This window comes from Kryptolebias marmoratus, linkage group LG15 (assembly GCF_001649575.2).
Source record: "Kryptolebias marmoratus isolate JLee-2015 linkage group LG15, ASM164957v2, whole genome shotgun sequence".
Taxonomy (NCBI): domain Eukaryota; kingdom Metazoa; phylum Chordata; class Actinopteri; order Cyprinodontiformes; family Rivulidae; genus Kryptolebias; species Kryptolebias marmoratus.
Window position 1 is genome coordinate 22543026 of NC_051444.1, and position 71359 is coordinate 22614384.

Sequence of the window (71359 nt, forward strand, 5' to 3'; positions counted from 1 at the left end):
TGGGTAGTTATCAGTAGTCAGCATTTTACTTGCAGCAGCTGTCTCACAGTAGTTTTCTCAGGGGAGACCAGTTCTAACGAGCAGTTCAAGAATTTCTGTCATCTTAAAACATTCCCATATTAAAAATGGGAATTTTTCACACAAACCTGAGGAAGATTGACAAACTTTCCCTCATTTTGTTTAAAAAAAGGACATTGAGCTCCTACTAATGATCTTAGTGCGCATCTACATTATAAATCTTAACTAGATTTATGTAGGTCAGTGATTCCCATCTCCAGTTGTCGAGGAACACTATTCTGCATGTTTTAGGTGTTTCTCTGCTTTGACACACCTGATTTGAGTGACTGACTGATTAACAGGCTTCTGCAGAACCAGAAGACCTGCTGAAGAGCAGAGAAACAACTAAAACATGCAGTATGGTGTTCCTCGAGGACTGGAGTTGGGCATCACTGTTCTAGGTTATGTATTTATGTTGGTTCAATAAATAGATTATCTTGTGCAAAATTCACAATTCACTCTTTGTTAGATTTATTACACCACAAAATTTCATGGAATTTGATTGTATGTTGAGCTCACCTCCCAATTGGTATAAAAGAAATAAAAAGTCAAAGCTTCCTTGGGTTTTTAAGATCTTGTCGAGCTCTAACCCAAACCATCCATCATCTGTCAGTTTCATATTGTTATGTTTGAATGAAGTATTTTTGCGAGCTTGCATTGAAATTTGTTCCTTTTATCCACAAAACTGAAGTTGTATTAAATTTATGTGTTACATTTTTGATTTTATTTTTCTTTTTTTTAAGTGTGAGAACCCAGGATCATTATACACATATGAATATCCCATTTTTTATATCTACTTTATGCCAAATAATTACAAACCTAGCATTAACATATTAAATAATAAATGTGAAACCAGCAGCTAAGTCAGGAATATTATTTATTTTCTATACCTGCATGTTGTGTGTTGAGAAGTCCAGCAACTCAACAAAAACAATCACTAAACTCAAGGGGAAGCTTAAAAAGCAACAATATAATGATATATTCAGTCAAACAGCTGGTTTGGTATGTAAGCTACTATTTAATAAAACATTAAGCTTTACAACTTTTATTTCGTGTTAGACATATAACAAAATCTGTTCTAATTTACAAGTATTAATGTAGCTACTGTGTCTGTGTGTTTTGTTTTAATAAAGCGTAGACCTCTGTAGACCTTACTGGATCATTTCTCCATGTCATGGCAAACCAACCTAACAGGGGAACTTCATGTCCTATGGGGCCCCTAGGTGTTATTTCAACAAAAGGGCTCTGGGGTGGCAAATTATAAAGCACATTCCTGAAGCATGACTCGGTCCTCTTTTACTGTGTATTACAAGAACGGAACACGCCAACACAAACTCCCACGTGCGGCGCACAAACACAGGTCACCAATTTCACACAGTTAACTTACTAATGCTATGCGAACTTTAGGAGGAGAGTCAAACTCACAAAGCTCAGCGGTGCTAAATTTGCATTTGCTAGAGTGAGAAAGTGCTGTCCTTGACCTTGGGTGTGCGACAAGAGGGTCCGGCTCAGCACAAGCTGCAGCAGGGTCACATTACCATCATTTATTCAGCAGGGCAGGAAGAGACTGAGAGGAAGGTGAGGGATGATGGTGTTGGATGATGGAGGAGAATGCTGTTAGGTGGGTGCACAGAAACTGGAAAACACAGAGTTTATTAACTCCTTGATTCTAATGCAAGAGTTTACAAAAAGGACTCCATTAAAACTTTTGAGCAGTTACTAGTGGCTACTGACTACAAGTTTAAGGTTTTATTCCTGCAGAAGTTGAATATTTATAAGTGAGAACTATTAACTGAAAGGTCTGATTGGCCAGTGAGAAGAAGACTACTCATTTGACTGAACTAATTCATCTGAGCAAGTATGTAAGGTTTGACAACCTTACATTTAACCTGTATCTCACAACCAAAGGTACTTTAAGGACCCGTGTGCAAGAAGCAAGACAAACGCTGTCCTTCAAGCCAAAAGCTGACAGAAACATTAGGTACAGGGTGAACAATGATGAAAAATTTGGTTGAACAGAAACAAAGAGGCAATTTGGACAATTTTAGCACTTCTTGTTTGTTTTAGCACTTTGAATGGTCAAAAGTGGCCAATGAGATTTCTTGATGGATGATTCTTAAATAAATAACAAAGCCACATGGCCCTACAGAGATGGTGACGAGTCAGTAAAAGCAACATGCAGGTCAGCAGAAACAAGCGTGAAGCAGCAACTCCTACTACCTTGATCTCTCTCCCTCATTCACACAATTGCAATAAACAGTCTAGAGGACAGAGACCGTTTTCGAGGTAAAACCAGGCCACTTTTTAAAGGTGCTACTTTCAAAAGACTTTAACAGAAATAGTTTATTTTTTTCTGCAGTTTAAATAGTATATTTCAGACCGCTTCATAACAGCAACCCCAGTTCCTCTGAGCAAAGGTAAAGGTGGTCCTTTATATATTGAGGCTGACCAAGCAAAACTAGATCTAAAAAGAAAACAATCGAAATTGATGGCTTGGACCCCCCTATAACTCTAAGTGATGGGAATCAGAGAAGTCCCTTGACTCCACCCAGTTTAGTCATCTGCAGCTCCGGTTTTCCACATCTGGAAGACAGATCACCTAGAGTCTACCAGGAACAGGCACTGACATCATCTGGTGGTTCCTCCGAGAGAGAAAAGGTTGGAGCTTTACTTCTTCTTTTTTTTTTTTGGTTAAACCCAACCAATACAAAGTAGCCACACATAAACACAAATGTGCACACAGTTGTGTGTCCACGACTTCAGAGGTTGTGACTTTGACTTGAATTAATTTTCAAGAAGCATTTACTACAACTTGAAGAACTAACTGTAAGAGTCGACTGGGGAATAACTGTTAATGTGTTTGTTTGCTTCCCCACACCCCTCCTCCTCAGTAAACGAAGACATTGATGCAAGTCCAAGAACAATCAAACACATTTGGTTCCAGGAATTTTAAAAAAAAAGAATATCTTCTGAACATGACATAGATCACATTTCTACTATCTAACAGGAGCACATGCTGACTGTAAATATGGAAGCTGAAGATTTTGGAAATCCATATTTAGTGTCTGAGACAAAAGCAGACTGAAAGAATTCCTCTGTTTGCTCGAACTAAAACTCTGTTGCTTGCCATAATTACCAGGTTCTAAACATAGACAGATGTGCACCCACACACACACACACACACACACACACACACACACACACACACCTACACCACGTGGGAGAGAAGCATTCACAAGAACCACATCTTAACCCTCAGAAAGCCATTAGATCGTTTGGTCCTACATCAAGCAGCCCTTAAAGTCACTCTGACATCTCTGTTTCCTAACAAGACTGAATTGCTTTCCTCTATTCTTGCTTTGAAGAATGACGTGAAAATATTAAAAAATATAAATTGTAAGAACTTGGGAAAATGACAAACAAACAAACAAAAAAAGAATGAACTTAAAACCTTTTTCTTAATATTATCATACATACAATCATTATTAAAGAACTATGTAATGCTGAAGCAGAAGCACTTGTATTTTTGTTTTAAGCAAAAGCAGATAAATTGGGTGCTTGTGTGATTTCTACATTTTTGTTTTATTACCGTAATGCAACCAAGTGACAATCGAGCCGTGCAGCTGCGTTTTGAGAAGCCAGTTTTGGAAAAAAATTGTGGCTTATTTTCACGCACACAGCTTGCAAAACTGCACTCTTAGTCTTAAACACCAACTGTTGCTTAAATCAGCCCTTTTCTGAATTAGACTGGTGATATTAGGACATTTGTTTGTGGATATAACAAGACAAATTATCTTCCTCCACTGTGATCCTCTGTAGAAATTCAGAATACACCAGAGGGAGGATCAAACTGCTGGAAGTCACTGAGCTAGTGATGGAAACAGAGGGAGAAGGAGGAGGAGGCCAGTGGATAAATTACACAGAAACGGCAGAGTGACTGAGCTGAAAATACAAAGAAAGCAGAGATTTAGAGAAAAGTAAATAGAGTGAAGGGACTGGAATGTGTCAAAACAGCTGAGGAGAGAAGAAGGTCCACAGGCTGTCAACACACACCGGGTTCCTCAAACAGCAGCAGAGCAAATGTGACGGCCTTCTTAGAGCAAGGCCACAGCCCTTAAACGTCTGCAGGCGGATACAGAGGAGTATGTGCGCGATCTGACAAAAGATGACAAAGCAGACACAGGGTTAATGCAAAGACTTGGTTCAGCCCGACGACCTGTGGGTGGAACGACAAATGAGAGGATGTCGTTATTCCACACAGGAAGACAGGCAAATAAATGGTCTGCAGGGCGGACACAGGCCACATACCGGAACAATCCAGCCAAACCAAACTTCACATGAGGACACAGCACACTGACCCCTCATAATGCAGCCAGACTGAGCCGTAATTCTGCCAGCTGGGGACTACAACAAAGAAAGTCAGGTTTTACAAATCAAACAGTTACAGACTGTAATAATAGCTCATTTCTAGGTAGGCATCCAAATAGTAACAATGAGCTTTAGCTACTTTTACAGTTAGCAGATGAGTACTCAGTTTCTCTCAGTGATCCCTCAACATCCTTCCATCCATCCATTTCCTTTACCCGCTTTTTCCTTTCCAGGTCGCAGGGGAAGCTGGTGTCTCCAGTGGACACAGTGCGAGAGGTGATCCTTTATCATGCTACAGTGAAATTAAAGCACGACACTGCTGTTTTGTCTGAGGTATTTTTGTCAGACTTTACTGTGATTTCAAATACAGCCCAGAGCTTATGAACATCAGCGTGGGGTCGCAAACGCCATTGATGAATCCTGTAAACTTTACACTTCGAATGCAAGAAAATTCACACACATATTCATAGTGATATGACGTGAAATCGTTAAGTCGGGATGAAATGGTGTCGAGAAACAAATCTAAACCGTTTGTTTCACCTGGCTAACTAGAGCCATATCATTTCTGCTATGAGGAAAACATGGATGGAATCACAGAGTTGGACTTTTTTTTTTTTTTTTAAGTAAAAATGTGGAATGTCACATAATCTGGATTTTTCTTAACAATCTGTTAACACCCTAGCATGGGCCCCACCCCGGCCTCGCTACACATATTGGGTGGCTTGTGTGCCAAATGGGCAAAGTTGTGCGCAGAAGAAAATTTGTGTTCAGACAAATTTGGATTCAGAGGGTTGACTGAACTTCCACTACCAAAACGCATAAACAGAGGCTTGGATATTCTTTTGCAACCACTTCACCAAAACACTCAGTGTTTACATTCTTCATAACTTTAATTGAAACAAGCTTAAAACGGTGACAGAAAAAGCCACAAGAATCAGATTCTCACAGGAATTTTCAAATACAGCAGAAAAAAAATCCATTGATTACTTTGGCTCTAGTCTCAAAGCCGTTCATTTTGAACTCACTGTGGTTTTAAAGCCAAAACCTCTGCAATCTGTGCGCAAAATCTAGCAAATCCGTGTTCACGAATTAGCAAAAACATCGGCGCCTACATGCAGCAGGTGTTGTGCTTTGCTTTTTTTCCAGTTTGGACGGGGAAACAGGTGATAACACAACACCACAAGTGAGACAAGGGTTTCTGGACTGATCAGGCTGTAATGTTCAATAACATCAATAGAATTTTCTGTGTTTTTACCTAAATTACACCAGATATTTATAAATCATTGATATCTCCTGTTAATGTTATAGCAGCAGTTCAGTTAGTAACATGACATGTCAGTTTGTGTAATGTTGGAAAACGGCTGTCCTCATGTCCTGCAAAACAATTGTCCAGCTCAGAGTCTGAATTGTTTAAGTTAGAGTTAGCCTGTAGTGTTAGCCACTTTTCTGCAGTTGTCAGGAGGTGATGTTTGTAATCTTACAGGTTCGTTGACCTGTTTAAAAGTTAGTGAATAAAAACCTGTCCAACTTATTAATGCTGCTGAACCCAAGTGATGGTGTATTGCTTGTTTCTCAGACAGAACAACGTTCCTTAGCAGAACTGGATGGGGGGGGGGGGGGTTGGGTTTAATAAACTGATTCCTATGACCTCAAATTTGATTTCTGCCGTGACCCCCGTGGGGCTCTGTAGGAAACACATGGCCTGTATTCTCCCAGACTACCTTTGTTTCCATGACAACCGCACACATAAGTCACCCTGCCGTTTGAAGCCTTGTTGGTGTATGTGTGTGTGTGTGTGTGTGTGTGTGTGTGTGTGTGTGTGTGTGTGGTACGAGAGGAGGCCGGGTGCTGTTTTTTTTTTTTTTTTCCCCCAAACCCAGAGGGCACATTGCTTTGAAACACATGGCGAACAGAGTGTTTGAGAGAAGACGACAACAGGGGAAGAAATGAATGAAGACAGAGACCACACCGCGGTGCCATCACGCACACTAAGCAGCAAAACAGATGGTGGCGCCGGCAGCTCGGAATCTCCCGACACTTTGTTGACATGGAGTGGTAGCGAGAGAAGAGCGGGGACGTCTCGTGATGCTCGACATCCGTCTCCCTACGAGCCCCACATAACACAAAAGCCAAAAGGCGCACGCCTCAAGTTCTACTAACTTTGTTTTTCAGTTCACTAAATAATTTGAAAGCGACTCAGTTTAGTCTTGCAGAGTGGTAGGAGATGCATTATTCACCTCAGATGATTCAGAACAGCATGCAGGAGCTCTGACTGCAAATGATCCGGTCACCTGGGAAGCAACTGAAGATAGTATGTTTTTTTTTCCTCTCAGACTTGTGTCCTGCAGCTGAGGTTGCCAGACGACTGAGCAAATGAACGAGCAATTCAATTTAAAACAGACGTCTCAAGCTAACCAGTAAAGCCAGAGACTCCTACACCCCCCCACAGACGAGCATGATTCCCCTTTCACATAAAAAGCAAAAGCTGACAAATGGTCCTGCAGTTGGATTCACTGTACTACAACAACAACAACAACAAAAAAAAAAAAATCATAAATCGGTTCAGTTCTTGGAAAGGAAATTCTATAAAAACAAATGGTAACACTTGGATGTTTTTGAATGCACAAGAAGAAAACATAAAAGTCATTTTGCGGTTTTCAGTCAACTAACACTTCAACGTCTGATGGTCAGATTAAAGTAGCGTGTGGAGTGTTTTATTTGTGAACATGTTGCTGCAGTGGGCAACAGCCTGGTTACGGAGCGAAATGATGAGCAGATCCTCCAGCGTTTCCAACTTGAAGCTACTACGTTTTGAACCTTGTTGGTTTGTTCATTGGGTGACCACCAAAAGGAGAAAAAAAGCCTTAGTGTGGTAGCAGCTGAGAGTCATCCCCAACACATACTCTGAATGCTAAAACAGTTGTGAAAGATCTCTGAAACGTTGGCACGCAAAGCAGGGGGCAATATGCAAGGAATGCTACTTTTTATATTTGTTGTTTTTTCTGCTGTGAATGTGATGACTGACTCAAGTGCCAGTGAGCTTTGTGAAAGTCTGAACAGTCTTTTTTTCCCCGACTGTGACAAGTAGAAACTTATTGCTCAGGGATAAGATAAAACTATCCATCCATTTATTTATTTTTTACCATCTTTTCCATGCATGGTCGCGGGGAGCTGGGGTCTATCTCCAGCAGTCACTGTGCGAGAGGCGGGGAGACACCCTGGACAGGTCGCAAGTCCATCACAGGGACACACAGAAACAAACGAGACATTCACATCTAGGGACAATTCAGAGTCACCAGTTCACCTAACATGTATGTTTTTAGTCTGTGGGAGGAAAACAGAGTACCTGAAGAAAACCCACACAATAGTTTGCGGCAGAGTTTCAAATCTGCAGGCTTGTTGCTGTGAGACAACAACTCTAACCACAGGCCTGTCGTGCCACCCATTTTTATTTTTCTTTCCAAATTCACTCACTCACACACTGATGAAGATCAGGAACGAAATAAGCTGGGACTGAAACATCAATGCTGTGATTAGCGAACAACAGCTCTTCCTTCCTGAGCCACAGCCACTAGAAATGAAGGCTGCAAAAGCTTCAAAATGAATCATTAAATGAAATATAAAATTATTTCACCCCTTGAACTACAGGTGACACATCACATCACAGACATGGATGATTCTTAATGGATTTGCAAATGTCAAAAAATTGACTTTGTTCATGTTAAATAATAACAATGTTGAGGAACATGAAAGAGTGCAGAACCCAGACAGTCCACGACGTGCGCATAACAGATGCACGAGATGGCTGAGTGAGATATGTGACTGGATTTAAATTAATTGGAAGTATAAATGCTTTGCTTTAAAACTACAAAGCAGTTGCACAGGGAAGGTGTGGGGGGAAGAAAGGTGCATCAACATAATCAAAATGCACCGATATTTGTTTTATACTTTCATTGGATTCCCCTGAATCATGAGGTGCTGAATGCATCCCACCCTTACTTTGAACAGATAATCTTTGTTGTGATCAAAAGAGTCGCCACCCTGAGAAATGTTTTAGCAGTCACCACTAACGGTGCGCTTGGGTGTGAAGTCATGCCTGAATCAGAGGTCCGACTACCAAAGCAAATTAACCAAACCATTGATACTGGGTTCTGTTCGCCACCGAAGTCAGAACAGGGCGTCACTTCCAAGTTTACAATGTTTCTGACCGGACGATTCAATAAGGCTACTCGTTGCAACGCCACGAAGACTGATAGGATCCAGCCAGGTGCTTCATTTATTCATCTACACTGTGTGCAGACCTGTATTTTACAAGTGAATATCAGGGAAACTACTGGAGTAAACTCTTTCAAACTGCTCCATTTGATATAACTCAGATAACCTTCATTATGAGTACCTTTATCTGCATTACAAATTAAAACCAACAGTTGTACTTTGAGTGCACAAAACACCTAAACATGTCCACCTTACATAGAGACAAACTAAAAGACCTTATAATACTTGCTTTATTACAAAATATATATTACCCTTTTGTGCACATGGCAGCACTGCTGGACTGAAGTTAGGGCTGATGGGGTGCCTCTATTTAAATTTGTTTTGTTTATTTATTTATTTTATTCCACAATGAAAATGTGAAAACTCTTCCTTACTTCCTCTCTGGCCACCTGTCAGCATGGGTGATACTTTAAATGGTAGTTACAGCCAGAAACTCACTTTTCGTTGATTTCTGTGGTGTGGGGGGTTTAGTATTCATCTCATTTATTCTGATGCTGCTTCAGCGTTATTTATTTATTTATTTATGTATTTATCGTTTAACTTGCAGGACTTGTATAAGCAATGTAAAAGCTTATAGAGTGAAAAGAATAAAGGGCAATCTGACCCAACACAGCTGAAACAACCACATTTTACCAGTCATCTTTATTACCATCACTAGCTGTAATAACATGCTTTTCACTTCACTTGATTCCCTGTTTAAACGCATCCTGTGTGTTTTTACAATTAATCAGCTGATTAATTACCGAGCCACAGTGGTCCACCTTACAGCCTTACAGTGCGAGCAGAGAAGTTAGCAGACCTCAGGTCTGCTGGATAAACTCAACTGGTTTCCACACTCAGAAGTGCTTCCACCGTGTAACAGCTGGTGGTCCAATTATTACCCCAGAGCCAGGGGAAAAAATGGGAATAAAACGAGAAGAACACGATTTGTGTCATTCGACACCAGCTTCTAAAAGCAGAGTGGGCTCAGTCTGAGCAGCCTATTCGTTTTGACAACAAAAGCAGATGAGAACATACCTTGATGAACACCATCGCTCCAGCTGCGCTCCTTTATTTAAATCACAGACTCAGCTCCAGTGCTTCTCTTTTTCTCTCCTTTATTTTCTACAACCAAACCTCCGTCCGGCTTTCTCTTCTCTTTTTTTTTTTTTTTTTTTTTTTTTTTCCGGAAGGATGATCTATGTAAATACGGCAGGCCGTTGTAACATATAATAAAACCACTTTTTTTTTTTTTTTTTTTTTTTTTTTTGTTCCTCCAGTCTGGACTGAAAATGACTTCCACCCTGACAAAAGATAACAGGCGGACCCTGAGCGTTTGGACGATCCCTCCAGCCAATCAGCTGGCGGCGTGAGAAGGCTCCGCTTCCCTAAGCCAATCAGATCGCGCTCTCAGATTCAGCCGCCTGCTTATTGGTCGGCTGAGCAAAGACCTCCCAGCTGAAAATATGGGAATCATCTACAAGTTACATGTTAGCCTTTGTATATCCGCACCCCTCATTTCTGAAACATGCGGGAAAAATTACAATAATCCACCTTTCTCCCGTTTTCTAAAATAAAACTTTCTTAAAACATGGTTAACTTTTACCTTCCAGGTGATTTTTCAGTAGCATAATTATTAACTGAATAGTTGTACTTCTTAACTATAGCCTACAGTGATCATGTGAAACACTTTAAAGACTGATAGACAAGATTGTTCATCTTTTTTACTTTATTTTTCACTGTGGTTTCTGGATGAGTACATCAGACTTTTTAAAATATTTTTAAATGAAATTTTCTTTCTGCACAGGCAACACATAATATGCTGAAACACATACCTCAAATGCAGTTTAAATGTGTAAGCCATTTAGAAAACATCCACAGACCAAATAGAAACTAATTAACCAGAAAATAAACTACATGGGTTTGGGATACCAACATAGAGTTAAAAATATTAATTTATGTTTGGCGCCCCCTGGTGGTGGTTTAATGAAAAGATTAAATGGTAAACTAATTAAGAATCTGAATCAGAATAAGATTTATTGTCATTTTACATTACATAAAACAAAGTTACAGGCAGCTCTCTGTCTGTCTGGTGCAAATATTTACCAAGAATAAGTTAATAATTGGACTAAAAAGGATGAATATTACCATTTAAAAGACATTAAAACAACCATAGGGCCAATTTAAGACTACACTAACATACAATTATAAAAAATTAAAGCTTCATGACTTTGCGCTGTTCAACATTATAAATGCCCTGGGATGAAAGCTGCTCTTTAACCTCTTGGTCGTTGTTGTTTTGGTCCGATCGTGCCTCCCAGAAAACAGAAGTGTGAACAAGGAATGACCTGGATGAGAGGAATCTTCTATGATGTTGTGTGCTCTTTTAAAACAAGTAATCATCTTTTGTTTAAGCCATTAAGTATTTTACATCATGACAGAAGAACACAGTCTTCATAGTCTTTTTACAGTGTTGCAGAGGAATTCATGGTCTACTCAGTGACTGCAGGTGCCCGGCTCCTGTGGCTGTAAATAAGCCCAAATCATCAGTCTTCCACCACCGTCCTGACAGTTGATATGAGTGGTTTATGCTGATATGCTGTGTTTAGTTTTAAGCAAAGAGCATGCCGTGCATCACAGCCAGAAAGCTCCACTTTGGTCTCATTTGTCCAACAGACGCTATCCCGAAGGTTTTGTGGTTTGTTCAGATGCAGCTTTGCACATTCAGACTGTACTGCTATGCTATTTGTACAGACAAGGGACTTTCTACTGCTAACCATTTAAAAAAAACAACTCAAAAGTTCATTTTCAATATACAGTGCTGACATAAAATTTAACTGTCCCAGCCTATTTGAAGCCCTAAATTAAGACAAATTAACAGTGCAACAAAAAAGTGACATGAATCTCTCCAGGCTGTGCAGCCTTACCAACAGGAACCACTCAGGAGATTTTCCCAAAGAACTTCTTCAAGACATTTCTTTCTCTCCAAGTCGCCACTGACAAAATATTGTAGACCTATATACAATATTTGAATAAATAATTAGCCTCTCCAGCTCTGAAAATGGGGATCATTGTAGAAATATTATGGTCAGGTAACTAAAATCTAAACTTGTTTATCAGAAAGCTGGTTATTATCAGTAAAATGTATACATAAAATAAAATAAAATAAAATAAAATAAAATAAAATAAAATAAAATAAATAATAACTCTGAATGCAGGCAACAATGATTTTATTGTGAAAAGCTCTAAGCGGAAGTTGTTCGCGTCAGCTTGCGGATAACTTGAAAGTCTTGTGCTTTCTCGACCAGTACACAGGAAAAACATACAGGTAAACGTTTTAGGTGTTTTGGTCACAAATTTGAGTTGTTGGTAATGTGTCATGCCGACCTTAGCTGTCGTGAATGTACTATATACTGTGTTGCCGTTACGCTAGTAGTGCAGTGTTTGCTTCCAGTAGGGCATAGTTGGTATTTTTCGAAGTAAAGTTCACTTCTCGTGTTAGCCAAAGGGGCTAGCCAGCAACTAGCCGTTAGCTTAATATTAGCCCGGCTAACAAATGTTCCTGGCTAATGTTAGGTTACATTAGAAGTGGGCTTCTCACCTCATCTGCCTGTTGATTTTAACTTGTAAGATGTTCTCTTTAGTATCCGGGATAACATTTGCCAAGTCCTGAGGAAATATCTAAGACTGTAAATGCTATCCCAAGCTAAACTGACATGGGAGCATAACTAACTGCTTCGTGTTAGCCAAGTAGCTAACATGACCTGGAGCACAGATGTAAACCCACGCGCTTCGTTCTACCCCGAGTCGTGGAGGAAACTTCATGTCACTTTCAGGAAACTTGTTTGGACGGGAAATCATTTAGGCGGTCTGATATATGCCGTTTTTCATTTTTAAGCTGTATTATTCAGGTGCGGCTTAAGTACTTCAGAGTCTTCATGTCAGTACTTCTTTTCCCTAACTTTATGTAGCTGTGTGACTGACGTTGTTCACACCAGTTCCCTTCAAATCAACTTTAGGGGATTATTTATATTTATATATGTATATTCCAGTTTCTTTTTTGAGCAGGGTCCTTGCTCTAGCTAAGTGATCAGACCTGGCAGATTTGGTCACAAGTGGACAGTTTTAGGTTGGGGTCTGATCAGATCTAGATTTCCTCTCCTTCAGAGCCATGGCAGACAGCTGTCAGCCGAGCAACAAAACAGGACACCAGCAGGGCTGATGTTCATATAAAGTCTCCAAAACATTCATCCATCTTAACTCTGATTGTGTTTTTTATTGTGATTCTGTTCAGTCACTCAAGTTTAACCTTTGGATCCATTTCCACAAATCTTGCCTAGCTTGATCGTGTGACCTAACATACACAATTTGAGAAAAGTAAAACACCGGGTCGTTAATTGTGATGTGGCAGAGCTCAGCGTCGGCACAAATTCACTGAAGTGTTTTTACTCCTATAGTAAAGCACACAGCTACAAGTGTTTTCTACAGCTTTCCCGTGAGCGTAGCGTAAGCTTCACAAGCCTCTGCAAGTCGCACATGGAAACTGGAACCTCTGAACATTTTGAGGCATTTGTGAATGCCGTTCGCCAATTAGTCGCGGCCCAGTGAGGTACTGGCTTTGACGCTGCTCGGATTCTCTTTCTGTGATCCACATCGTGTTTTACAATACAACAACAAGAGAGGAGGATGAAACTGTGTAAAAAGTTTGTATCAGAAGTATTGCAAGTTCCTCGTGATTATCAATATTATCACTGCGTTTAAAAAATTGTGTTGAAAATGTCCAAAAAGTGCTGTTGCATCAGGTGTTTCAGCAGCAGGGCTTGTGGTGAAGAGACTATATACACCGATGTGTAGACATGAAACAGAAATATGAAATGGGAAATAGTCCTAAATATTACATGTCAGTCCTTAATGTTAGTGGATTCCAAAATTAGCCATTGTTAAGAGAATTATAATAAATTACTGTTCATATTAGTTATGTTTAGAACTTCTCTGTGTTTAAAATTACATTTTAATGGTTTAGTCTATATTGGTGTTCAGCAACGTATAACACTGCTTGCTGTTGTGGAGACACTTTCTGAGATATATTGATGCTAGTGTATGGGTGAAGGGTGAAATAAACCACTAGTTGTGAAAATGGGCAAATGGCTGGTACTCCTGTTTTGTTTTTGTGCTCACAGAGATGAGCAACAAAAACGGGAATTTAAATTTAAAATGATAGAACAAACCAGTAAAGGTTTTACCATGGAAACCATTAACCTCGGTCTCTGTTTCATTCCCTGTGACCACAACCAGTACACTCAGAACAAATATACAGAGAAAGTTTGCCCCGACAGCATCCAAACGATAAGGTTTTTTTATGACAAGGTTTCCAACAAATATTTAAAATGTGGTCATCTTTGAAGAGCTGAAATCATCCAAGAGTATGTTGATGCATGTTAATTTGTGACTATATGCAGCAGTTGTATAAATAAGATAATTGGAAACAGGCTTTCCAATAACTTAGCTTCTTCCTGCACAGATTTCAATATATTGAGGTATGACGCAATTCTCAACCATCCTCAAACCTTGCGTGTGACGTTACATTTTGCCCTGCTTGGCAGCGAGCTCTCAGACCAAACAGTGATCATCCTGTCCATTCACCATCCCTGATTTGATTTGCACATCTATGTAAACAACACAAATATACAGGATTACCACTGGGAGGGGTTTACAAATGAATCTGATTTAAATATAGCTCAGTTTTAAATCGACAAATTGTGCTATGCTTGGATTGTTTCTAATTATTCTGATCTGCTGTGTTTCTAGCTTTGCTCAGCACTCATGGAGACTGCAGGAGTTTGTGAGATTGAGTTGTCGAACAGAAGAATAGTGGGCGGCAGTGATTCTCCTCCTGACCTGGACAGCCCGAGTCAGGTAAATGCCGACAATACGTTCATGTAGAAAGGATGGGTGTAAGTGACCACAGGCGTGTAAGTGTTCCTGAATTGATTTGCAGCTTCTTCTTCTTTGGCTTTCCTGGCAATACAGTTCTTAGGCTTAAAACCTTTTTTGTTTTGTAAAATAGAAATGTGAATTTAAACTGTATCAAAAACTTAAAACCCTCTTTTAATTTGTTTTGAAATTTAAACACAAGCACAAAAAATAAAGTGTGGATAAGGTTAAAACTAAGTCCCTTTCTTCAAATGGACTCTGTGGAAACTGTTTTAAACATTTCTTTATTGAGACCAGACGAGTGTATGTGTCTGTATCTTGAATCAGGAGGAGGTTCCAGACTTTCACTTGGATCTGTGCTGCACCGGGGAGGAGAGGGGAGAAACTCCAGGAAGTGAGGACAGTCCCAGTGAGCTGGGGGAGGCAGAGCTTGATGCCGGAGAAGACGCTAAGACCGGAGAAGACAAATCTTTTGGTAGGAGCGCCACAGTTTGTCCTCAGAGTGGAGCTTGATGCTGGGCCTTTCCGCTGATTTAACTTCTGATTCACACGGCTCCACTTATAAGCAGTAGTTAAACTGACCTATATGTAATAATATTGTACAGCAATGTTAACATGTAGGGAGACAGATTGGTGCAGGCTACGTACATTTTTACATTAAGTAAAGTACCTTGCAATGTATTTTTTATTTTTTACTCAAACCCAGTATTTACTTATTACAGTGTTATTACAATGATTATATGCTAGGAGAGGACTCCTTCAGGATAAAAAAACATAATCAGTTCCCTTTTTTTATTTATTCTATTTACTGATACTTTTGGTATCCACTAAACTACTAGTTAGGAATGCAGTAATTTTAGTTTTATGGGCTAGTATCTAATTTCCAGTTTTTCTATGTCTCTGACAGTTGTTGACCAAATCCGATTTTGGCCACCAAATAAAAAACTATAGTTAAAGATCTCCAATTTTTTCCTAATTTCTAGTTTGATTAAAAAAAATTGACTGTTCATGAAACAATTTTTACAACAAAAACATTTTCTCAGAAACAGCTCCAGGTTACTGATGTCTCCCTCTGTCAGTGGAAACCTACAAATATCCTCCAGGTGGTTGGACAGAGATATTTGAACAAATAAAACACAACTAATAAGAAATGATCTTGTTTTTATAAAGCAAATTTGAATTTTTAATATAAAGAAAGTATAAAGAAGCCAGATCATAGTTTTTTTAATAAATATCTATTTAAAACAAAGTGTCCAAAGTAATATTTGTGAGAAAAACAACCTTCTGATTTTAATATTGGATGTGTTAGGTCTTTCTGTCTTTAATAGCAGCTTTACACTGTCATTTTAATGTTAAGAGGTTGCAACATTACACTAAACTATGTTTAGTTGCGTAGTTTTCAAATTCATCTGTTTTTGTGAATGCCCTTTCTATTAAAGTAATTTGAAATTAGTGAACAGAAAATTTGTAGAACTTTAAATTCATTTTTGTACCACAGTGTTTACAAAATGAAACTCTAGAAAGATTCATGCTTCTTCTTTTTCCTCCTCTTCTTCTACCTAGGGAAGGAGGTTGTTCTTCTGATGCAAGCCCTTAACTCTCTAGCCACACCAGAGGAGAAACTAGCTGCTCTGTGCAAGAAATATGCAGACCTGGTACGATCCCGAATACCTGCGCTTTAAACAGTTAAATGTAACAGTAACATATGTTTAATAAAAACAATGCTCTTTATTTCAGCTGGAAGAGAGTCGAGGGATGCAAAAGCAGCTGAAAGCCCTGCAGAAAAAGCAGTCTCAGATTGTAAAAGAGAAGATCCACCTACAGGGCGAACACAGCAAGGCCATCCTGGCCCGCAGCAAACTGGAGAGTCTCTGTCGGGAGCTGCAGAGGCACAACAAGACACTGAAGGTAAAATGGGATTATTTTTTTTTCCCCTTTTAAGTTTTAAGTCTTTTAACCTTGACTTTGGTTTTTACCCTACGTGGCCCTGCGCTGTTTGGCCAAACATCTATAATTTGGTCTCACCTGTCTCAGAAGTCTTGTGATGCAGCTTTTCAAACCTGTCCTGTTGCCATATTTCATTAGATTAGATTGTTTTCAGAGATAAGAAGCTTTTCTCCTACAGCCCGTCCAATCCTTTAGTCTTTTGCTAATTGTCCTGTAATGACCTTTAACCCACTAACTATAACCTGTTCAGTCTAAAGTGGCGCTCTTAGGTGTTTGTCATTTTTCTGAGCATTACACAGTCTGACCTTAGGGTGAATTGCTGAGACTTGGGAAGATTAGCAGTTGCTTTGACTTTTTCTCCCACTTGTGTGAATAGTTTTTCTCACTGTATAATGATGAACTCCAAATGGTTTGGAAACGACTTTTAACCCTTCCCAGATATTATTGGACAGCAGTCATTGCTTTTCTGAGATCATTGCTGATGTCTTTCCGTCCCAGCATCGTGTTAACGCACACCTGTACGCTCTAGACCACCAAACTGCCCAAACCTGTTGGAACCTGTGGTGTATTTTTGTACAGTTGAGGTTTTGAATAATTTTAGAACAGTGTTCTGGTACATAAAACCTCAGAATGTAAAGAGGATGGGATTTCTTTTTCCCACGACTGTATGTAAGTATTAGGACTGGGCAGTGAAACAGTACTAAGGTGTATTGTTAATGTCAATGGTATTAATTTGAATTCTATCCTTAAAAACTCCTCAGATTTAATCTCGACTGGACATAAATGTTAAGGTGTATTGTAGTGTGCTTACTTCCTGTTAACTTTTTTCAGCCACCTTTCCTGCAGCATAGTGGGATCATTCCACTGTAGTGACACCGTGGAGCTGTGCGAGTGCTAACTGTTCCTTCATTTGCCGCCCCACAGGAGGAGAATTCCCAACGGTCCAGAGAGTATGAGGAGCAGCGCAAGGAGGCCATGCTACACTTTCAAATGACTTTGGGCGATATCGAGGTGCAGATGGAACAGCACAGCTCGCACAACTCCAAGCTGAGACAGGAGAACATGGAGCTGGCCGAGAAGCTCAAAAAGCTCATTGAGCAGTACGAGCTGAGGGAGGAGGTGAGACGGCACAAAACTGCTCAGTTTTCCTGGTGGAGTCAGTTAAATTATGAGGACTATGCTCGTGGTTGTACATTAACATGAAAGTATGTTTCAGTGATGTAAGGTACTGTAGTAATTAAAATACTATAAATATCCAGTGTCCAATAAAATAGATCGTTACAGGGTCTTGTGGGTGGGATTGTAACTGGGTTAGTATTTGTCTGTAGATGTTTATTCATATGTTCGCAAAGAGGGCACTGACAGGAATTTATTTTAAACATTAGCAAAAGTACCTCCTTTGTCTCCATTTTGACTGTACTACAAAGAGTGATAAGGTTGGTGTAATTACATTACAAGATGACTTACACCTTTGTCATCATTAACTCAATGTTTGCACCCATTTGGTGATTTTCAAAATGCTAAACAGTCTAAAATCAGTGCTGGAAATGTCTGTGTCGATGCTGACAGTCCATGTCACAGCATATAATTCACTCCGACTCGTTGTCTTGCAGCACATAGACAAAGTGTTCAAACACAAGGAGCTGCAGCAGCAGCTGATGGATGCCAAGCTGCAGAGAATCACCGAGATGATGAAAGAAGTTGAGGAGAAGCAGCAGCGAGAGAGAGAATTTGTAAGAGCTTCTTATTTGCTGGGATTTATACCTTTTTCTTATCATTTGTGTTTGTTTTTCTTTGCACTTTCAAAATGACACGACAAACAGCATGAGGGTTTGAAAAGATCAAGTTTAGCAATGATTAGGCTCTGTGTTGTAGCTAAAAGTCTTGCTTTGTGGGAGCTAAAGAACTGTCTGTGCTGTGACGCTGCAGCTGCTGAAGGATGCCACGGAGTCTCGACACAAGTGTGAAATGATGAAGGAGCAAGAAATACAGCTTAAACAACAGGTGAGCACAAACACACGTTTGCCTTTTATAGGCTAAATTTTATTGTTACGTTCATTCGTTCAAGAAAAAAAATGTTCTTTTCACTGGTTTTATTGTTTTCTCTCAGCTCTCTCTGTATATGGACAAGTTTGAAGAGTTTCAAAGCACTTTGGCCAAAAGTAACGAAGTCTTCACTACTTTCAGACAAGAAATGGAGAAGGTGAGGGTGGGAGGAAGGAGTTTGTTTGTTTATTTATTGCAGGGGGTAGTTCATGAAATGACAAACTGTAAAATTAACAACAGAACAATAATTAAAATACACATAAAGAATAGAATAATAACCAATATATACTGGTTAAACTGCGTGTCTTCACAGATTTGTTATTTTGAAAGAGCAGAAAGCTGAAGTCTGTTTTTTTTTTTTTCCAGATGACCAAGAAGATCAAGAAGCTGGAGAAGGAAACGACCCAGTGGAGGACCAAGTGGGAGAGTAACAACCAGGCTCTGCTGCAGATGGCAGAAGAGGTGAATTTCATTTCAGTTCTGTTTGTTTCTACAGCACCAGTTCACAGCAGTCACCTCAGGGCACTAGGCGAAAGGTAACGAGTCAAAATTATATTAAATTGGTGTCCAGTTCAGTCCGAAGCCGATCCAGTTTCAGGATCCGTCTTCTTGTTGTAACAAAATGAATAGAAAAACCTCGAAGTAAAAAACTGTCATTGTGAGGGGAGTTTACTTAATTTTCCCTGAATCAATTTCTCAAAATCTCATACAAATTAATTGTTAAATTTATCCGTTGTACCTTCTGAACTGTTGTTTCTATTCTCTTGGGTTTTCATGAAACATTGTGTCGTAGAAAACCCTGCGTGACGGCCATTTTAAAGCTCTTCAGGGGAAGTTGGAGCTGTTGGAGCGATTGTGCCGAGCTCTGCAGAAGGAGAGGAATGACCTGAGCAACCAGCTCAGCCTCCTCCAGGAGCAGGGGGATAAAAGGCCACCCGCCGCCACCGCTCAGCAGCAGGAGCCCTCGGCCATGGACGAGGACGAAGACGAGGAGCAGGAAGAAGAAGAAGACGACGACTCCGAGGATTCGGCACAGAGCGAAGAGCTGGAGGCCGAAGGCGTCCATGAAGCTCCCGGGCTGCCTGAAACAGACCCCTCGCTGGCTGCTGCCGACAAAACGGCGACGGGCAGCCAGGCGGCAGAAACACCGTCCACACCGCAGGACTGAGTAAACCCACCTGGTCTGTGTGTGGAGGTGAGAAAGGTGTGATGGGAGGGGGTCTGAGGCTTTGGGAACAGGACAGAAACATCTTTAGTAAAAGTTGATTTTTGTTTTTTTTGTTTTTTTAAAGACCTTTCTTTCCAGATTCTATCCAAAAGCTGAACCCATATCTTTTTGTTATGTTTCACTCAATAAAATGATTGTATAACGATTCTAACACTTTGCTCACATACATTTGGTTTTTAATAATCAGCTTTGTGACGAGCACTTACAGCTCCCTGCTTCTACCACAACTGCATTTTCATACAATACCTCTGAACAGCTCAACGTCCAATAAGGCTGTTTGTTTTCGTTCTGTAGCTCCAAGAACAATTTATTTTATCATATCACTGCAATACGAGAGCCGAGAAGCTGCAGGAGACAATCTGTGGTTTAGACTTCTTTTGTCGTCAGATCAGACAGAAGTTTGGTTGTTTTCCATCAGCAGTCTGTCAGTGATTCAGCCCTTGTGCCTGATCAGATTATGAAGTCAAACTTCTCTTAAGTTCGAGCTTATCAGTGGAAAAAAATCTTTTAAATTTGTGAGTGTCCCCCCCTAAATCGTTGACACAATTGGAGACTTTTTGAATGAACAGAAGCGGTGCATAAATCAGATCATGTTTCAGATGAAGCTGATTGCAAAGCTGCGTTTCGTCTAACATCTCAGCGCTCTGTGATGAATTCTGGGGGAACTTGTGACGCTTGCCGTCCGCTTCAGTTTGCCCTTTATTTTCATATCTCTCGTCTTATAGGCGATGCGATTGAAGACTGTTTGCTAACCACAGAGGGTCAATTTCAGAATCATTTTCAATGGAGCTCAGGGTCAGTGATCATTATAAAATGTTCTGCAGGTGTAGTCAGAGCAACCAGTGCTGAAATGCTACAGATGAGAACTTCAGTGATTGCTTTGGCTCATATCTTTATTTTTGTTTTCCTTCTGTTAATTGCAGTTTTGTGTAGTTTATTTTGACACATAAAGGGAAATTGTGGAACAACATAAAATATACAAATCGAGCCATGTTGATGCAGTCAGGACAACAAAAAATGTTGGGAAAAAGGGGGGCAAAATGTGATGTCTACAAACAAATGTGTAATTTTATTTTCATGATGGTAAAGAGTCTCAAAGACCCTTGTCCCCCTTTTAGATAATTTATGTTAATGACAGAATGATGGATTGTTGAAAAATGTGGTTCTGCTTTTTGAATTAAAATGTTGAAGTTAAATATCAGTGGGTGACATTAGGGACCATATTATGAGGTGAGTTCATCGTACCTTTTTTACGCTCATCCTTGTGTTGGTTTAGACTTGATATAGTGAATGTAAGGAATACCAGCAGGGTCGGTTCAGCTTCAGTTTTGGGTTTTTATTTTTTTGTTTGTTTTCACTTGTAAAGAAAAGAAGCAGCTGAAGTCAGTCACTTCACGTAGTTGCATCATTTGCACATTTTACAGTCATGCAGAAGTTTTTCTTTGTTGGCTCTTTAATGCAGTTCACTCCAGTAGCTTTAAAATCCCCCTTACTCTAAGGCAACACACCCAGTATCCCAACTACAGCTCCTAATTCCCTCTGATCCGAAGTTCCTGTAACTTCGTTTGGCAAAGCTTTCTTTTTCTTGCACCTGTGCGTAATCACAAGCCCGATCTGAGGCCAGCGCCTGTCAGTAACCGGTTCGATCATCTTTCAGACAGCGAAGCGGTCAAAGAGCGGATGTCAGTACGCTCTGAAGTCACGTTACTGAGGGTTTTGTTTGAGCTCGTGCCTGTTGAACAATGGCGAATGTGTGAGATGTCGTGCAGTGTTGATTTTTGTTTTTAATGTGACCACATCTGGCCTTCATAACTCACTCCTCGATCTGAATACGTACAGGGTCTGCTGGTGGACTGTTCTAGTCGTGTCTAAATGGAGGAAGGTTTGTTTGTTTTTTTTTTTTTTTTACTTCCTACTACTCTTACTTCCTCATTCTTTTGGCATTGCCCCAGAATGACTCGGGGAGGAGGGGGGGAATGTCAGAATCTACCTCTGCAGGTGAGGATGTGAAAGGAAGGCCAGGAGTCAGAGCTTTTGGAGTGCTTTATTTTTACTAAAAAAATAAGATAAGCCCACCCCCAACCCCCTTCTTCTGTTCTCGATTGTACAATGTTCTTCTAGTTCAATCTTACTTTTCAATAAACATTTTTTTAGGATTTGCAATGAGTGAGTCATTTCCTCGGCTTTTCGTCTGAGAGAACATTCAAAGTGAAGAGAAAAGAAAAGCGTTGTTTTTTTGAAAAGTTACAAAAGCTTTATTGCAGTATGTGGTGCAGGAAACGGAAACACTGCAATTTCACATTATGGAATAACGTAACAATCCCATACTGTTGGCGCAAACCAAATACCCAAGTGTTTATGTACCTTGAACAGAGTAGGAGGATGCGGTTTACGGTGACGTGTTAGCGAACGTACAATAACAGCAGCCATGAGAGCCGGAGAAGTGGTGAAGGAAGGAGCCTCGCTGGATGTGAGCAGCATGGTTCTCGATCGAAGGGGTCATTTCCTAACATCGTGTCCAAGTTTCAGAAAGGCCTGCCTTTACCATTTCTGTCAACTTGCTGTCATTTTGGATTTTTTTAAAATAATTTTTCTTGAATAAGCCCTTTTAAAATTAGCTGATTATGAAAATAGACAGGAAGTTCTTTTAAACAGAAAAGATTTTATGCCCTGTAGAAATTTCAAATTCCTTTCAGCACAAAATACTATTATACAAATACTGAAAATGAATCCACCTGAGAGGGTCAGCATTTTTTAATCTTAAACTCTGGGTAGAGGTTAAGTGCCTATTTTTTTTTTTTTCTTTGATTTTCTTTTTTTGTAATCCCTGGTTTTAGTTAAGTTTTAAGCATAAAGATCTTGAATCCCCCCCCCAAAAAATAAAAAAAATTGCTAGACTGGGGAGCAAGCAGCTTCATCGTCGTAAATCGTTTTGGACTCTAGATGGGCCGGAGACGGCGCTGCACTCCGGGGGCCGTAGGGAATGGACGAGAAGCTGCGCCTGGACAGAAACCGGCGTGGAGCTGATTCGTCATCCTTGAGCCTCCAGCTCTGCGGCGGGGGTGTTGTCTGGCTCTTCGTCGTTGTAGATATTCTCTGCCTGGAAGGAAAACAAAGACGGGGCGGGGCAACAAAATGTCCAAGGATTAATGATTTGGGCCACAGGTGTCACAGACTGCACGCACACACAGATATAAAAAAAAACACTCACACTTCGATGTCAACACAGACACTGCAGGAACAAACCGTCCACAAGAAGCATTCAAACAGAACCTCTTTTTGAAAACATTTCAGAGGTCAATGCCTTCTGATCAACCAGTGATTTCTAATTTTCCAGCTGCTGGGTACCAATCGTTTATTTATATCAAATGCTGTTTACCGTATTTTCTGGACTTTAAGGCGCACTTAAAAGCCTTCAATTTTCTTAACAAACAACAGAGCACCTTATATATGTAAGAAGCTGTAATGTTTTAGTACGACTTTGGTTAAACTACAAAGCTGCACCGCTCGCAGCATTAAGGCTCGGTCATTCGAAAATGGACCATTCATTCATTGTCTTATAATCCGGTGCGCCCTACAGTGCGGAAAATACAGTAATATACTTACGTTTTCACATCTAATTTGCTGTTGCTTAAAAAGGAAACTGTATGTTTGTTTTACCATTTGCCAGACTTGCATGATGTTGTCCTCGGACACGGAGCAGATGATCCAGGGCTCGTTTGGGTTCCAGGAGAAGTCAGATATTTTTGCTGTATGGCCGCCATGGATAAACTGATGAAGGGGAGAAAAAAAAGACAAATAATCAGGATGCTTTAATGATGAGAAACACGAACTGTCTAAATATTTCTGACGGCATTTCTGCAGCAGGATGACAAATAATACAAGTAGTTTGGGCTGCATGTGGTGAACTCGCTCTTTAACAGACGCTAGTAGACGTGTCATTTATAGCACTCCGTGATTTTTAAACCACAATCTATGCAGTCTAGCTCAGCTTTCTAGCTCAAGTGTTGAAAAATTCAGTGATCAGCTTCCCGGTTCAGGTGAGTTTGTTTGTTTTACCTTCTAACGTCTGCTGGGTGGTGAAGATTGAGGATTTTAGGGCACTGTTTCTTATAAGGGTGTAAAAAATAAAGAATATCAGCCTGCTTCTAATAAAAGTCTGAGTAGTTAAACTCTATAAAGTCTGTGCTTTTGTTTTGTAGACTTCAGGCTGTAACTCAGTGCTTCATTTCTATCTAAGCGTGATCCTCATCTTCCTCTTTATTTCAGAGATATTGGAAGGACTCAGGCTAAACCAAAAAGTTGTAATTTGTTTGTAGAATTTTTTTCTTTTTTTTTCCCCCTTTTGTCTTAACACTGAAAAAAAAAAAAGTTTTACAGCACAATAAATTAGTTGCTTAAATAGCCCAAGTTTTTTTTTTCTTTTTAACAAACCAAGTAGATTTTCTGGCTCTATATAAACTTTATTTCACAGGAAAGATGATTAAAATTATTAATTTAAAACCTATACTTCTATTGAACAGATCAGTTTCTTTGACTTTTTCTCGTAGCAGCTGACATTTAATTTGAGTTTGGGGCCTTTAACAAATTTATTTTCTAGTGCTTTTTTATTTTTTGAGTTGTGTAAAAAGGACAAATTCTGGTTTATTATTTATGTGTAGTACTGTTCCTTTTCAGCTGAACTGTATTGGTATAAATACCTGTGTTTGTAGGTACAGTTCTTAAGAAGAAGCAGAGACCAGTCAAAGTTGTAGTAATTTTTTTTTGATATAACAAAATTGGTCTTAGAATCTGCAGTTGATGTTGTTCATCTAAATATGTGGATTCAGACAAATCTAACATGCCATGCTTTTTTTTTTTTAACCTTACAGCTCAGTAAGATCACCTACCAGGAGCTCTGGTGGGCCGTCCTCAGCATCCTCTGCAGACTGCTCCTCCCCAATTTTACTAGAAAAGAAAATCCAACAAAAGCCTCAGATCATTTGCACATTTTCTGTTTCCCAGACAGTGTCGTTTCACCAAATGAGCTGTGACAGATTTTAGCTGAAGAGAGTTGTTGTCATTTTGTCTCTGTGTACAAATTTGCAAAACTGTAGGAAAGAAGTCAAGCTTGTTGCTGGCAATATTGTTTCATATGAAAATGTGGTGTTTGGTGTCGTGGACGTATTTACCTGAGATCCCAGACATTGAGACGTCGATCGGTGCCGCTGGAGGCGAGGATGGTCTCATTATGAGGAGACCACTGGACCTAAAGGACAGGACAGGACATACTGCACCATTAAAAGGGGATAAAAATGACGTTTTGCAACAATTCAACATTAGCTGTGTTTAAACTGTAAGGTCTCTCTTTAGAGACAAAGCCTTTAGAGGCTCCTCCTGGACCCGTCTCCAGTCAGGGACAAGGAATTAAAGTACATGGACAAGATTTTATTCAAAACAACAGATAGTAGAACTAGTTGAGTTATGTAAGCATTTCATCTCAAGCTGAACAAATGTTCTCCAAATAAACTGGACAGTGTGAAATTTGCAAATTTTGTAAAACTAAGGTGTACTACAAGAACTGTTACAGCTTGTAATGACTAACTGAGAAGGTATTTATCCCTGGTTTAAACCTGCAGAGCAGCTATATTTCCAAACAGAGATTAAATCACCACTGCCTGGTAAGACGTCCCCACATTGTACAATATTATGCCAGAACAACTGAAGCACTCTTACGCTCCTCCACTGTGGTTTTACTCTTTACAAATTACTTGACCTTTGTTACACTAGAAATGCAGGAAATGTCAGCCTGAAGAAACTTTTTTTTCCGGCTCCTTTTGGGAAAAAAAGGTCACTCAGATTTACAGTATGGGTGCTTCTGTTCTAACAGCAGCTTTTAATTACACTACAAGCTGATCTATTACATAATTATGTTTACGGTTTCAATTACTTTCACAGTTCTATGACGATATATCATTTATACGTAGCTGTAGTGAGAGAACAAACAAATGTTATCAAAGCCGATCTTACCTGGAAAATTTCGTCTTTGTGGGACTCAAAAGAATGGAGCTTCAGTTTGAGATTCCTCAGATCCCACAGTGCAACAGTCTGAGAAAAACAAAGACGGTTTTGAGCTTTGACATATTGTCAACATTGTCTATGTAGTATAAAGAGTGTATTCAGGTGTATTTTGGGGTGTTTTCTACCTTATCAGCAGAGCCAGTAGCGAGAATGAACTCGCTGTAGGGGTTGAAACTCAGACAGTTGACCTCAGCGGTGTGAGCGTCGACTGAGTGACTGGCTTTAGAGGTGTTGTTGGACCGAGTGTCCCATCTGATGGAAGAGAGAGAAGGATGACAGCCAGCAGGGACATTTATTTCAGAAAAAAAAAATAAATAAAAATAGGCCACTTACATCATTAGTTTCTGGTCATCGGCAACAGAGCCGAACAGGGATTCGTGGAGCAAGTGCCAGGAAACATCTTCCACCACTGCTGTATGACCGGTGAAGATGGTCTTGGCGTCTACGATCTTCCCTTCTTTCGGGCCGGCCCCAATGTCCCACAGACAGATGGTCTGGAGGGGAATGAGAAGGAGCATGATGAATTTCTGTTCATTCACTGTGCTGATCAGGTGGAAGCTGACAATGGACTCATTTCTAATCGTTCTAACTGAACACTATGAATGGATAAAAAATACTTTTACATACATTCACCAATTACTGCATTAAGGGCAATGTAAAATTCAACATCTTGGCCAAAGACACTAACTTATGTGACTAAATCCATAGAGCTTTATTGCCCTAGTTTGTGCAAAACTATCAAATAATGGGAGTGTTTGATTAATGTCTGCAAAGTCAAACCTTTCTAGACTGGCCTAATGGACAGAGGCTTTCTAAAGAAATCTTGTGGTGTCCAACCCTGGTCCTGGAGGACACCATCCTGCATGTCTTAGGTGTTCCTCTGCTGTGACACACCTGATTTGAATGACTGCGTGATTAACAGGCTTCTGCAGAACTTAAAGACCTGCTGAAAAGCAGGGGAACATTCAAAACATGCAGAATAGTAGCACCACTGTTGTATCCAGTGTTTTGCCTGTCTAAAGCAATGTCCTCACTCTACGCAGTCACATACTGCAGGAGGGAAGTGTTAACATGAAGTCAGCACCAAACCCATGTGCAGTGTACTGCTCCTATGGAAACAACACAAAGAGCTAAGTTTAAACAGTGGCTGGCACCATTGCTGACTTCTGCTTGGCTCGCTCACTAAACATTTTCATATTTTCTTAGAGTTCACTCATAGTGTGAACAAAACCTGTGGAGCCATTCCTTTTGAAAAGCCCTGCTGCCAAACAAAACCGCTGTTATTAGATCCAGTCACTCACGTGGTCATCGGAGGCACTGAGTAGGTTCCCACTGAGGTTTGGATTCCAGGAAAGGCCATACCCCTCTTTCTGATGGCCCTTTAGCCTCAGGTCAGGACTACACTCCCCACTGGGATCTGAAATGTACAAAATTGCACTGAATTTATCCATTCGTTCTGATGTTTGAATCCCTAAAATATGCGCACTTTATAGGTGATCCCACCTGGCTTTGACGGGTGCTTTGTGTAGTCGAAAACCAGAACGTCAGATGTGGGCGTCTTGGTGGCTATTATGCAGGGGTTCTGGGGCATGTAGCGCGCTCGGTTCACTTCTCCCTCGTGGTTGATTTTGATCTCGATCTCTATTTTTCCACTCACCGAACCAAACCCACCAAATTCTGACAAAACAGAGCAATCAGAGAGTAGCGCGGTTTTACTTGAGATGTACTGTTTTTATTTGGGAAAAAACGTTGGAGCCCCGGTTGCAGGCAGCAAACAGCGCTTCATTTAGGAGTGCGGATAGTTGCTTCTCTCCGTACTGAGTTTTGGACACGTACTGTACCTTCAAGCGCCCATGCTAAAATACTAACACTACCTCTTGCAAGAAACCATGGAAGAAGAACACCTACGCACAGCAGTGTACCCGGACAACATACCTGCTGGAGGAAATAAAGACAAAGTTTCAGCACAAAAGCTGTACACGATCCAAGTGACTGAGCCAATAAATGAGCTGCATCAAACACAAATGACGAGTTATGGCTGTATAAGAAACACAGCCAAATACATACAGATCTGCTTAATACAATATGGTCATTTTTTATCTTAAAATAACAGATAACAGCTTTTCTGAGTCACGACTGTCCCACATTTATGGCTTGAATATCGGGAATGAAAAAAAAAGACCTGCTGCTGTGATGATTAACCTAACAACAGACCTAGTGAGTAAGTTTGCTTACTTTCAAGATTTCAGTGTGTTCTGAGAGCAGCATTATAATGTGATTAAAACCGGCAGGATGACTCTGTGTACTAACCTCCTTTTTCACTGTCGTAGTGCGAGGCATCAAACTGGGCATCGTCGGTCGGTACCTGGACACTGGCGATCACAAGGTGGTTCTGCTCATCTGATGTGTGGGTCCCCAGAACCAGCCGGTGGACAGTGTAGTCTTTTCCCTCTGGCCTGCAGACAACATGAGCTGGATTTTAGACAATAATTACTAGAAAAAAAATAACACTCTGTACAGTGTAACACTTTTTTACCTCCACAGGTGACATCTGAGCAGGGTTTCATGATTTCCAAAATATTACATAAAAGAACAAAAAGACTGAAATAACACAATTACTAACAACCTATTTATTAAGATTTTTATGAAGCTTAAGATGTTTCAAATCAGAGAAAATATGTATGATCTCAGAGGAAACTGTACTCAAAAAGGCAAAGATCAGAACTTATAATATATATATATATAAAAGATGTGTTGCTTACATGAGTTGATCTGTAAAATTATTTTGACAATAAGTAGAAAACTTTTAAATCTTTGTATAGATGTAAACCATAACCATAAGTAATCAGTTTCCTTAAGGGTGAGGTATGCACTTTATGGTACAGGACAGTGGTGTCCAATCCTGGTTCTGGAGGACCGCAATCCTACAGGTTTTGTCTGCTTCTCTGCTCTGACTTGAATACAGGAGTGATTAGCAGGCTTCTGCAGAACCTGGAGACCTGCCGAAGAGCAGGGAAACAACTAAAACATAAAGAATAGTGGTCCTCCAGGACCAGGAATGGACACCCTTGCTGCCATAAGTGTTAAATGAGCAGAATGATGGAAACACTGTAACATACCTGTTGACATCTGGAAGCCACTGGACAGTGAGGCTGGGCCACTCCAGCGCATGCGTCATGACCAGGTCGTACAGAAAGGGAGTGTTTTTCTTCCAGATCTTGTACTCTTCATTGATGACCCTTTCCTCCACCGCATCATCGTACACTGAACCACAACAAAGTCAGAGTCACATAAAAAAACTGGTTTTATTATTTGCCTTCACACTCTTACACAGGCTATTGTATTAGGAACAAACTGTTATGTTTACAAAGGTGACACAAGTATCCTGGTAGTTCTGATAACTGGATAATACCTGGACTGGACCAGTTATTAGGAGCTTTGCAAGACAGCCCAGATTGAACTCTACAGCACCTCGGCTACTTCCTTCATCGTGACTTAATCTGTGACTAAAGGAGGCGTGAAAACTAGTTACCGATTTTTTTAATGCTGCATGCTGAATCTACAGACCAAAAAAGAAGCAACCTTCCGACTACAAACCAAAACGGCACTCAGGCTAAACTAGTAAGCATACTGTCAGCACTTTACTAAACTAGCATGTTATGCTAACCGAAAACCTCGCGAGTTGTTTAAAAAACACTTACCCTCTTTATCAGCCATGTCGCGAACTTTGCGCTGTGTGTGTGTTATTTTTAAAAACAGCCCTACGGTCCTTGAGTCGTTCCCCTTACAAATTCTTGTCACAGATAAAGTATACTTCTTCCTTTTCAGCGCCGATTTTCTTGCCGCGTACTGCGCATGCGTCGAGTTCTACGCGCGTATCGACGAGGATCACCGCTGCGCAAAGACTGCGCAGGAGGAAAAAAATGGCGTCCAGCTTCCGGGTTTCAAATGGATAAATGTGTGATTAAATAGTTAGAATCTTTAATAAAAACGGATATTAGATGAACAAATTTGACTGTGGGGAATCAGTAATGTGCAAAACAGAAAATGTGGAATAAAACAGAATAGGATTTATTGTCATTGCACCTTCTATTAGGCACCTCTAATGAAAAACATCTGATCCTTGATTAAAAAGCATAATGAAAACCAATTATATTTCAGTGTCACAAGTGATAAGTGGCATTGTTATAAATGGAATAACTGCTTCTTTTTCTTCTTTTTATTAACCTATAAACACTTTATTTTGTGATGTATATGTACGCAAGGAGCACTGCAGCCTATGTTGCGCATTCCAATGAGTTTATTTTGCAAAAGTCTCTTACATAAACAGTGAAAACAGTTTACAGTAAATTACAAACCTTGTAAATGCTAAATATGTTCCAACTACAAACAAAACAAATATTTGGTGGAAAAAAAACAAACAAAAAAAGTTAACATATAGAAGATGTATCAACTATTATTACAAAATAAATAATCTAAACCTCAAAACTTGAGACAATATGGGTTTTGGCTATTTTAAAATGAGTAATGACACTGCACAGTATTTTGTCCACAGTGTTTCAGATGAAAACTATCTTCAGAACTGTGATTTCTTGGAAAATGAAGTGCAGTCAATATTCATGTCTGGTCTGACACCGGGACAAGGCGAAAGTAAAAACGTTTTCTTCCCCGCAACATACCAAAGAAACATGATTTTTGCACTAAAAATCATTAAAGACTTTCATTTAAAAAAAAAAAAAAAGATATGAAGAACAACTGCATGCCACTATAAAATGCTTTGAAATGTACATCGATTTATTTCACAAACACACATAGGAACAGATGTAATACTTTTTCATAGAAAATGGCATTTAGAGCAGTCCAGCTAGAACAGTGGGCCTATATTCTACAACAAAAGGCAAAATATTCAGATCTAATTAAAAAGAAGTTACATTGTGTAACCGAATTGTGCACAACACTCCATATAATTGTCTATGTTTTCCCCATTCATCTTTTTTCTGGTTACATAAGAGATATTGACAGTCTTGGAATATTCCACACTAACCTTTATAATTATCCTGATTATAAAAATGATTATAAACTATAACTAGAGTGAACAGCACACTGCAATACCCTACATTTGTCACAGACTTATAGATGGAATGTATATGATGAATATGATTAATACAAGTAGCTATGGACAACCAGTATAAGTACGGTTTGATAGCTATCTACAGTATGTGACTACGAAGCACACAGGAAGAATAATAGCCTCTCCAACCTATTTCTCCATCTGGTTGAAATGTTGTGACAGGGTTTTAATATATCAATGCACCAATACTGTATTATTTATTTATTTATTATTTTTTTATGTGACACAGATTTCACACGGTAACAAACGGCCCTATAATAAGTTACGGATGCAGTGTGTAACTTGTAGCTTTGCTTATATTCAGTTACATTCATAATTTAAATCTTGTGAAATTATAAAAAGAAAATTGAGCTAAAGGTGCGGAATGGATGTGATCAGTTAGCTGAAGCGCTGCAAACATTTGAGGTGTGAAAAAAAAAAAGAAAAGCCGAACTTGGGTTTGTTGAGCCTCCATTTTAAGGATGTTGGCCGACTTTTGAATGGGATCATCAGCAGGTTACCACAGATGTCTGTTTCATCAAAGAGGCATTAGACTTGCCTTAACTGTAGGAACTATTTATGCACTGATGACTTTTATTACTCACACCTCTTCATTTATTCAGCAGAAGCACCCAAATGGCATGTATAATGCCCCTTTAAGTGTGAAAGTGCAAACATAAAAGCTTGGAATGAGTGAGAGATCAGAACGAAAGGTTTTGTCAGGTAAGCTAACCTATAAAAAACCTTGAAATAGCTTTTTTTACTACACTCCTCTGGGCTACAGAGCAAAATCATCCCAGTTTTGTTTTAAAGCCAGAATTATAGTTTTTTTTCCCTGTTGTCAAATATTTCAGGGTTTTTCCAGTTCTAAACCGGGGCTGGTGGGCAGGACTTTTACATTTATTGGGGGGGAAAAAGAGACTTTCTAAAAACAAATGTTAACAAATCTCCTAATCATGACAGAATATGAGACATTTTCAATGTCCCCAAAAGATAATATTAATTTCAGTCTGTTTTAAATTTTACTTCGACTTCTGACGAATCTCTTTGATTAAGTGCTACAAAAATCCACATGGTGACTGATGCCTGAGTCGGTGAGCGTGTGCCCTCCTTACAAACGCAGCGGACATCCAACACAGAGGTGGAGGTGAAGATGGAAGCCAGTAGATGGTGCAGATGAGAAACCGTGTTGTGGATTCACTTCCCTCTGCTGTCACAACTACAAGGAGTGATTTCACATCACTCGTTTTTTTTTGTTTTCTCCATTTAATGTTCTTCCATGAGCAGCTGGTTCTAGGAAGAAAAGAAATATCAAATAAATTAAAATATAATCAAACAGTGGGTGAATCCAAATATTGACCAAACTGCAAACACATTACCACAGCTTAGCAACAATTTTAAGCGAAGACATCAAGTCCTCGCAAAACTGCTTTGCGGCTTTTAGACGTGGCACAGAATTTTAAATCATTTCCAAGTTTTTAAGAGGATTATCGGACATCACTGTTGCCTCTCTGCCCTGTCCGCCTGCCACTGTGCTGGGTCAGCAGGGAGAAAAGAAATGAAAGCGCCTACGAATCCCACCTTACTGTCAGTGGTGTTCTGAATGAAGTCGTTGTCATGGTCTCCTCCCTCCGAGCTGCTCTTCTGGTCGTCATCTTTCCCGTCCTTTTCCAGATCATCCTCTCCGGAGGAGATCCTCGACAGTTTTGAGGATTTCTGCTGCGGACAAACGCATCGCGACGCAGAAAACAAAGATCAGTGAGAAGACATCATATTTCAGGGGATGAAACTCACCCAGGCTGAGGGGAAAGCGAGCCATCTGAAATGTAAAGCAGTCTTGTGTTTGTATAGCTCTAATTTAAAGGACTATTCCACAAAACAGGAACAGTGAAATTTTGTCTAAGACTAAACTGGCACTGGAACAGTTTCTAACCCCTAGCAACTCCGTAAAAATGAAGATCCGGTCCACTGTTTCACTTCCCGGATAAAAGCCACACTGTTCCTCCTGAATCCCAGGTTTGACAATCAGTCGGTATATATATGTGTCTATTAAATAAAGAAGAAAATAAGATCTTAAAACAATCATTACTATTGGAAGCATGGCACTAATCAACTCGTCTAAAAGCTTTACTCAAAGTACCAATTTGTAATGAGCCTTTTTCCTGACACAGCATACCATTACAAAGTAATGTGTCTTCAGCAGGTATTACCAGAGTTACTGGATCTGGCATGATTGGAATGCAGCTCTAGATTTTCACAGACATACTCTAGATTTCATCTGCTCTTAGAAATTCTGCTCCATTTTTTTGGTTTTGGCTAAAGACGCAGGGCATTCCAAACTCTTCAGACAATAATTTCTGTTTCAAAACTTAACTTAATGGGCCCTAATTGTAAAACTCATTAGCAAACAAATGTAAAAGCATGACCGTCAATGCCATGCCAAAGTGTGACTGTCTCCAGAGTTCGAGTGGAAAAATTGCTAAAAAAAAAAGTGGAGAGGGGAGAAATATAAAAACTCCTGTTTAATGCATTTTATTTCTCAAATTAGGACCTTCTAGTTTACTTATATATCTCTTAGCTTTTGTGCAAACACACACACAGTGTAACAATGATGTGATCAACACCCTGCTCAAAAGCAGCACTACATTCCTTTGTATGCGCCGGATGTGCCTGATGTAAAATGATAGAGACCAGTTGCTAGGCAACTGTTGTTGCTAAGGGAAGAGCTTGATGATGTGGTGTGTGTGTGTGTGTGTGTGTGTGTGACTTTCAGTCTGCTTTCATTTACAGCAGCATATACAGAAATACAGTGCCACACGCTTGCAGTTCTCCATCAATTTAAAAATGAAAGCTTTTTTTTTTTATTTATTTATTTACTAAAACTAAAAGGACTAAGAGGAACAGCAGGGTGAGCGTAGAAAGATAACCAGGAACACAAGCTGCTATGAAAAAGTAAAGTTTGAACGCCTCAAATTATGCCAGAGGTTGCTCATGGAATGATCATGGAATTTCAGGAATGTTACAAAAAATAATAATGATTTAATGTTGAACAGCAATTATTTTAATGTTATATAATATTATTTCTGTTATTATTTATATAATTTTATATATTTTTTATGTTATTATAACATGTTATAACATAAGAATCTAAGTTTTTTTTAAGTCTGCTGCTGTGACAAACTCATTTTCCTCAGGGATAAATAAAATATCCATTCATTCATTCATTCATTCATTCATTCATTCATCTGTTCATCCATTGTCTTGTTCTAATTACTTTTGTGAGTGCTAAAAAACCTTAACAACATAACTTCGGGACACAGTGTAGAGGTAGTCCTAATGATCAGTCAGCCAACTAATTTGGGCAATTTTCACCTTTATTTTTGAATTAGCATGAGCTATGTCTGAAGAGGCTCTGCTGATTTAAAGACAGGTAAATCTGTGGGAACCACAGTGGTGTTACACTTTACATTGCGTCCACGTGTCAATACACTTCCCACAACATGTCTGCTTTTCACAGCAAGGGAGCAAATCTTTGGCCCAACACAGTAAAACCCCAAAGAACGTTAACGGGAGCTATTCAGTACCTTTATTCTCTGGTAATTAAACATGTTTACAGTGTGTGGTTTCTAACTAAAGTCGGTGCCTTGATTACATTATCTCCAGTGGCCTATGTATTAAAAATAAATAAATAAATCTGAGATGTGAGGAGCAGGCAGTGGAAGGAGACAAAACAGTTTTATTTATTTAATCATCTGGAATCTATACATTTCTAATCCATTGGTTCTGAGCCCTGTGCTGTTCCTACTTTTCACCATCACACACTTTAAATATAGTATACTGGTATAGGTTTAAATATTATGTTATTATATTTAAAAGCAAAACAGAAACAAACAAATCAATCATTTAAATCAGCCTGATTTCTGAAAAGGTTGTTTCCAGCTACTGAAAAACCCTGATTAGTCACCCTGTAACACAGTCATCACTGAAAATCATCATCACCATCATCATCATCACCATCATCATCATCATCATCCCTGTCCAAACTGCTGCATCAAATTTACTGACAACAAAATCTGCATTCGGCGTTCAGTGGTTCAAATCATCTGCACTCACACTACGGCCTTGTCCACAAGATAAAACAATCTTTGACATTTTAAAAAATATATCCTTGCAACAGTGGCACCATTTCTAGAAATGTCGTCATTCACACAGTAACTATGCCAGGCCTGCATGTGGCACTGAAAGGCTGCCACAAAAATACTCTAAAACAGGAAATGAGGTGTGGAGCGTGCACATAAAGCTTACACGCTGGGTCGTAGGCTAGGTTAGATTTGGGGCAACGACATCTCGGTTTTTAAAAAGGGTTGCTTTTAGCTTTTAGTTTCTTTGTGGAAACGCAATGGTGGCGTTCCAAGATTTTTTTTTCACTCAAGAACCCGTTTTCAAAAAAGGACCATTTCTGCAGTACTAAAATGCTGTTTCTGTGTGGATGCATGGCTGAGTGTTCACAAAAACCGTTCCCACGTGGTAGGTTTTCAAGCATGTTTCATGTTTTGCTCTGAAGCTGAGCTGTAAGAACTTTCTTTTTTGCAGATCCAAGAAACTTTAAATATTGAGGAAAACAACATTTATTTGTCTTCATTCCTGGCCGTTTCTTTTAAAGCGTATTGATGGAGTCACTTTCCATCAAACACGTCACACATTTTCCAAAGTACCTCTTTGAAAACAAATTAGAATAAATCAGCATCTAAAGATACTACAGCTGCACCTACAGCTTCAAAATCCATAAGATGCAATCGTTTAAGAGCAACTTTTCCATTCACATCACAGAATACTGTCCTCTCCTGCTGAAGTCAGACCTCCCATAGGCAGCAGAACATGAGCTTATGACTTCAAGATTAAGGATTGCTTCCAGTCATACCAAGGAAATCTACTTTCTCGCGTGATGACTTAATTTGCAGGTTGCTCCTTATTGTTACATAACACCCGGAGTGAAATGATTACCTTGGAAGTGGCTGTTTTTTTCCGCTTGGATCCCGTCTTGTCCCCCTTCAGCTTCTCCTTCTCGTCCTCCTCCTTGACGGAGTCGCCTTCCTCACCTTCGCTGCTGCCGTCAGCGGCGTTCCCCCCCACCTCCGTTTCTGAGGAGCTTTGTTGCTGGATCACCTGTGCGGCAAAACACAACCACCACGGGCTTTAAAACCAAGCGGAAAAAAGGGACACAGCAAAAGTAACGCAGCACCTTCTTTCTCACTCCTTTGGACAGCCCTTTTTTATTCGCCTCTTAACTTTGACTAACTTCCTGCTTTAGTAAGTATCAAGGCCATGCCCCCTCATGTGTTATTCTCTGTCTTTTCTCTAAATCACAGGTAAAAACAGACGGCCAACTGACCTGATAACCTGTGAACTTCACTCCGGGGTTGTTCTCGATCTCCCACAGGCCTTCGTTGAAACCTTTCCTCTTGTTGGACTTACCGAATTTGTCTTTATACTCTTTGTAGGGCAGAAGATCCTTTGGACCCAAGAATGCGCTAAAGAAGAAGAAGACACACTGACGTCACCTGCTGCCACTCCAAACGAACACAGATGCCACACATTGTTGGTCCACTCAGTAATTAGAAGTTACAGTTTTTAAATGTAAATGTATTTATCTTTGTTTAAACACAATGGTCTAAAACTATGCGTTTGATTTATTTTTATTGCCCGCTAAAGAAATATGGGCTGTAATTTTTATTTTTTTACTCCTGTTTGGCAAAATATCTCATGAACCTCTGGACAGATTTAATGAGACTCTCAGAAACTAATCACTGGATGTACATCTGCAAGTGAAGCCAAACCAGTTCAAGATGGCCACCATAGCTAAATAAACTTAACACAAAATGGCTGTAACTCAACTAATTTTACAGATAGAGCTAAAATTTGGTGGGATAGTAGCTGAGAGTCATCCCCAACACACAGTCCGAGGGCTAACTGATCTCTTTTTAAAACTTTGCCATGAACCACTGGAGTCTAAATAAGTGATAAATGTTTGAAGTCAACCCTATTTAAGATGGCTGCCACACCTAATCGAACATGTCTATAACACATATTTCAAAGGATAACAGGTGACGCAAGATCCCACATAACGTCATTTTGTTCAACCAAAACAAATCGATTTCCATCTTTTCTCATTATAAGATGAGTTCCAAGCTGTGATATGTGTGCCTTCAAGGAATGGTTCCCCACTGGCCGAGGTCCCGGTTCTACTGACAGTTTTTAAACATCCGTCATGTTGAGGAACCACGCAGACAGGGGAGCATTTTTTACATGCAGTGCCAGAAATAAGACCCTGCACCCGAGAAAAAGATGTGGTGAATGCATGACAAAAGCAAAACAGAAGAAAAAAACCCCCCAAAAGGTAGAGGACATCTTCCTTCAGTCATCATAAATTTGTGATCTGTGAAGAACAAAATAAAATAAAAAAAAGTTTGAGGTGGGGGAGCACTGCTGAGGACGGAGCAGGGGTTTTCAGAAACGCAGTCTTAGTGGAAGATGCTCTGGGCTCATGGAGAACAGGAAAGGGCATGCATTAACTGTTTTTATTTTTCGTTTTTTTCCCCAAATTTTAATAGAAACTTTTCACTCATACGTATAAAAACATGTTGACATTTCACATAGAAGCACTACAGTTCCAATCATTTTTTAACAGCATTCCACCCTCTTTTATTATTATTATTATTATTATTTTTTACACATGGAAACTTTTAAGAGAACCAACTGCATCACAAAACCTGAACATCATGGGAGCTTCCCTCTTTATAAATCATAAAAAAAGAAGAAAACTGCATACGTTTCATGAGTCCCAAAGAAGAAGATTGGGTACTTGTTGGCAGGCGGTTTGACAGCTCCCTCTGGAAGCTCATCAATCTGAAGGATAAAAGGCAGAGAAAATATTATAGGATGTGTGTAACCCATCTTTAAAAAAAAACCAAACACATCAGTTTTATTTTAGTCCACTACAGGCACAAGTTCTGACAATCACAAAAAAAAAACATGCTGTTCTCATAATCAGCCTAGTGCAAAAGCCCAGAAACTGTATTTAAATAAATAAAATAAAAGCTGTATTCAAATTGACTGAATGCATGCCAAACCTGTCTTTAAACTCATATTTTCAGTCTTTTTTAGGAGTTGTTCCATTTTATATTAAAACTAGTGTTAAAGGTTGCTTGAGGTCAACTCATTTATGCCACTGATGAAGCAAACCATTGCCATTAAAAACAAAAATAAACATGTGCAGAAACTACAAGCAAGAGGGTGCAGGGAGGAAGACGGGCATTCAAAAAAATATATAAATAAATAAACAACCGAAGCCCCCGCCATCATTTCGAGATGCTATCGATAAAAGCAGCCAGGAACACCTGCCAGTCGCTGCCCAGATAGGCGAGCTAATGTGGCTGTCAGAGAGCAGCGCGGTCCCCGCCGCATCCATCCGTCTCCCTCCTGCGGCGCAGCGGCGGCCGCTCTGCGCACACCCTCCCCGCCTCTCCGCGCTCTCAGCCCGGATCGCATGCTGCACTCACCCGCGCCGGCCAGTGCGGGTATCCCTTCATCTTAGCGAAAACCAGATCCCCTGCCTTGCACTCCCGCAGCCGTGGTCGAGCCATGTCGCTGGATAAACGCTGGGAGACGTGGGATGACTTTTTTTTTTTTAATTTTTTTTTTTTTTTTTTTGGTTATGCTCAGCAGATTTCCCCCAGGGCCCCCCTACTACAGGGCTAAAATATCGACCACCAGCGCTTTTATATCAACACTGCAATTTACACGGAAAAAAAAAAAATTAATAATAAAAAAAAGCGCGGAAAACGGGGCCTCACACTGGGCTATGCTGTCACGCACAAAGTCAGGCGTAAACGTAATGGAGAATAGGCCTAAAATTGCGTAGCGAGCCTTTAAAAAACGCAGTCCGTCAGAATGTAAACACTGTCATTTCCGGTTTTCAAAATAAAAGCAATGTTTACATTTCATTCCTTGTGTAGTATTTGTATTGAACCTGTGTGGAAAGATTAATTTTATACAAGAATAAAAAACACGAGCAATTGATGTATTTAGACAATCAAAAATGAAAGGGAAAATTATGTACATACCACTTTTTAAATTCTGTGTACAGTCTCTCAGGTGGTGATTTTTTTTTTCATCTTGTGCATACAAGTTTTTTTGTTTTATTACACATCTTTTAATTAATATACTTTGGCGATTGCACTTGCACTTTATCAAGCTTTCCTTTACCATGAGAGTGAGTTATTAATATTTGACTGCATTTGCATAGGAAAATGATAATTGTTAGACAGTGAACATGGATGTTCAAGGCTTTTGAATAAAATAGAATTTTATAGCTTAACTGGACTATCAGAAAAAAATATGCTTTATGTTGTGTTGCAAGAAACACATCTGCCAAATAAAAGAACTCAGTAATAATTCAATCACCTTTGAACCATGTTTCTACATTGATAGTATTTATATTTTTGATAGCTAGTTTTAATGTATTTTGTTTAGAGCATGTTCTATTTAGTTGGAGGGTGTTCATTTGTCTGTTGTATTAGAAAAAATATCTCATTAATCACTGGACAGAGTTAAATCAAGGTCTCTCAAAGTAATCATTGGATGAACATCTATGACTGAATTACTTTTAGCCCTGACCCAATTCAAGATGGTTGCCACAGCTAAGCGACCTTTGCAAACACAAAAACAGCTACAACTCTGACAGTTTTACAGACTTGTAACTCCTCCATTGAAAGAATTTTTTTACTTGAGCATTATCAAAGGAAGCAATGGAACCTGCCTTATCTGAAGCTCCTGCACAGACTGGCAGCAAAAAGAAAGTCTGCTCAAAGGACAGAGTGTGACGCTGCCACAAGACTGAAAAGAACCTCTTGTGGTGCCAACACAGTGTTGCACTCAGAATGTCAAGAATTACAATTTTGTTTAACTTTGCTCAGTGAGCTAACATCAGTCCCATACATTTAAACACTTATGCCTAAAATCATAGTCTACTTCTTGTATGTCAAAAGCAAAAACTTGTCTTACCTGCTAAACAGTTGGCGAATCTTAAGACAAACTCACTGCTGGATGTTTTGTCAGGTTATGCGCATTTATTGGGAGTTGAGATTGAGATTGAGTTGAGATTGTTGTCATTTTGGTGGGCCAGCAGCTGATGGTCCTTCCTCTGCCTCTGAATTGCTTTTTGGTGGTAGCTCCTGTTTGGACTTTCCATCCAGAAGTGCTCTCTGTTCAGTGTTTGCTGTTGACGTTGAGGCCTTGTCACTGTCTTCCATTTTACTTCCTTTTAACAACCAGGAGCTCTGCAGTATGTCACTGATTGTAATCCGCTGCTCCACATCGGGGTGCAGAATGCCTCTGATGAGTTCCTTTGCTTCGGCTGAAATAGTTGGCACGTTTGGGAAGTTAATCTTGTGTTCCCATTGAATTTTCACCATCTTTTTGATGTTGGCGGTGTTAAAAGGCCTTGATCCGTAGAGCATCATATATAACACAATGCCCATACTCCACACGTCAGACACTTTTGGGTTGTAGGGCTGATTTTTCAGTATCTCAGGCGCTGCATAGTGTGAAGTGCCGCAGTACGTTTCACTGAGCACCATCTTGCCATCAACATAAGTGAGTGTCTTGCTGAGGCCAAAGTCGCACACTTTGAGGTTACAGTTCACGTCCAGTAGCAGGTTTTCACATTTAAGATCTCTGTGGGCCACATTCATACTATGAAGGTATTGGGCTGCCATGCACAGCTGCTGGAAAAGCTGGCAGCTGAAATATTCATTCAGGGCCCCTCTGGCAGCAATAAGCTTTGAGATGTCGCCTTTCGAACAGAGCTCCATCACCACATAGACCTGGAGAGTCAGATGTCCACAATAAATTATTTAACAAAATGCCTATACTGAGTCAAATATTCAACTACTAGTTTTGCGGGTTCCTTCAGAATAAATCCTACTCGATTAGTTTGCACCCAGACTTCATCTTTATCAGTTTTAGCAGACAGGAGTTATTAGAACAACTTCATATAGGATTCATAAATAATAACATTGGTTTTTGTTTTGGATCTACATTATTATATTCATGTCCAAGTCTTCACCCATTAACAGATATATTATTTAAAACAAGTCATCCTGTATATCCTCAAACATCAAGTATGTTTTGTTTTGATTTGGGCTCAGCTCTGGGGGAGGTGCTGCTCGTTATCATTAGGATTTCCTGCAGCAAAGACAGCTGAGTTGAGGAGCTGTTCCTGTGCAGGGAGAGAAGGCTAGTCGCCTCCTTTAGATAGAGAGGGACTGGGACTTAAGTGTGCCTTTCAGTTCTACATGTTTTATTAAGGTACACTGCTACAATGTCTTCGGATTGTATTTGTTTTTGTTTTTTTAAAGAAATTTTTAATGAATGCAATTCGTCTTCTAATATAACACCTGGGTCAATGTAAGTCAGAAAAGTAAATGTTTTTATATCAAACCAAGCATGCTACTTTGTGCTAAAACTCTTGTTACAAGGTGTTTGGTGAATGAGAGAGAGAGAGAGAGAGAGAGAGAGAGAGAGAGAGAGAGAGAGAGAGAGAGAGAGAGAGAGAGACAGCAGTGGAGGAATTTTTCCCTGCAGAATGAAGTAATGAATAACAAAAGACATGAATTTGTGTATAAACTGTATCGTTTGCCAATTTTTAATCCATGATTTTGTGGTGACAAGAAGGATATGTAGAGTCTGAACATAGCAAGTGCCTGAACTGACCTTGCTTGGAGTCAAAATGTCTGCTAGTGTTATGAAAACATTTGTGAAGCCAATGTCTGCAAGTGTAATGTTGTGTTTTACTATTGCCATAAAGATAATTAAAGAAATTAAAGTGTTATTGTTGCTACTGTCTGGCCAGAGCCAGATTACAAGACTGTCCGAACTACGTGAAATCATATAATGGCCGTCCAAATAAATCTTTCCAGCTGTCAGTCTTTGAGTCCTTCTTTTTAATTAAGAATAAACTCAAAACCGTAGCAGTCTAATGCCATCATCTAATTTGATTTGCATAACAACACATTTTTTTCCCACTGGTAAATACAGTGGTGTTGTTTGTTAGTGCCTACAAGCACTATTATTATTATTATTATTATTATTATTATTATTATTATTATTATTATTATGTTTAGACATTAAAAAAGTAATTAACCTAATTACTATTATTTGGGTTAAACTTTGTCTATGGCTAGAGAACCATTTTTATTGTGGGTACAAAAACCAGCTAATTAATCTTTGGAGTCAAGGGGTTTATTGGTTGAAAGGAACAAATGTTCCCAAAGCAGCTGGAAAAAATAAAATTAATCTTTTGTGCTAAACTGTTGAACTCTCTTTGTCCCTTTGCAAATTCTAGCTTTAAAAAAACATTGCTGTGAATGCTCCTTAGTTACAGTTATTGTAGGATTTTGTCATTTGATTTAATTTCTTTGGGATTTTGCTGGTAGATACTGTAGGTGAACAAATGCAGCAGGTTTAATTAGTGAGCTCCAACAGTGATGTGTTACTTGGGTTATATATATAGGATATTGTTTTTATTTAAATCCATCTACACAAGTTACGGTCATTTTTGTTAGCCAAACCAGCATTGTGTTTTAAGAATGTTACTCAAAGTTTCCATCTAATTATTATAAGATATTTCATTTTGATATATATTTCAAAATATTTTAATTTAAATTAATTTGATAGAGCTTCTAAATGAATGATTGAATTCCAACGGTGCTTGCTGTAACGCTCACCAAGGGGTTAAAGTGTAAGGAAATAAAGAAAAAGTAAAAGTCTTACCGTGCCCAGGCGGGATTCAAAGATGTCATGAGTCCTCACAACGTTGGGATGTTTTAAAGTCCTCATAATTTCTTTTTCACGAGACAAAAACTTCTCTATGTAGCTGGCACTGACTTTTTTTGTGTCGATAACTTTGACAGCAACTAATCTTCTCAGGTGAGTTGAGTGTGCTTTCACAACTTTGCCGAATGTGCCTTCTCCAAGTGAGCTCTGAAATGTGTAACCATGGCTCTCCATGAAAGTTTTGTTCATTCTGAACGAACCGCAACGACTAAGGTTAGCCTCATCCGTGGAGTTTAAGGAGGTTTTTCAAAGCACTCATCCAGTCAGCGACACCTTTCCTTAATGTTCTGTCAGCCGTAACTTGGTAACAAGTGAACAAACTTCATGCTGCTCATGTTCTAGAAGCAAAGAGCGTTTCCAAGCACCGATCCTAACGACCAGAGGAAGTGAATGTGAACAAGCTGTCCCTCAACTTCACCAAGACCGAAGGGATGATCCTAGACTTCAGGAGGCACGAATATGATCCTGAACCACTCATCATACATGGGGAGGGAGAGAAGAGGGTCACAGTGTTCAAGTTCTTCAGCACCGCTGCAAAAGCTAAAATCAAAAAACTTCACTTTCTTAGACTACTTCTTAAAAAACAAGATGGACAGAAACCTCGTGGTGACCATCATTGAGAGCATCACAACAAACATCACAGCTGCAGATCTGAAGGCCCTTCAGATGGTAATCAGATCAACAGAGAAGATCACTGGTTGTCCTCTACCCTCACTCAAGGGCACTACAGGCTGAAATGTCTCAATAAAACCATGCATTCATTTCCTTTTATCTGCTTTTCCTTTCCGGGTTGCAGTGAAGCTGGTGTCTTTCTCCAGCAGCCACTGTGCTAGAGGCGGGGGACACCCTGGACAGGTCGCAAGTCCACCACAGGGACACATGGAGACAAATAAGACAAACAACCATTCACACTCTCACTCACATCTAGGAACAATTTAGAGTTACCAATGACCCTAACATGCATGTTTTTAGTCTGTGGGAGGAAAACAGAGAAAACGAAGATAATGTGGAATTTGCATCCAGAGATGCCCCAGGCTAGGAGACAATCCGACAACCTTATCTCTGCTAGGCGACAGCTGTAACCTCTGCACCACCGTGCTGCTTCAATAAAACCAGAAACATATTAAAAGACAGGACACATTCAGGAAATGAACTGTTTGCCCTTCTGCCCTCTGGGAGGCAACACAGGAACCTGAAACAACTTTTTCTTTGGGCAGTTCACTTTGAGTGATCTACAAGTTTTAGATTATTGTCTGTTATGGTTTTTAATCTATATTTATTATTTATACTCAGTTTTAGAACTAAACTGTCAGCGTGACAGAACAAAAACAGCTGGACTTCTATTCTGTCGCTGAAGATGTTTCGTATATATATGATCCAACACATGTACGGTAACTGTAACGATCATTTTTTTGCTTCTCTGAATCTAGTATAAATTTCATTTGATAAGTCTCTCTCATTCAACTTTTCCATGACTTCTCCTCTACCTCCCTCTTTTTTTGTTGGACTTCCTCACTCATCCTCATTCGTCCTCTTCCTCTAACTCCTTCCATTTTTGTCGAAAACAGATAAACTCACCTGTTGCCTTTTTTATAGTGCTTGAATCTGATTGGTGTGCTTTAAATTAAATTAATTTGCACACTTGAGGATATAGGGTATGCAATTTCTTCAAAATTAGTCATTTAGAATTGACAAAGGCTCATAGTAAGAGCGATCCAGGCTTAGGTAAGACTTGTTAGGTAAACTTTTAAAATGAGTTTTTATTTGCCTTAATAGTATGTCATTATTTTTGTAAAAATATTGCCACACTCCTTGTTGCAGCTGTTTTTGATAAGAAGCTCATGTTTCACGTGTTCCAGCAGATGGCAGCAGATAATAAACATCTGCAGTTAGAAGAAGCAGAAAAGCAACATGTATGAAATGTGTACAGGGTGTATTCTGAAAACTATGAAGCAACACTGAAGTTGGACTTTGGGTGGCAGCAAAGGTAAAGGCATCGCAGGATTTCCCTGTCCTGCTCTGGCTCGCATGGTTTCCTGCAAATGTTTGCTGAACCAAAGTCATGTAGCTTTTCTTTACCATCTGAAAACTCAACTTATTACTTGTCCTCTACTAATCTTTTCCACTGACTACACTCACATACTCTAGCATATAAATTTCTCAGTTGATTAAAGCCTGACAACAAGCGGCCAGGTGAAAACTGATGTATTTTTTTGAGGGTTGTCACCGTGCCAAGGGACTGTTTTCAGCTGATACCTTCAGCCTGGGTGTCTGATGCTCTGGTGAACTTTTGGTGTACTTAAATTTTGAGCTTTCCTCTCACATTGTGACTGCTGTTCTTTGGAGCACAAAAACCCAGATAAATTTGGCTTTCATGGCTGCCAGTGGCACACTGTCAACTCCCATGATCCTAAATAGCTACAGTCATAACAATGCCCAAGACCAGTCACAGCACTTCACCCCCCCCCCCAGCACACTCAATTTATCATACATTTTGCAGTTTCACACTGCTCACAGAAAGACCTTCATGTGGCATTAATGTTAGTTTGTGAAGAGGCCTTTTGACACCAAGCCTGATGCACCTTCTACAGCTTGTATTCATACCCAACCTGATGGAAAAGGCACAAGGGGACGACCCCAGCATGCAAATGTGAGCTATTTGGTTTGCGGCTGACACCCCGCGCTCGAAAGAAATGATCTAAATGGTCGTCAGAGATTGTTGTGTTATGGCCGCCCCTCAGCAAAGACATAAGGGGAGGAGGGAAGAGGGGGGGCAACACATCCCCCGTGGCCCTACGAAGGCCAGCCAGGATGAATATGAGGAAATGAGGCAGACATCCAGTAAATAATAGTTGCCATTGTGCCCCTCAGCAAGCGGCAGGCTGGGGGTGGGCTGGAGGGAATGTTGGGGGAGTGGGGGACTCTGCATGATATGCCAGGCCATGACATGGCACCCAGACCCAGAGCTGTCACCCCTGCGGAAACATCACCCTCGCCTCCACAATTTGTGCACTTAACACTTCAGTTGGCACATGACAGGTGCTTATTTCCCCGCGCTGGCTTTTTCCCCTCGCAGTGATGCCTCTGAGCTCAGGGCATCTGGTATGGGTGTCTGTCCACGAAGCTGCTCGCTGTAACAGCGTGTGACTACACCAGTGATACTTTTCACAACCACTCACATTGCATTTGCAGCCCACTGAGCTTTAGTATACTTCAGCGTGTGTGTGTGTGTGTGCGTAATTGTTAATGTGTTGGGCGCGATAGTTATGTGTTTGCAGAGGTACTACACTGCAGAACTATGCTGCCATCACGCTAAAACCAGCATCACATCACTGTGGGCTTAATGGGCACCAAAAGGAAGCTAAAAAAATTAAACAAAGAGATTATTAGATATACAGCAAATTATTTGCAGCAGCTGATAAACCTTTGTCAGAGAACTGGTGCATTATTATAAAATTTCCTCATCTTTTTATGTCAAGTACGAGGGAACATTTTCATTTTGAATTGAAGCATACTATTAAAAGTCATTTTTGTCAGTTAAAGAAAATGAAAGCCTGATACAGATATAAGAAGAGAACTGCACATTATTCCTCCTTTTTTAACTAATGCTTCTTTTGTGTTGATTAAGCAGCAGAACTTGAGAAAAAAAAAGCTTTGAAAGAACTTCAGATTTTATAGCTAGTTAGAAAAGACAGAAGACCATCTGTTTAGGGGTTTATGCATAAACACACACACACACACCACACACACAAACACATATGAAGAAATAAAGTCCTTACCAGCCTGCCAGACTGTAGCTTAAAAAGGCATGTGTTTTCTCAACTAATTAATATTTGGAGTCAAGTGGTTTATTGGTTGAAAGAAACCATTGTTCCCAAAGCAACTGGAAAAAATAGAAAAAATCTCCTGTGGTAAACTGTCATATTTAGTTCCCTCATTTGACCTCTATTCCTCTCCAAACTTAATAAAAACCAAGCCAAACGGCAGTGGTATGTGAAAGGAGGTGTACATAAAAAGTATTGTAATAATTAATACAATAAAACAGTATAGGTGTACAAATGAGTCAATTTTGTAGGGCTGCTCAGTTAAAACAAAATATTACAATCCAGATTATTCTGATTCATACTGTTTTATAACATGTTGCATTTGTTTGAATTTTCTGTTTAAATTTCAGGTGGCTGAACAGATTTGCTGTAAAACAAAAGCCATTGAGTAGCAAATTTAGAGTTTAATGTGTTTCTGATATAAGTTTGTGTTTCTAAAATCAGTGCTTCCACACAAATGAATCGACTCAACCTTTTTTATTGAATAAAGGCAGCCGCTGCTCCTCACCCCCTTCGGCCAATTTTTTTTAAAATTTGCCCTGACTTTTTAAAACGCTACCACAAGATGCACCCGAGTTTAGTTCGCCTCATTCAGAAAGCAAGAGAAAATAGGAATACGCTTACAGAAGAACTGCATGAACTTCACATGCTGAAATCATGTTTTTATTCTAGAAAACATATTGAATTAACATGTAAGACAGGTTTTGCACATGTTTCCATTTGGGATTTTGCATTATTGCTCATGTACATGTGGTCACATGTGAAAAACATGGTAAATCCATGTGGTTTTACTGAAAGGGTTAAAAAACATATCATCAAAATGTGACAACATAATTTTATTAATAATTTTTTTTTTTTTTGTTGATTACACCGTTTTTGTGATCATTTGGAGTGAAAATCAAAATCACAAATTAAAAAAGTGATTATTACACAACCCTAGTGTTTTGTGTGACGCCTAGTTAAATTCAAGATAGAATATAAGTGTGGACAATTTTAAATGAAGTAGAATAAAATAAACGAAACGCTCATGTTGGCTTTTTCTGACTTGAGATGCTCAAAATGAGGCTTTGAAACCTATTGATGCTGGAATAATTACAGCTGCTCTTCTCACTGCAAAATGCCACTTTACTTAAATATATCCATCAGCTGCAAGTATTGAGGTGTACCAACACATTCCTTCTCCTTTTGGTTTTTAATTTAGTTTGACGTTAATCAAACAATAAATACCAATCTTTAGGACCACAACTTTATAGGGCTCAGTTCTAAAGATTTTGTTGCAGGACTTTGGGGAGAAGATGCAATGAAAACACATCTAAAATTGACAAAGAAAGACCTGGAGCCTGTATATGATGCCATGCAACATCCCACCACCATGCCACCCCTTTTTTACCATTCTTTAGAAGCGTGACAAATGATTTTTGACCAGTTATTGTGCAATGACATAGATGTCTACAGTCTACATAGACTCCAGCCATACTCTTTTAACTTATCTGCTTGTCAGGTCGCTTGCCTTACCTTTTGACTGCTACAAATCGCAAAACTGTCACGGAAAAGGCAAAACCACATGTATCAAATCCTTAGATACATTTGTTCCATAGACAGAATTTTCAGCTTGCTTTAACTCTAAATCTGCAACATAATGAGAGCACAGAGTGTGGTGATTGTGGATTACTGGTGTTTTATGTGAGTGTGTGTGAGTACTTCCTGGTGGGCGTGGTCAGAGGAGGATCGTCATCTTGCCACCACTCCCACCTCACCTGTGACAGATCAGGCAGATTATGAAGACAGGTGTACTTAAGGCTGCGGCAGGAACCAGACCAGCGCTGGAGCATTACCTTGCAGTGGTAAAGTCGCTGAGCCTCTGTTTAGAGCTGTGATCTGTGAACGTGTGTTTTAATGAAAACTTGTTTTTGCCTTTTGTTACCTCAGAAGAATCTTCGACCTCCTGGAACCAGTCTGGTTTTTGTTTTTGGAATCCTGCCAACGCAAAGTACTCACCTGTTCTCCCGTGCCTGTCTGTCTGCTTCACGTTTACATCTGGAAGGATTTACTCACCGCACTCTCCCTGGAAGGACCATTGCCTTCCCGTCTTCGGAACCATACCTGCCACCTCACCTCACTTACGTGTTGAGGAGTTTCTCTGTCCGTAAGAACAGACCTTATCGCCGTTACTTACCGTTCTTAGTTTTTCCTCCAGCGTCTCTGTTACTCACCATATCCTCCCTTCTTTCAGGTCCTGGCACTCGTTCCTGTACATAGTCACTCGCACTGTAAATAAAGACACTTACTGTTATCCTCTGGTCTCCTGAGTCTGTCTGCTGCCGAACCGCTCGCATTACTCTGAAGTCTGACACAGAGCCATCTGTCTCACGCTCACCTGTGGATTCAGATCTGCTGTTGTCTCAACAAGACAATAAGTAAAGTGTTGCAACTTTTGATGTTTTTCTTTATTGTTCATTTAGAAACAGCGCAAATGCCATCTTTATCATCTCTTTTTTTTATCGCTGCTACTAAAACTGTAAAAGCCATTTGCTAGAAGTAGTCGTCATTGCTAACAACATTGTTTTGTATTGAAACATGTTGTCATTTAAGGTTACAACCTGAAAACGATCATCACAGGAGTGAATTGAATTATATTTTATTTGTAATAAGATCCTAACTATATTCTTTGACACATTCATTTATTGGTAGAGAATCAAGTCTTATGATGCACATCCTTAATGCACACACTAATATAATACTCAGACCGAATAGTAATTATAAATATTAAAGGTGGACAATGTTTTTGTGTTTGTTTTTTGATGTTAGTAAAATGTCTTATGACAGGGTAGATTTTATAAAACTTCAAAAACAATCATTAAATGTACATCTACAACTGATAAACTTCTAGTCAACTTGATTCAAGATGGCCACCAAGACAAATGACCCTAGATAACACTAAAATATTTATAACTTAGTCAGTTTTACAGACATTGAGCTAAAATCTGGTGTGGTAGTACCTAAGAGTCATTACCAACACATATTTTGAGTCTCTAGAGATGCAATGCAGTGTGCACCTGTATCAGTATTTTATAGTGTGACCAAAATGGTTATAACTGCACAAGATGATCTTAGTCTAAAACTCTGGCATGAAATGAGTGGGCAATATACTTCAATCTTACCAAATAAGACACTGACAACACAAAAACTCAAAGCACAGCACAAACTATAATGTGGGGGGACTTTCTAACCTAAGGCCTGCAAATCAAACAATGAAAAAAGGGGGTCAATAGAGGATTGGAGACTGTCAGAACCACTGCTCTGAACAAAGCAAGGGACATTCATGAACTCTTCAGGAAGATGCCCCCTCTGGGATAAAATATCAGAGAGTGCCTCAGGCAGCAGAAGACAGTGAGTGACGAGGAAGAAGAAGAAATATGGTCGTAGCTCCTCCATGGGATCTATCATTGAAACATGGAGCAAGTGGCTGACATGAAGAGATCCTGCCAGTGACAACAAAGGGCTGCTCTAAAGGACAGCGCAGAGGCCCTAATCCCTACAGAAACAGCCTATAAACATCAAGATATTTTGATGCTGGCAGGATGGAGCCTGAGCAAAAAGGCCATTAAAACCATTCAGAGTATGTACGTAGCAGAGAGCTAGTTCTGTGCAACAAATAGCAAAATCTTACCAAACAAAAAAAAAATTGTAACTCAGTGGATTTCACAGATATCACAGTAAAAGTTGATGTGATGGTAGCTGAGAGGTATTCCTCAACTCACACTCCAAGCACATGTAAGATCTTTGTTTAAAACCTTGGAATAAACTTTTGAAGTCAACTTTGTCTTTTGGCATTACTGTCCTTCTTTGTCTGTTAGCAAAATAGCTCATAAACCATCCATCCATCCATCCATCCATCCATCCATCCATCCATCCATCTTTCTGCTTTACTCTCTTTTCCTTTCTGGTTCGCAGGGTAGCTGGATTTCATAAACCACTGGACAGATTTTAATAAAAGTCTCAGAAAGTAATCAGTGGACATACATACATTCATAACTGATTTACTTTTAGAGTCAACCTGATACAAGATGTCCACCATAGCTAATAAACCTAAGCAAAAACAAAACTAGCTTTAAGTCAATATATTTTAAACATATTGAGCTAAAATTTTGAAATGTACCATAATTGCTTGCGGATTTGAGTAGCAGCCTAAGTTTGATCAATCATCTTTGTGAAAAGACTATAATGGAATCAGTGGCACAATACTCAATTTGCAATTTCTGGGATTTTTTTAATTTACCATGACACTGCACACCTTTAAAAAAGAAAAAAAAGTTTAATTGCAATGGTAAGTAGTTTGCACTGTTGCTGTATCTTAGAGTGCAACTTCCTTGAATTAGCAGTAAGCTGCTTGGCCTTGAAAGCATCAACGCTCTCCAGTGCTATTAATATTGAATGTCCTGTTGAGGCTGGTGCTAACCTTGGTGCCCTAAATGACTTTCCTGGATATTGTAATCATACTTGTCATGCCTAAGTCCTTTACTTCTTGAAGTCAATGTCATGGTTTCATCCTTCACTTTCAAATCCCATGGCTGCAGTTGACAATTCAAAAACAGAAGTGAGACTACTCCACTTTCTGTCCTTGTCAATCACAAGGAGTCTGACTGTTCCTGCAGGCCACAGTCAAGACTGCAGGGAACGATTGTCAGGTGGCATTACTGTCCCACTAGCGCTGCTAAAAGCCAGCTTTTTTACATTACAAAAAACCTGATGCATTATTTAACAAAGAGATCAGGCACAGTTTTTAAGAAGGATCATGAGTTTTAAAACAGACGGCTGCTGCAAGACTCCTGGGTGATGGTAAGAAGGCTGTGAGGAACTGTGACAGAGCTGCTTCAGCTTTTTTCCACACACACATACACAGACACACACACACACCCTGCACACAAACTTGTATTTCTGTTCTTATTAGGACATGGTATGACTTCTGTTCATATCTGCAGCCTAACCTAGACCCTAACCCTAAACTTTACTTTTAATACACTTTCCTAGTAATTTCAGCCCAACTTAACTTTCTTTAAGTCCAGTTCTAAACCTACCCATCTTCTCTCTTTCTCTCTATCTCTTCTTTCTTTCTTCCTCTTTTTCCAAACCAGCACATACAGTTAAATAACAAACACAAACAGGTACCCCCTGTAAGCACATGCACCCATCTTGTCATTGTATAACAACCATGGACCATCACAGGGCCACACAAACGAGACAAACAACCATTCACACACTCACTCACAGGGACAATTTAAGAGTTACCAATTAACCTAACATGCATGTTTTTGGTCTGTGGGAGGAAACCGGAGTACCTGGAGTAAACCCACTTGTGCACAGAGAGAACAAACAAACTCCACCCAGAAAGGCCCCAGGTCGGAAAGTGATCCTGCAACCTTCTTAATGGGAGGCAACACTGTCCCGCTGTGCCACATGTGCCTTGCACCATGCACATTATAGAATTGAGAACTATGTACTCAAGTTTTGACTTGATCTGAGCATGCTTTCTGTTGATTTCCAGACTAAACCTTGAGCAGCTATCAAGTATCAAGGGGAGAATACAGAAATAAAATCCTACCAAAATGCAGTTTTAACTATTACCAATGTGTGTCTAACCCTAACCTAAGAAATATGTTGCACCATATTATGACCATTTAGAAAATTGCCTGTGCTTCAACATTTAAGGTTAATTATCTTCATTTTGTACTTAAGCATGGTAAATGCTGAATTTGGTGAATCAAAGAAAAACATCAACCTAGTCATAATGAAACATATCCCTTGACCTTGATTAAATAACCCTGGACTCTGATGGTGGTAGCTCAAGACTTGGTAAAAGTATTTGGTACTTTGGAAATGATACCAGTAGACATTCTTTCAGTCTATGAGAATGGGCCAGCTTAATTGGAAGGTTTTAAACATAATAGTAGAGTTTGATTCTAAGCAAAATCATTGTTTTGATTCACACTTAACATTTGCTTTCAGGTATTGTTTGACTTAGTTTATGCATATTACGTGAGGCCAGGAGTCATGCAGACTCACACGCACAATGCATAAATGAAAAATTAGCTACATGTTTTTTTTTTAACAAATTACAGAAGATTCAGATTTAAAAGATCAGTTCAACTTATGTGTCGTGGATGAGTGGATGATTGCTGTTGCAGCTCTCCAGCTTAAGCATCCAAATGCTTCAGTCTATACCTTCCTCTGAAAAAGCATTGAATATGACAACTTTAAAATCAGTAAATAGCTGTAATATTCATTATCTACAGGAAACCCTAACTTTTCTGTAACTTCACAATATGTTTGTGCAAAAAAATACAATACAATGCTATATTTTATACTACCAGTCTATTGTGAAATACACTTATTCTCAGTAGATTCCTGTAGAGTTTAACTGTAGACGTTTTTACAGTAGATTCCTACAAGATGTTGGCTGTAAATTTTACAGTCAACATGCTGGAGATGTTTCCTGAAGAAAGTCCAGATAGGTGATTATCTCTGGCTAATAACTTATTTTCAACTGAAGAGCTGAATGTATTATGTCTGGCCTGAGAGCTTCTTCAGTGTAATGTGAACAGACAGTAGGTCATACTGCCATCAGCTTCCTGCTGACCAGCAGCTGCTGCTTTAAACAGGAATCAATACTGAGACCTAACATCGCAAGTTTATAAAGAAAATGCACTTGCCTCTTTTGCAAGTGCTTTTAAGGCAGCTTCTCGCAGGCTTGGTCTCAAGATAAACATAACCCTCATGACTCTCTGTAATTGTTTGCTGAACAGTTCAGACAAACTGGCTGAATGAACCAAGGCTCTCAATAGTGTCTCCTTGTCACTCCAGTGACAGTTACTTTGCAGGGACTGAAAAACATGTTTTTCTATTTCTTTCTTAAGAAAACCCTTTTATCCTTATGTTTTTCTATTTCTTTTTTGCCTGATCTTGGGTGACTCTATCTTTTCTTCCCTCTGGGCTAAATTGATGGCAGTGCAGGAGTTAATTGTTCAGGCATGTGTTTGGCTTCCTGGTGGAGAGTGGATGCGGATCAGGATGGGGTCATGGTTCACAATGACATGTTTTTTACTCCTTGCACCGTAAACGGAGAAGAGGCCATGGGAGAGTGTTGAAAATGGGGGTGAATAGAAGTTCCACTAAGGCACTTAAACCTATCTCTATACAGCCATCAACAAAAGAGAAAAATCATCTTACACATAGGAGATGATAGAATATCCAATAGAAGACGCAACTTCACAGAAACTTCAAGTTAAAACGCTGAACACACAAAGAGCCTCCATTTGTGAGTATGAAAGGGAACATGGCACACAGTAAAATAACCAAAGAAGAGTTAGCTTTCATAAGTCAAGTCCTGAAAACTTTAAAAACTTTCAGTGATAAATTTCATTTAGCAAATATTTCAATCCCTGCTACTTCTTTTTGTTACATAGGATGCAGTCTGAAAGGCTCACTTTCGGACAAATTAAAAGCAAACACAGCATTTAACATGTTTGAAACCACAAACTGTCTGATTCACTAAAGACCAAGACATCTGAATGCCGACAGTTTTCAACGGCTGAAAGAAATATTATGACTATACAGAATGTGGTGGTAATAACTTGAGAAAAATATCCAAAATATTTCAGGGTTTGTCAATAAAAAAATAATTTATAATGGTTTATATGTTCTATTATTTCCATGACTAAACCAATGGCAAAGTGAGATTGAACCTTCAAAGATACAGTGATTTAAAATGTTCCAAATAAACTTTACTGCATTACTACATTTTTTATTACTGCATGCAATATGATGTGTAATTAAGCCAAAGTTTAACATATCTTTTATGGTTTTATTTCATACCTATTTGACATACAGCATTGTGTATTTGTAGGTCCTGTGTAGTAAGAAGTAAAGTGTAAAATTAACAATGCAACAATTCAGTTCATGACAAAAAAATCTGTGAACAAGCTTTTTTAACTGCTGGGCCGTAGGGTTGTGTACCTCTGGTATATGACTGATACAATACATGTCTCAGTATACTGCCAATGATTCAGTTCATCAAAGATACATAAGCAGCAATACACTAAATGCCCCTAGAAACAGACATGCTTGCATACTTTTCATTTAAACATTAAACAAATTGGATTTTATTGGTACATTGACATAATAAACCAGTGCATCTAGATTTAATACTAATGCTGCATCGTTCAGGGCTGCTCTATCGATGCAGTTGCATTGTACATGTGTCTGTCTGTGAATTGGTACAAGTCAGAGAATGTTTGCATCCCTACTGTGCACTTACCCAATAGCTGCAGTGTATTTGTAACTTGCTAGAACGATCCTGGATGTTTTACTAAACACTAATGCATTATTATTTAAATATATTGTACTTGTCCTATAACCACTTGGTAAGTATATTACCATATACATTTCTAAGTTTTTATTTTATGGTTCAGACTATCACAAGGCTTACTGTTCCTATCAAAAACAATAAGAAAGGATTTCCTAACACACACACACACACACACACACACACAAGTCTGCTGCTGGAGACACCCACTGTTGTTCTGTGGTCATGAGACGTAGGTGGCAAGGCAATGTAAAAAGTAACTTCTCACCATTTTGCTAAGCATTAGAATATATTACAAAATTGCTCAGCTATCCAGCTAAGGTTTACTCCTACCCCTAATTAGTTCACCCATCTATCAGTTCTCCTTACCCGTGATTTAGTGCAGAGGATAAGTGCCTGTCTCCAGTAAATCTGCACACCCTTGACTGGAATACCGAAAGAAAACCGAGGCATGCACAGGGAGGACATACAAACTGCACAGAAAGGCCATTGCTGAGCTTTGAACCTGTGACCTTCTTGCTGTGAGGGTCTAAACACTGCACCACCGGCCCACCCACTGTCAGTTCAATCTATCTACATATCACCGCCTCACAACAAAAGTCATCTTGCAGTGCTATAAAAAAGACAGTAAACAGAACCAGCTTAAATTCAGTTTCATGCTATTCAATTCAGTCAAATTATTTTCAGTTTAAGCTAACTACAGTTCAGTCCAGTACAGTTAGGCTCTTATTTGACCTTCCTGAAGCCCTCATAACTGAAGAGAGGAAGAGAAGCCCTTGTAACTTCTGGTCCATTTGACCCGAATGCCATGGGAGGGTTAATTACCATTACAGCAGAAATCTGTCCAGTTTGTCCAATTCAACTAGACCAGAGGACCAATCATAGTCATGAAACAGTAAGAAAACTGTAACAAAAAAGGCAAATAAGCACACTAATACTATACTAAATTAAAGTACTGCAGGTGCTGCCTGTAATTGAGACACAAGAACCTTTTCCCCCTATTTAAATGCAACCCCAATTCTTTTAAATTGCATATTTTTAAACTCATTGAGAAACAAAGATTAAAAGAAATTCAGAGCTAAAAGACAGAGTTGTGAGAAACTTTGTATTTTACCTTTTTTTTCAGTGCAAGATGAAAGGAGCCCCCCTGCTGGCGAAGCAACTAAGTTTTGTAATAGTTATAATTGAGTACTGCTCAGCTCTTCAGACCAATTAACTGCACATCTTAAATAGCATAAAATCCACAGACATTTGGGATTACTTCAGCCAACTTAAGCCATGCAAAGATACTAAGTTGCACTGTAGCAGGCAGTGATCTGGGATTATTTGTCTCAGCTGCTGTTCCTTTACCTTAGTTCACCATAAGTGCAGGGTGAGCAGAGTCAGAAAATCACAGGGGTATTTATCAAAGCTTGTGTAATTGATTGTGGCAGATCCTGCCTGCAAACAGCAGGTCCACAGCCCCTTTCACTGCACCCAGCAGAGGGTCTGCATTGATGTGGATAAGAGAATTGTTTCCACTCTGGTTACTTGGACTGGAGGACACTGGAAATTCAATTAAAGCAATATATGTGTTCACTGTCCACAGCCAACGTCCCGACTTGAAGTTTACACTCTACAGTCTACTTTAACCTCCTAGGACCTGGCGTCCACATATGTGGACATCACATTTTGCTTAGCATTCCTTGATTCAAACCAGGTCCTGATCAGCCCAAATCGCAAAGATAAATTAAAAGTGCATGCCTTTTTACACATTTAGATTTTATACAGTGTCCCAACTTTTTCAGATGAGGGCAGTACAAATTACACTATAAAAAGACTTTTGTATTCACTAAATTAGTGTAATGAAGGATTTGAATGGTTTCTTGAGGTACTAAATAAAAATACTCTATTTGAAGTTTTGAATCTTTTTTTAATCCTACACAACAGATTATATGGATTTCACATGTTTGCAACATGCATTGAGTCTAAAACAATATTTTTGCCCTTTTACTGTGAAGGCTGTGCAAGAGTAACAAAAGTGCTATAATTATTCAAAAAAACAAATAAATAAAATTTTTTAAAAATCCCACATGACTACCAAAAATACAGTGATTTCAAAGTGCATTCAAGAAAACAAATACAAAGTAACTAACATTACAATATTTTGATTGTTTTATGATTTACAATTACAACAATATATCAAACAAATAAAAACAATATACTCTTTTATTTCATATTGCTGTTTACAAAGGGTTAACAGGTTCCTATAAATACAGTATATCTCAGTTTAATTACATGCCCCATCCATCTATTTTCTTCTGCTTGTCCTTGACTGTGGAAGTAACAGAACCAGGAGGGAAACCCAGACATCCTTCTTCCCTGTGACACTCTCCAGCTGCTCCTGGGATCCCAATGTGTTCTCAGGATCCAGGACCTTCTGGGTCTTTCCTTGGGTGTCTTCCCAGTTGGATGGGCCCAAAGCACCTTCAGAGGGAAGCTCCCAGGAGACATCCTAATCAGCTGCCTGAACCACCTCAGCTCACAGAGATCCTCACCCTGTCTCTAAGGCCCCACTAGATAAAGACTGCGCTACAGCATAAAAAAAACAGCCAGATGGTAGATGTTTTTTGCAAAATGTTGGCAACATCTACAGGCATGCTTTGGGCTCCCTGTTACATTTGATGTTGCGTGATAATTACAAGCTTGTTTTGAACCTGCACAAAACTTCCGTAGCAAGGTTGCAGTGATTTACTGTCCTGGTGGCAGCATATCTGGCTTCTGGATGGACCGTGGAGGACTGTAGAGACAGCAGATGCATGATGTGAGGTCATGGAGAATTGGACATTTTCCTATTCAATGCTGTATTTTTAACTTTAATTGAAATGAATTAGTGAAAATTCAAGAAAACATGCAAGTATAAAACAGGAAAACATTCATTCTATTGAAATTTAACAACAGATCTGTGCCCAGATGAGACTGCATTTGTGTTTGTGCCTGGATTACATTATGCCATTTGTGGGCCCCTAACCTGACGTTACCTCCAGAGCATCAAACTACTTTTTATACGATGCACATTATGATTCTTTAGACTCTGAAAGTTTTCTTATAGGAGAAAAGTAAAGTGTAAAATGTGTCATGATTTGCTTGTATGCACATAAAGTCACTGAATTTAAAAAAAACATGCGCTTTGGTGTTTAGTCCATAAACAAAAATGGCTTCTAAAAAGGTTTGAACAAACAGAAAAAATGTCCTCCTCTCCATACTCAACACTGATAGAGGCATACTGTTTTTATACTCTGTACAGCTTGAATATCTGAAGTCTTATGCAGTTTGTCTGGGCATAAAGAAATATAATTACATGTTTAATCTCATGAATGTTTGACCTTTTAAAACAGTAACACACATCATATTTGTTTAACAAAAGGCTGACAGGTCTCCAGTTGTTTCTCTGCGGCAAGTAACTCACAAGATCTAAGTCCAACAGAGTGTGTGTCCCTGCTAAAGGACATGTTTAAGACACAAAATGCTTAAATTACTAAAAAATATTACATCATTATTTGTAATGTTTCAAATGCATTCATTCTGTATTTGCACAAATACGGTAAAAATACAAAAAAGGATAAGGAAATAATTTAAGGGTTGTATAACAGAGTTTTACTTTCTGTTGATGCAGGTTTACTCGTGACAGTACTAGTGGTGTTGGTGAACACAAACTTGAGAGGGAAAAAATGCTTAGTTTATTAGATTTGGCATGAGTGCGGCGCAGAAACGATCAGAATATAAAAAATCAGTGGCTTTCTTGGAAAAAAAAAAAAACTTACAGAGCTCAGTTTTATTCAGACACACACACGCACCACCATCCCCCCATACATTTGTGGGTAATGGATTTTTATCAGAGCAGTGGTATCAGGGCTGATTTTGACGAGTCCCTTGGCTGCTCTACGATTCCTTTTGAAATTCCTTTCTTTAGTAGTCTTGTTCAAGTAGCCTGAGGCCATGGCCCTCCGAGATCACACTGTTATTAATACAAACATGTCAAACCGCATGCTGAAATTCAAAACAGAGGTGCCAAAATGTCAAGGTGTCAAACTCCTGAAATATAAATGATGCTTTAATATTCCTAACCACTACACAAAATATGCTTCAGTGCGTAAAAAGAACGATGTACACAAGTGCTTAAAGTTTGATTGTAATGTCACCGATCGCGGCAGCGGAGGCTTGCTGACGGCCTCAGCAGTAGCTGTGATGTGAAAATTTGAGAACACTCCAGGTTTAATGACTGGACTTGGTATGCCACCCTGGCACAAAAACACGCCGCCCCTCCCCCACACACCTCCAGTATGCAATGACTCCACATCCCACCCCCTAAAAACTCAAGGACATCTGCTGAGAGGATGAAAACATAGTTAATTATAATTTAATAAGCACAAATGCTTTATCTTTTGTCAAACCTGCTGGATGCATTTTTTTTTTTGAATATTTGAATAAAATTAGAATAACAGATGTATGCGTTTAGAGAATTAATTCTACTCCTTTGCTGGTCAGTTTTACCATAAAAATGGACTTAAAATATAGTCACAATTTCTCAAAACTTGCAGTATATCGCTAAATAGGTAACCTTGTGGCTAAACAAATGTATATATTTATTTATTTTATTATTTTGATTCCTGTCCCAAACTCCAGATTTTAAAATCTCAGTGAGGATGAAAACTTAGCAGATCTGCTCAGTTTCAACACTACAAATTATTGTCATGTGTTGGGTAAACAGTGCTAAGCTGCACTGAAAAGAAAGCTTTTTATTGGGCTTTTAATTATCTTAGTAAGGGCAGATGGTGAATAAGAGATACTGATGTTGTCTTGACAAAATCGTACACATCAGCTCTGCCATCATATGCTGAAAAAGAAAATCCCACATGATTTAATTATTCTAAATTTAACCTTCATTTAACCAGGAAGTCCCTTGAGATTGGTGTCTATTTTACAAAGGAGACCTGGTCACAAAGAAGACCAACTTAATTTGACTTTTCTGTTTTAACATGTCTGCTGCATGTTTGCTGTGAGAAGCCCACACTTAGGTGAAGATAGATGATTTTTAAAAATCATTCTTTACACTTCAGTATTTTAGAGCTGAAAGTCCGATGACTTAAATGAGCAGATTTGATGAGCAGAACCCAAATCAAGATGGCCACCACAGCTAATCCACCTTAGCATATAATAAAATGACACATACTCTGAGTGCTAACAGATCCTCAGACATCTTTGTGTACAACTTAGGCATCCAAAGCAGCGGGGGACATGCATTCCTTGAAGGAATATTATTTTGATTTTACCAATGCTTTCCTGAATCATGAAATCTGTCTAAAGTACACAACTTCTGAGAATAAGAAAGCTTTTTTTTTCCAGTGTGAATATTTAAAGCTTGGTTTCGTTTTGTTTGCAGACACCAGTTGGCATCCAAGGAACCAGTTACCAACCAGTTAAATGCCTCAAGTGCAGATTTCCTCCTCTGGAACGACGCCTGTCACTTTCAATGACCATTTCTGTCTGATGTGAAGGCACCTCACATCTGTGACAGAAGAGGGTGGGAACCATCCGGAAAGGCACGGTTACCTGATGTGTTTTGTCACCTCTTCCGGTTGCCCGAGCAGGCATTTGCGTTGATGCGTCCGCTTCGGGGGCTGGGAGTGTTGATCTGCATCTGCTTTGGCTGCTCCCCTCCTGCCAGCTCCTCCTCATGACATCTGAAACTAGCCAGATCAGTGCTGGTTTACACATGAAATACTCAGGTCACTCAGCCCTGTGAGAGCAAACTGTCAGTCAGCCAACAGAGGACCTTGAAGCGCTGACCTGCTTGCTGAACTGAGCTGAGCCGAGCTACTCGCTGTTTCTGCGCAGGGAGAGGAAGCCGAGTATGATATAACATCATGTGACTTTTAGTCATTTAGGAATGCAGTTTTATTTTGCCCCAAAAATCTCTCAGAGAAGTGATAAAGAAGGATCTGACACAGCACGAGTTTATGATGGAGTTCTTCATTTTGAGCTTTGATTGACACTGCCAACTTCACCATACAGTTATTGTACAAGAATCTCTTCATAAACTTATTTTTAGTTTAATATGTTCATACTGTGACATTTCTTTTTCTGTGATTTAACTTGGTTCTGGAAAAACTAAAACTGTTCGACCGAACACCACTAAATCTAAGGCAATGGATATTACATAGCAGCAGCAGGCAGTGATCGCTTACAGCCGTCCCTAACTTATACTCCAAGCTCAAACAGATTGTGTGAGATCTTTAATTAAAACTTACCCGTTACCTGCTAGAGTCAACCCTGTCTGTCTGTTAGCAAAATATCTCATAAATCACTCGACAGATTTTAATGAAACTCTCAGAAATTAATCATTAAATGTATGTTTACAACTAATTAACTTTTGCATCAACCCAATTCAAGATTAGGCACACCTAACTGAGCTTAGAAAACACAAAAATAGCTCATTCAGTTTTGCAGATAGTGTGCTAAAAATTGATGTGGTGATAGCTGAGACTCGTTCACAACTCATACTCTGAGTGTTACCAGATTGAGCGAGGTCTTGTGATATTGCACAGGCCATACATTATGTTGTTTTTTTAGGATTTGACAAAAACAGCTATAACTTCATCATTTTTTAACACAAGATGATCATAGTTTAAAACTGTGGCATGAAAGGCAGTGGGTGATATGTTTCTCTTCAAGGAGTTCTAGGCCTTAAATTTCGTACATTTCATCAGTTCAACGAGGATCCCTTTATTCAGGATAAACATTCTGCTAATGTGCACTGATTTTCTGTCCGCTGTGAATATTATGTTACCTGGATGGTGGTTTTTAGCTGAGCCACAGGAGTGGAGCACATCTCAAACACTCCAGTATAAAAGTCTGTAAATGTCCTCCTGTCCTGCACACCTGTTTGTTCTTCACTCCTGTGCTCAGCCAACTCGGCTTTCACTCTCTTTTTCTTCTTATTCCTATCATACAGGAAACTGGAAATTGCTACTAATTGCCAGCCAGTGTTCACACTCTGCAGTTATACTGTTCACCAATGTCATGCTTTTCACAATTTCAACAAGCAGTTGTAGACATCAGCTGTTGGAGATGAGTTGGAGACTCAAAATTCTTAAAAAATAAGTATTGCAGTCTCACTGACTTCTGAGTGTTTGCAACCTGTGATTCGAGCAATCAATTTTTGAAAATAATGGCCTATTTATGTGCATGGCTTGCAAATGATGAATGATGTTTGCAAACTAGTCACCAACAGTCGCAGCCCAGTGAGACACTGACTTCACCATTACCATATCTCAGTTTAAAGTCTGGAGTGTGTGTGAGATCGCTTATTTAAAATAGGTAGTTGTGGAAGCAGATTTTCTTCCTTTGGTAAAATAGGGCCAGATGCAGCAGATCACTCTGAACCACTGGACCCTCCGTCTTGACATTCTTATCTCCAACACATACCGCTCTGTCAGGGGTCAGCTGTTGGCAGAGACGCAGGCAGGGAGGGTTGTGGGAGAAAGTGTTTAAGGGAGGTTACCGCTATCTACCCCTGTGCTGTCTCACTGAAGGGGGGGAGAAAAAATTGAACAACAGCAAAGAAACCTCAGACAGAAGAACAGATGACTACTGCTGCACAGATGAACCCCTTATTGTAAGTGTGTGGATATTGGTGGTGTTTCATATACAGTGTAACCTACTCTTGCAAGGGGATTGTCAGCATCTATAATCCAGTTAGAGGTAAGGGTAGTAGTGGGGAGGTGGGGGTGCGCTTAGCCCCCAGCTCAACAGCAGGGCTGCTCACAGGTCATTGAACTCCCTTATTCTCCTCCTCACTCCTTTACCCTTACCCCCCAATCCAGCTCATCCTTCCACCATCGCTCCCCCATAGCTGCCCCTACCTCTTCCTCCTGTCGGTGAAGATTACCCAAGACAGACTATTTGAGAATGACAGATAAACAACAGCTCAATAGAGGTACACTGTTTATCGTGTTTGTTTCATTATTTTTGAAGTCCTTAAGGACTAAAGGATTTCATCTTGCAGAGTTAAATCTATTGCACAGACATGGGAAGCCTGGCTAAGCTTTTCAGAGTCATACCTACAGGGGTTGCGCTGTTGATAGTTAGGATGTGTCAGAATTTTGAAAGGGGGGGGGCAAACTGATGCATACTTTACAACAGATATGTCTGACCATCTTGTTTAAGGCTTACAAAATTGTTGTGAAATTGTAGGGAGATTTTTAAAATTATCCGCAAATGCACTGATGTACTTCAAAAGTGACATCAAAATACTTTGATTCAACACATATCTTTCAAAGTTTGGAATATTTGATATAAGTGCCTTCAGCATTCATGTAAACAACACAGATGTGACCAAAGCAGCGTGATGCCGGCCTTTGATCCCGGAGTCTCGACTTTGATCTGGCTCACGGAGTAAAACATGTATTTTCCGAGGGGGAATATGGGCAGGCTCCACAGCAAAATGGTCCTGGCAACTTAAGCCAAACATTGACTTAAGCTGCTATCGCAAAGCACAAACAGAGAGCTCAACAAATTAACTAAACATATTTACTAGTCTCGTATGTTTAGGGCAGCATGCCCTGCGAGCCTTGAAAAGTGTTTGAGTTGCTATTCCTCTAATGCATATCCAAAACCCCCATGTACCACATCTGGATTAATGTAGGAGCTTTGACACAGGTTATGTTGATACCCTATTTGCACAAGTACAGACAGGAAAGAGCTTCAAGAAAATGAGAGCCACTGACCTAATACTTCTGACCTTCTCAGCACCTCCACTGACAAGGACAGGATTTTTACCACCAGCGCCATTGCAAATAATTTGTGCTAATTGCCTCTGAAGGCAATTACTGCCAAAAGAAGACACAGAGGAGGAATGCTGGGGAAAAAAGTGGTGCAGGATGAACTGCATATTAATGGCTAGCATCAAAAAGCAGGCCTCTTTGAAGTGCTGCTGTGCTATCAGCATGTGATGGGAGAGCTGATAGAAGAAACTGGACAAGAGACAGGTTCTTCAAAACACATGGCTGGCTGCTCGTCGGGTTCACTTAACCCACAGCGGAGTGGGTTTCAGAGTGTGTTCAGTCACCGCAGAGAGAGTCTATACTATCAGATCCAAAACCGAACAGGGGGGTATCAGTGTCATATCTGTCTATATCCGTCTATAGACAGTTTTCAGGTTTCTATGCTATAAAAAAATATTCATGAGTTAGTGTTTCAGATGAATCTGTAGAAAAAAGACGTAAAAACTAGAGAAAGTGTGAGTAGTTACACTGAATATGGCTGAGATTTTACACAGTGGAACTACACAGGTTATATTTCAAGTCAGATGCAATACATGTTTATTTAATTCTTCACGATGAAGTCTGATACAGTAAATGGACTGCATTTTTATGTGGCGAATTTCGAGTCCACTCAAAGTGCTTTCCCACTACAAATCCCGTTCACCGACATTGAATCCCCCAAATCAGGGGCTCCGTGGGGTTTTGACATGTAGTGGGGGAAGCCGGAATCGAACCATCAACCTTCTGATTACGACTGCTCTTCCTCCCAAGCCACAGAATGGCATTTGAGATTATTTTTTCTACACAGATTTTCATTTGAATGTTAAATGTCATTTTCAAAAATATGCTGAATTCACACAGATGCATTCAATAAAAAATAAAAAAGAAAATCACAGGAACTTTGGTGCTTCGCTTTGGTCTTTCTTTAGATATTTAACTCTGGCATAACTGCACATGTTGTCTGGTTGGTAGCTTTACCTCGCCTCTAACACAGTTAATGCACAGCTTCTTGTCACCAAAGGTATCATTCTCAGTTTTGAGTTTATACGCTTTTGGAAAAAAAGGTTTTGGGAGAGCTGCTTTAAATACCTTTGATCCTGCAGTAGTACTCTAAATGTGCCAGTACTGGTTTTTGGCCATGTTGTATCTATGTTTACCAAGCAACAGTTGTGACCATATCACTGCTTTCCTTGCTAGATATGATCAAAATATCCAACAAATGGACTAGCTGAGTTGTTGAAATGCTGCTAGTTGACATTTTGTGATATTTGCTTCTGCTTAGATGCAGAAATCTTACTTTGACTGTGTACAATATTCAGCAAAAATACAGATGTTCTGCTTTGTGTATCTTTGCAATTACTTCTTAAAATTTAAAACAACAACATCAACAACAACAATAATAATAACTATACATTTGGATGCACATTATTTTGATGTTAGATACAAACTTTGAATCGAAAATATATTTTATTAAAAGAAGATTATTTGTTTGCTTTGTTTTGTTTTGACCCACTTTAGACATAAAGAAAGTGGTACAAATTGGTCATGAGTCCCAATGTTTAATCTTTATTTTGTACTTTAATTTTATTTCCTACTAGTTTCATGACTGAGTCACACTCTGACTCAGTCTAGTTTGGGTCAGAGAATGAATACGGCTTAAATTTAATACACCTTTTTAATATTACCTTTGATGGTAGGTCATTTGTTTTGCATTTATTTTTTTCTTCAGACCATTGCATAGCCAGAGTTGGCTAGTTAATTAAATAAACAAACGAGTAAAATTTTAAGTCTCTTTTCCTCAAACAGCATTTATCCCAGTCTTTTCAAGGCCATTTTTAGGCTTTTGTTGATGTTGCTTTTGTTTTATAGAGTACGAACTGATGTACTAGCAGCCATCGGCTCTCAGTATCTGTCACTCTTGCTCAGTGGCTGAGGTCTGGTGTGGTGCTTTAGTCTGTAATTTCTCTCCTCTGTCTCTCACCCCCGGAGGGAAACAACAGGCCTGTAAACCCAATGAGAGCTGGCCTGTGCAGTAAGAGAGAACGAGTACTCAGGAAAAAAGGGATAAACTGTCTGTGTGAGAGCCTGGTTTACTCCTCAGGATCTGTGAATGTGCCTTACCTCTGGGTAGAGTATGGGTCTCAGCTTGACAGCCAACACTATAATTCCTCACTGTGACCCCTGATAGCCAGGGTCAACACAATATCACCATCACACCGGCTGCCACGGAGCAGCCTGGGGAGAGGTGGGGTTTGTTCCCCTCGCAGACACAATGTGAATCCAATTACGCGCTTTGTCTCTGGCCAGTGTGCAATCTAAAAGGCATGGTGGGGAAACCCTGGGTGAGGAAGAATAACACCTCTGTCAAGCCAATTTCACAACTTAGCCTTATATTCAGTGTCATTACATAAAAGGATTTTAATCATTTTAAACTGGTTATGCTTTTAAGGTTGCTGCTGTAACAGCACAAATGCACTAATAAGTGACTAAAATATTTGTATTTAGCTGCGAGTGCATTTATTACCTTAATGTTATTAATGCGAACTGAAAGCAGATCATTTCGAGTACATGCCAAATTATCTTTCTTGAGAGCTGACACTGATGGACAGTAAAAAAATACCAAACTATCGAAACTGACCTGAAGAGGGTTACTGTTTAGTGAGATTATTTTGAAAAATGCATGTCAGGCATGTGAAAAAAAAATTGACCAGTAAGAAGTTTGACATTGTTTAGAAAATTTTGATGCAGTTTATGCATCAAATAGTCCAAGTTAGTTTTATTTTCAACTGTAAAATGTTGCGTTCGCCAAATCATCAAGCCTTAGTAATGAAACAACTGGCACATTCCATATTTTCCTTCCTGTAGGCAGATTTTTAATTACCTGTGATTTGAGTTTGTCAAATATCATACTGCACATGTGTACACATTTCTTTTCTGGGCCCCAAAAAAATTTAATCAAACTTTATTAAGCTTTATAACAATTAAGCACAGATGCTAGAGCTTGGTTTGACAAAAATCACTATTTTGCAGTCCAAAAACGATCTCACTAGAAAGCCCAACGTGCATTACTCTGCAACAGAAATTATCTTTCCCCCTCCCACCCACCATCACAAACAGTAGTTTCCTGCTGTTTGGATGATGTTTGCTACAGTTTACAGACAAAACTCACTCCAGTCCAGAATAATTTGGGCAAGTAATGCTACAACAAAAACAAAACAAAAAAGGAAAAAAAAAGCAGTTTAAATATTAGTCTCTTTAACTTCATGTGATTAACTGACTACTGCAGAAACACAGAATATAATCAGCTTTACACAACGATACTAAAATATTATAAATAACTGAATACTGTATGCAGTTTTTACATGCATATATATTTTGCAATACATTAAATATAAATAGTTGATGCAAAATGTTACATATAAGGAACTCCATGTTTAAACAGAGAGCCACCTGTGATTGCAAATAAAGACGACTTTGGGTCCATTTATTGATTTATTTTTGTCTTATAACCAAACATGCTTTTGGGGGCATTTCTTTGACAAGTTCTTGTTCTCTGAACACATTACGCCTTGCAGCAAAGTAAATATCACAGATTCATGTTTCTGCAGCTGCCTCTCTCTGACCCAACTTATTGATTTTCTCCCTTTTGAAAAATACATTTGGAAAAAGCCCTAAGCTATCTGACACTGCTGAGGGGCCTGACAGACACCGGCTCGCCTCCCGGTCCCATGGGTACTTTATGGGACCCCAAGCAGCTTCGGTTGTTGAAGAAGTCAGGGGTTATCCTGTTAGGCCATGTCCTGCAGGTCCCTTTCCCTTGATACTGACATCCGAATAAATCTCCAGCACCCCCTCCTATCACACACACACACACACACCTCCCCCTTCTAGTGATGTTGCAACATGAAAGTGGTCAGAGCCATTACCGCTGGTTACTACAATAGACAAACATCACCTCTGTGTTCATACCATACTCCTCCATCTCCTCTTCCTTCCTCTAGCTCGTGTTCTTATCAGTCCATTCCTCCTCTGCCTGATTCACTTCTTTTCACTCCTTTGATTTTCGACTGTCTTTCCATCCTGTGCCTGGAGAAACCGGCCTTGGACGGCCAGTTTCCTCTGACAGAAGAAATATGAGCACAATGGAGCTCTTTGGCTGTCCAGATTCCTCTATCTAATCGAAACACTTACAACAGCTCAAGGCTTTCCACTCCCTGCCTCTGAAACCGTCAAAGCACCATTTATTCTGTGCAAAGTTGTCAATTAAAAGAAGAAAAAAAAACACGTGAGATTCTATAAAAAATTCTTCTTTCTCTGCTGTAGCTACTTTAATCTATACTTGGAGCTGTATTGTAAATCTTTACTTGTTAACCTTTGTACCCTATTATTTTCTACTTGGTTTAGAGGCCTGCATAGGACTGGTTTGCACTTGCAAAAGGCACATTTGGAGTGAACTGTTCAAGGGCCTCTTTGAGGGTTAAGAGGACTGGGGAACCTGCTGAAGGAACTTCATGCGCTTTTTCTCGAGCAACATTTACACCACAGATAGGGAAGCTGAAAAGACAATAACTAGTGGATGACTAGTGGATGATTGTAATTTTTTAGAAGCTTACATTAAAGAATGCCACTGAGCTTTAAGTATTTTGAAAGAGGGAATGTTGTACTGGGGAGCATCTATCAAAGATATTTTCTTTGTATAGCTGCACCCTATTTTTCAAAGGCTGCAAAATAGGGCGCAGTTGCTCAAGCACAACTGGTTATTACATTTATATATTCTCAATTTTTCTCCCCCATTTTTGACATAATTGGGCCCACATGCATGTAGAAATAAGCTAAATGAAAATAAAAAGAAAAAAAATATCTGTCTCTCATTCAAAGTTTATGTCAGATGTGCTGAAGCCGTTAATGTCTTTGTCATGTGTCCACATTACAAAAGGGTTTTTAAGATTGATGTTTTACAAAACTGTGAAAAGATATGTCCTCTAATACTGTAAAGTGCAGAGCGGTCCCAGTTAATTGTCTTTATCAGAAATTGTTTATATCTGTCTTTTTAAAATTTCTTAGATAAACATCAGAGACAGCACAAGTTTACTTCGCACCATAAGTTAGTTCAACAATAATCCTGAAATTTGCGAATTAGGGTTATTTTTCACATTCACATAAATTAACGAATAAATGGATACTTTATTTTCCCCTGAGGGAAATTGTCTCTTGAGTTGATTATTATTTTATATATATTTGATATTTGACCCCTGTGATCTCTAAAAAAAACATTTGCAGCAATGAGCACATGACGTTTTTGTGATAGTGAAAGAGAAATTGGTGTGTGAAAATTATACATCAACTTGGCTGTCCACAGGTAGTAGATTGATGTATTTGACTAACATTACTGAAGGAAGTGAGCAGCCAGACTGTCTGTCCATAGGAATTAAGTTGTTTTGTGCGTGACTGTGTCAGGTTTTGTATCTGTTAGTATTTGTGCCTGGAGGAGCACAACAGGAGAGCAAACCCATCAATAAATTCATCCCAACAACATGTGGCACGGATATTACAAAATATGTAGGAGTCTAAGGTTGATTCAGAAGTACAGAATTTGAAGGGTCTGGGAGAGTAACAAACACTATTCCACATTTTCATTTTTATTAAAAGTCCAGTATTATGAATTTGATTTTCCAGTTGAGTTACACGTCAGAATAATTAAAGGCCTAGCATTCATTGAAGAAATGCATATCACCCACCACCTTTTAGACGATGCGATGGTGATGATTCTCAGCCACTTTCACACCAAATTTTAACTCAATATCTTTAAAACTGACAGAGTTTACAGACAGTTTTTTATTAGCTAAGACTGATCAGACGTGGTGGCCATCTTGAATTAGGTTGACCCAAAAGTTAAAAAGCTGTCCATCCAATGACCACTTTCTGAGTTTCATTAAAATTCATCCAGTGGTTCATGAGATATTTTACTAACACCACAGACAAATAAACGCACACAGGCTCACACACACAGACACACAAGTAAAAACACTGACACTAGACTTTCACCGTTCAGCGGTGAGTGATACTGTAAATATGCATAATGATTTGCTGCACCTGATGCTTTAAAAGTATGTATTTTAATTTTGTTCATTCAACAGTGTTTTATCACTGTTTTTAAGCAAGCTAGTTTTAGGGGTTGTCCTGGCGTTTTTTTATAAATTAGTATTAGATTTCTGACTGCGCCCTGTTTTATTTTTGTTGGGTTTTTTTCTTTACTTTCTTATTACAAATATGATTGACTTACCCAGATTTTCCTCCCTTCTTTGCTGTTGCATAAACACATAAGCAGGGGTGAGATAAATACTGCAAAACACAACAGCACAGTAACTTTATATTCCCTAGCACAATCAGGAATCACAGCGTGAAGTGTTTCTTATTCCGGCTCTCGGTGCAACTAAATCTCTCCAGAATGCTGTGTGACAATGGATGAGCACTTAGAGCCACTGTCCTGTTGGCAATCACTGACTGGCTGTTACTAACCCTGTCATCAATTTAGAGCGTAGATTTTCAATTTAGGAGCAGAAGCTCTTATTTTCACACTCAGATATGATTTCTACCCTCATAGAAGAATCCTGCTTGCTTGCAGGTTTCCTTCTCCTTGTGATCTTATGTGCATGAGTGAAACACACGCTCTGATTGTTTTTTTCCTCCTTAAAAATGTTCTGCTTTTGCTTGAAATGTTGTGGCACCTTCACCTTGACTAAATATAATTCAATAAAATAACTGTGACGTTACTGCCTTCTTATGGGAGTGCTAGTTTTGGTCAAGATGAGCAACATTGGTTAAGACATTGTTTGTTTAGCTCATTATAAAAAAAACTCTGCATGTCCACACTGTTGTACTGTAAACCAAAAGAATTAGTACTGTTGTTTAAGAGTAGGCTGTTTGTGACCATTGACTGACAGAAAAAAAAGACAAGTGATGAGTGATGAGAGAGTTGGGCTAGAAGAACAGAGTGATAAAAACCTGTACTTATGTGCACTGCTACATACTTAAAAGAACCTAAAATAGAGTCGTTAAAGGTAAAACAAGCAAAACAAAGGCTAAAAGGAGCAAGAAAATCAAGTTAAAACTAAAAGCAGCAGAACAGTGGTTAGGAATTAAAAGGAGCAGAACAGTAGCAAAAGTTAGCAAAACCCCCTGAGATCTCAAGTCTCACACAGTGAGAGTGAGACACACTCATTTCAATGAATTCAAACACTCACATTTCTCATGCTGATTAGTGATAAAGCTCAGCATGCAGAATTAACAGGCTAGGAATGAATCAGGTGAATTTGTTTTGCTGTCATGAGTTAGCAACCTATCAGCCAATCACAAAATATCTCCTGTTGCGTGATACACAGACCTATTTAAATCATCATCTGCTCTGCCAACAGACCTAAAATGATGGCACTAAAGATACAACAGACACAAAAGGCTGTGAGTCAAGCC

The 71359-nt window shown here is 39.3% G+C and overlaps 5 protein-coding genes across 13 annotated transcripts in view; 1 reads left to right on the forward strand and 4 right to left on the reverse strand.

The window, feature by feature from the left end:
• ccdc102a (coiled-coil domain containing 102A) overlaps nt 1-9858 on the reverse strand; it is a 43418-nt gene extending 33560 nt beyond the window's left edge. Inside the window, exon 1 of the mRNA XM_017419550.3 lies at nt 9718-9858. The gene's annotated coding sequence lies outside the window, so the exon portion shown is untranslated. The remainder of the gene's footprint in view (nt 1-9717) is intronic.
• Nucleotides 9859-11912: 2054 nt separating this feature from the next.
• txlng (taxilin gamma) lies at nt 11913-19997 on the forward strand. Its single transcript, XM_017419635.3, has 11 exons — nt 11913-12007; nt 14488-14595; nt 14941-15088; nt 16177-16268; nt 16351-16521; nt 17485-17679; nt 18174-18293; nt 18490-18564; nt 18671-18763; nt 18973-19068; nt 19400-19997. The coding sequence occupies exons 2-11, from the start codon at nt 14503-14505 to the stop codon at nt 19772-19774; spliced, it is 1458 nt and encodes a 485-aa protein (XP_017275124.1). The 5' UTR covers nt 11913-12007; nt 14488-14502; the 3' UTR covers nt 19775-19997.
• A 2570-nt stretch (nt 19998-22567) lies between these two features.
• On the reverse strand, nt 22568-29768 carry rbb4l (retinoblastoma binding protein 4, like). Of its 2 annotated transcripts, none has more exons than XM_037979784.1 (12): nt 29596-29768; nt 29014-29158; nt 28205-28350; nt 27398-27571; nt 27196-27311; nt 26228-26388; nt 26020-26146; nt 25844-25921; nt 25006-25082; nt 24724-24781; nt 23495-23605; nt 22568-22934 (listed from the first exon to the last, which is right to left on the reverse strand). In XM_037979784.1, exons 1-12 carry the CDS (start codon nt 29609-29611, stop codon nt 22866-22868), a joined length of 1278 nt encoding a protein of 425 aa, XP_037835712.1. In that variant the 5' UTR covers nt 29612-29768; the 3' UTR covers nt 22568-22865. The 2 variants fall into 2 exon arrangements, with proteins under 2 accessions (XP_037835712.1, XP_017275125.1); XM_017419636.3 differs by having other exon boundaries at nt 27398-27574; nt 29596-29767.
• A 406-nt stretch (nt 29769-30174) lies between these two features.
• Nucleotides 30175-38794, reverse strand: hdgfl3 (HDGF like 3). 8 transcript variants are annotated; one of them, XR_005234107.1, is made up of 6 exons: nt 38564-38794; nt 37834-37910; nt 36397-36535; nt 36009-36170; nt 32591-32823; nt 30175-32297 (listed from the first exon to the last, which is right to left on the reverse strand). XR_005234107.1 is itself a non-coding variant. In XM_017419654.3 (6 exons), the coding sequence occupies exons 1-6, from the start codon at nt 38645-38647 to the stop codon at nt 32239-32241; spliced, it is 654 nt and encodes a 217-aa protein (XP_017275143.1). In that variant the 5' UTR covers nt 38648-38794; the 3' UTR covers nt 30175-32238. The 8 variants fall into 8 exon arrangements, 5 of the variants coding, with proteins under 5 accessions (XP_017275143.1, XP_017275147.1, XP_017275144.1 ...); XR_005234108.1 differs by having other exon boundaries at nt 30175-32291; nt 32586-32823; XR_005234106.1 differs by having other exon boundaries at nt 32586-32823; nt 38564-38792.
• Nucleotides 38795-40132: 1338 nt separating this feature from the next.
• On the reverse strand, nt 40133-43088 carry tssk6 (testis-specific serine kinase 6). The gene is made up of 2 exons (XM_017419565.3): nt 42837-43088; nt 40133-40888 (listed from the first exon to the last, which is right to left on the reverse strand). Exons 1-2 carry the CDS (start codon nt 43086-43088, stop codon nt 40172-40174), a joined length of 969 nt encoding a protein of 322 aa, XP_017275054.1. The 3' UTR covers nt 40133-40171.
• Nucleotides 43089-71359: the final 28271 nt, after the last annotated feature.

Bases quoted from the DNA above. Each gene is read 5' to 3' on its own strand.
- txlng (XM_017419635.3), top strand. From the start codon at position 14,503: ATGGAGACTGCAGGAGTTTGTGAGATTGAGTTGTCGAACAGAAGAATA. The intron at 18,565-18,670 runs GTGAGCACAAAC...GTTTTCTCTCAG, and splicing joins AAATACAGCTTAAACAACAG to CTCTCTCTGTATATGGACAA. The intron at 18,764-18,972 runs GTGAGGGTGGGA...TTTTTTTTCCAG, and splicing joins TCAGACAAGAAATGGAGAAG to ATGACCAAGAAGATCAAGAA.
- tssk6 (XM_017419565.3), bottom strand. From the start codon at position 43,088: ATGAACAAAACTTTCATGGAGAGCCATGGTTACACATTTCAGAGCTCA. The intron at 40,889-42,836 runs GTAAGACTTTTA...CTGACTCTCCAG, and splicing joins TTGAATCCCGCCTGGGCACG to GTCTATGTGGTGATGGAGCT.
- rbb4l (XM_017419636.3), bottom strand. The intron at 24,782-25,005 runs GTAAATACGTCC...TTTCTTTTCTAG, and splicing joins CTCAATGTCTGGGATCTCAG to TAAAATTGGGGAGGAGCAGT. The intron at 22,935-23,494 runs GTAAAACAAACA...TTTTCCTTCCAG, and splicing joins TCATGCAAGTCTGGCAAATG to GCAGAGAATATCTACAACGA.
- hdgfl3 (XM_017419654.3), bottom strand. From the start codon at position 38,647: ATGGCTCGACCACGGCTGCGGGAGTGCAAGGCAGGGGATCTGGTTTTC. The intron at 36,536-37,833 runs GTATGCAGTTTT...CTTCTTCTTTAG, and splicing joins TTCTTTGGGACTCATGAAAC to CGCATTCTTGGGTCCAAAGG. The intron at 32,298-32,590 runs GTAAGGTGGGAT...TTTTCTTCCTAG, and splicing joins CATTCAGAACACCACTGACA to AACCAGCTGCTCATGGAAGA.